We start from the raw sequence: 72,089 nt of genomic DNA on the forward strand, positions 1-72,089 counted from the left end.
CATCCTGGTTCCTTTCACCTCATCGCCTCTGTACAGCTGCTTTTTTATTCTCTTGTTGTAATGCCTCATTCTCTTTTCTGTCACGATTCCATCCTCATCCCAAACTGGACACATCATGTCACCAATCACCACACATCTCCTTTGCTCCTCCCCTCTTGATTTTTAGAATTTTAAAAGCATCGGTTCAGATCTCCATAGCTCCCACTTCAATCTCCCTCCATAGCTTTCTTTCTCTTTTCCTCTTTTTCCTCTTTAAACTGTCATCTCACTGTGTTTCTTCTCTTTCTAGTCAGAAGAAGACTCGCGCCTGCTACGGCCATGGCTACAGCGAGCGTGACATCACAAAGTGTCCCAGGAGGGTAAGAGTTTGTGTTTGATTTGATCGGTGTGTCAGTGTGTGTGTGTGTGTGTGTGTGTGTGTGTGTGTGTGTGTGTGTGTGTGTGTGAGAGAGCACTGTGTGCTGAGAAGCAACATGTATTTAGATGATGACAGTCAGCTAGCTTGTGTGTGCTTAACGCTGAATGTTGGTGTGTGTGTTTGACTGGAGGATGGAAAGGTCACAACTCCTCTGAGGGACTTGAACAGCATAAGTGTCTCTCAAGCCTTTATGATGAAGGTCATCCCTCCCAACACAATGTGTGTTCACACAGGAGATTTACTCCATGTGTTTGTGTCGGTGTGTTCTGATGAATGACGACTGATTTGATGCCTCAAACACTTCCTCAGATACACGTGTTTGTTTTTATCTGATGATCCGGAACACAAGAAGAAAATATTCATCCGACATCCTCTTAAAACTTATTTAGCTTTGTAAAATCCCTTTGATTGAAAATGTCGACTGAAAACATAGAAAAGCAAATGTGTACGTACAGCGTGTGTCATCCCTGACAGCTGGAGAGGTCCCCTGGCCCCGGATAACAGCTCAGTCTCATCTGGAAGAGGCTGATTGACAAGGCAGCGATCATTCCCTGATGGAGGGGGAGTTTCTGTGCTATGACTGTAAGAGTCTCACTCACACACACACACACACACACACACACACACACACACACACACACACACACACACACACACACGTTTTGTTTTTTTTTGTCCTGATTAGAAACGTGGCTCCACTACTGCTGTTACTTAGCCTGATTCATGATTTTCTAGTTTTACCATCATCTTCTTCAGGCATCCTGAAGGCCCTGCAGCAGTGTTGGAGACAAATCTGCCCCTCCTGCCATGAGCTCCAAATTTCCCCGAAAAACAACAACAACAAAAAAACTGGCGACAAATACATACCTGAAAAGGGGGAACTAAGAGAGAAACAGGAATTCACTTGTTTAAGTCACAGATGCAGATTTAAACAGGTGACAGGCTCCGGCTCCCGTTGCCAAAGCCCACCGAGCCCACCCCAGGAGCCTGCCAGCCAGCAGGTAAGCCTCCTCATGGCGCGCTTCAGGTTGGAAGAAGAAAGAATATTCCTAGCCCACGACGAGTGCCCGTCTTTGATCCCATTTACTCAGCAACCGTTCATCGAATTGACCTCAAACATGCTGTTTCCGGTTCACATTCAATTTTTTTGCATCATCACTAACGTGACGTGAGTAGACAAACAGCTCAATGGCAGTATTTGTATGTCCCCACACCAACCATCAATCCCAGTCTCGCTAACGTGAACTCTCATGTTAACCTGGACTCAAGGATGAACTGAAAATATTTCGGTGCTCAAAGGTCAACATTAAGGACGATCTTATAATGTAAAAAAACGTAGACAAACAACAACAAGAACATAACAAAAACCCCGTCCACATTTTCTGAAAATCTCACAAAGATCGAGTTTGGAGTATCGGGATTGATTGACTGACAGTGTAAACACAATTTAAAAAAAACGAATTCTCCTATTATTACTACCTCTAAACTACTGTACAACAACAAGATAACAATAACAACAACAACAATTCCTATAGTAATAATAATAACTTGCTTTCCAACCGCCTCTCTTCTCCAAGGTCTGGCTGAAATAATGACCATGTCATCATTTGTTGTTGCTGGATGAAAATAAAGTAATAAAGGCCAGATCTGTCTGTTATTGTCCAGCAGCTGCAAGAAATACTTGGCTCACTTTCTCTCACAAGCGGCACGGTGGTGCAGCAAGAAGGTTCCAGGTTCCAGTCCCAGCTCCAGCACAGGATCTTTCTGTGTGAGTCTCCATGTTCTCCCTGTTCCTGCGTGGGTTCTCTCTGGTTCTCCAGCTTCCTCCCACAGTCCAAAGACATCAAGAGGGGACGAGGCTGATTGATACTCTAAATTGACCGTAGGTGGGACTGTGAGTGTCATCTATCTATATGTACAAGTTTTTATTTTTTTTAAACAAGTTCAAAGTAAACTAATCAGAGCACAAAAAAAAAAGCAAATCCTAAAATGAATTCTTGTGGGATACAAAATGAGTGAGTAAAATCAATTGTTTGATTTGTGTTTAATTGAATTGACCTTTCATTTGAAGTTGAAGTCCTAAGCTTTCGTGTCACTTCCGTTTTCAATCTTTGGTGGCGCTCGTCCCGACTTTCTTGAGATGTGCCGCTGTCATCAAATTCAAAATGAACACATATATTTTTCTTGAAATAGGCTCATTTCTCACTTTTAACGCCTGGTATGTTGTCGACATTCTATTACGACTAAAATATTGGTTTATGAGATTTGTAAATCATTGCGTTCCAATTTTACTCATGCTGTATTTACACACTCTACCATTTACAACATCCCAACTTTTGAGTGCGTGGAGGAAATCGTCACAAGAAACAGGCTGGAGACTCAGAGACGGTTTACACTGGACCACCTTACTGGACACGTCCATGACAGATGTACCAGGTTCGCTGTGAGATGAGGATGAGTCAGCTCCCCCAACACATCTGTGCCCGACACTCGTAGACCGTCGTGATAATGTTGAACACTACCCAGTACCACCGAAGTAGAACATTCTGCGCAGATGTGATCTTCACGTAGTCTAATCACAGCTACACATATAGACGACGCCGTGATTGTCAGCTTTGTTATCAGTAAGTGTTGTGGCTGTAAATGCACAGCTAGGAAAGCCAGGTTCACCCTGATTAAAGCCAAGGCCCTGAGGTCGGACCAGCTGCTGACCTCACAGACCAATTTGGAAGCTGAGGTGCAAGAGAGTTAAAACAGAGGATACCAGCTCAAATTCCTCACCAGTGAGCAAAAGCCATCACTCTTAGTGGACACCGAATGAGATTGACTGTGTGTGGATACCAGCATGACGTCAGCGGAGGAGCTGAAGCGTTGGAGATGCAATGTTAAATGAGACCACACGATGGCAGTATTGCTTTGTAGGTCTTTGGGAGAAGGCCAGTGGCGCGATGGACTGACGGATCATTTGCTTCATGATTATCATAACTGCAGTTTTATTATGCACACATTTAGAATGACATTCAAGCGTCATGTGATGTTTTCACAGTGAGATGTTGAGAGCAGCTTTAATGCTGCTGCTTAGCATATATCCAGTGTGTCCCGTGGGTCGAGTGTGTAATGGATTATGTCGGCACTGTAATCTAGTGTTACTGCTTTAGACACCCCCCCACCCCCCACCCCGACACACATACGTCTTGTCCCCCTTTCCCCCCTCCTCTACAGACAGAGGATGCAGCCCAGAGTGAGTGAGTGAGGGAGTGGTGGTCCTGAGCTCTGACTCCTGACAAGTGGCCGCGACCGTCACAAGGAACGACAAGAAACACACACACACACACACACACACACTCCGGGATCAATCTCTTTTTGCTTTCCCTCGCGTCCTCTACGAGTGGTGATGCCTCCCGACGGCATGACAGAACTCCGACTCTCTCTTGTGGGATCATAATGGTCCGGTTCAAACGCGCATTTTCACCGAGCTGCAGCTGAGCTTTCGTCCTGAGTCGGACTGGATTCTCGCAGCGGGATGGATACAAATGTGTTCGCAGTACTGAAACTTTTTGTTGTTGGGATTTTGGGTAAGTCACATTGCAATTGTTAAATGTAAGGACTTCAAAACTCTACTTGGCATCACCCATGCAATCTTTGTGTGACTATTAGGTAGAAGTGCCGTACTGAATACGAGGGCTGCGAGTGACCAACGACGCATGACCGATCAATGTGCCGAATATTCCGATTTGAAAATTTTGAGAAAGATATAAAAAAAAAAACCACTGGTCAGGATTTCCCAGAGCCCAGACTCCTTTTCAAGTCTTAAATATAAAAAAACAAAAAGATTAGGACTAAGTCATTATTTTTTGGACTCTGAGACCATTAATTAAAAAAAATAAATAAATCAATAATTCTGAAAAAGGGCAACGCGCACTAATCAACTTTCAGATGGACGTTAATGTGCCTGAGTTAGCCAAAATGGTCTTTTTCATCCGCTGTCTTTCTGCCGTGTCTGATATTAGTAGACATCCTAGAATAAGGAAAACAACCGTCAGATCCAAATATGTACTTTGGTTTAAATGTACAACATTGTGATACAGAAGAGCATCAATGCAGTAATGACAGAAGGTATACAGTAAATAGGAATCTGGCACAGTATCAACATTGTTTGAAAAGATGCTCAATCATCAGAATTATCAATTTTTTTTCCATCATTCACGTGTCAATTGTTGTAGTACTGCTGCAAAACAACATGTCCACATACGTTCTGTCTCGTCAGACATGGTATTCAGCGCTGAATCATTACACGCCTGTTCCCTGGCTTTATCACATGCACTTAGCTGTTACTGCATCCACCTTGCGCGCCTCTTTACACTCAGTGTGTCAGGAAGCAGAGTGCACATAATGAAGTACGACACAAAGTATCAGGCACATGCACAGAATGGGGAATATAGCATAGCATGCCCCAGTGGACTGACCTGACCTATATCGTGGCCAATGGGGATTTGTGGATATCTGGCTCATTAGCTGGTGCTCCAAGGATGAAATCATGTATGAAATGATGTTTCATGTGGGGCGAAGTTGTGACTGGTGATTTCATGTTTGTGTGACTGGTGGCGTGATGTAAATGTCTCTGTCAGGGTGGTCTGGGTCGATGTGACGCTGGACATGGAGCGAAAGCACTACGATCATGAGTGCAGAGGACCTAATGATGTTATTCTAAGCCCTGTCATAATGATGGAGTGATAGGAGCCGGCCGTATCAGGAGAGCAGAAGTGGTAGTAGTGATAAAGAGTCAGTTCACAGCACAGTGACACAGTCCAGGCGCCTGCCGAGTGAGCTAAGTCACTGAGCTAATATCTGGCCACGGCGCCGTCTTGTCCAATGCTGATTGACACAGCCTGGCTTCCTCCCATGTGGACACATGAGCCAGCAGTGTTAGAAGATTTCAATTTCAAGGTTTGTGGCTCAGACTTCTGAAGAGGTAAACCTGCCAAGTTTGATTGAGGTGAAGGGGGATAAAGGACGAAAGTAGTTTAGGAAATCCTTTCACCATTTCAGCTTATTACAGACGGGAGGATGTGGTCTATGTTTGGCCAAGACCTTCAGCCTCGACTCCTCCTGGACCTCTGCCATGTAACAGCTGTGGCCCCTGCAGGAAGACTAGCATGTAGCCGCTCCTTTTGTGTTTTAAGCATGTATTATGTTCCGGCTCTAAACGGAGAACAGGAGAGTTAAATAATGAATGTGCGATCAAACAAGACTCTTCCTCTTTGTTACATTCCCTCACTCTAGAAAGACATGGTGGTAGTTTCCTATGATAGTGCTTGTCTAGACTAAAAGATTTTGCCCTCAGCATCCCCACCAGGGGTAAGAACATTCGAGACCAGATGCAGTTTATTCAAGAAACAGAACACGGTAAAAATCCCATAAAGCCAGTCTGATTCACTGAGGCCAGATTGAGTAGAAGGTCCCCATCTGCAAAGCAGAAAAGGGCCGATTCCCACTGAGTGCGAAGCATCTGCTGAGCCCAATAAACAGTTATTCATTCCCTCTCACAGCAAGGGAAACTGCCTTGGGCCTCTTGTGTTCCATCACCATCTGAACAAAACATTACCATGAGAAAAATGTTTCTAAGCCCTTTTTGAGTTAAGCGCTATTCATAGAGCTATGGTGAGATATCCAGCGTGCTCTTTTCACTGCTTATTGCTGATGCCCATTTGCAGTTCTCCTAATGCGGCTGCTTCTATACTCGGTGTCGTTTATCACACTGTTGGGAAAGAATAAGCTTAGAAATCAGGACAACTAATGAGTAACATTCTAAAATGGAGGCCCAAAGGATAGCAGGCATGTTAAACAAGGAAAAACAGAAGATCTAACAAGGAGTGACACCGAAAACAGAACTGCAATACAAACGGAACGAATCACACAACGAGAAACATGTGCAGAACATAAGGGACGGTGAGCTGATTGGCCGAGGAGACACAGCTGAGCTTAATAACAAACAGGAAATAAATCGAGGGACATGAGGGAAGTGATGTCAAAATAAGACAGGAACTAATTACGAAGATCGGCACTGACGAGTTCAAATGGAATTGTAACATCACATTTGACATTTGTATCGTCTTCTTTCACCTTATTCATCTCTCAAGAAGAACTAAGATGCGACATGAAAAGTTATCGGGAATGTTGGGATGTAAAATCTTCGGGAGCTGGATAATAGGAATCGAAACAAACAATGTATTTTGATGAATGTATCTGAATCTCTTCTTGAATTTTATAGGATGTGATGTATTTTGGTCATCCAACCTGGAAGTTAGCATCACCATGAGTTCCCTTTGCCCAAAGTAAACAACTCTTACATGCAAATGAATGCCACTTTTATGATTTTTTTTTCAAGAGAAACTGCATGCATTAGGAGCACAAAGCAAATGCTAAGTTACACTCAAACCACACACACACACACACACACACACACACACACACACACACACACACACACACACACACATGCACAGCGCACACATCACCGCAACTAGCCTTATGCGTCATCTGATTTCAGCAAGATGACCTGGGTGTCTCAGACAACCTCCTCCGTTTCATTTTTTTTAAAGACAAGCTTCTCAATTCAAAAGTGAGGTATTTACAGGCATAGTTTATGCTGCAGGAAAAAAGAAAAAAAACAACTTCAACTTGTGTGAGCCACAGACATTATGTAAGCGATTTAATTGAAAACCCATTAAAAAACCCATTTACTTTCTGATGAGAGAACCAGATGCTCAACTCAACCCAGCACCACTCGATTAACTCAAATTTAGGAACAAGACTACACCACCATTTATCAATCCAACCACCCAGCGCTCCCTGCTGGGACCACCTTGACCTCATTGTTCCACGAGCATACATTGGTATGCTCATAGAACTCCTCTCTAGATCTTTGCTAATCTAAATAAAACTACCTTACATCAAACTATCAGCCTGACCTTTGTTTGGGAACAGACGTATTGAGCAACAGCTAAAAATCACGAGAACCTCTTAGAATAATCCCTATTTGTATAGTTTAATCCGTTTTGAGGAGCCGTTGGTAATCGGATCAACATCCGTCTCAACGTACTTAAAGTAGTTACAATCAAACCGTTGCAAGCGTGCTTAATGGGACTCAGTCTTTAGGCGTAAAAAATACGGCTCATGATTCACAGGTGACGTTGCGTTGCTACAATCTCCTCCGAAGCTCCACTGCAGTGAAAGTATGTTGGGAGCCTTATTAATCTTTCAGCAGCCTGTTAAACATTCATGCAGGCCCGAATGTCTCTTTGCTCCTCTCGCTCATATCAAAGACTAACGCTGAGGTCCAGCTGACATCAAGTCACTGCGCTTTGTTTCACAGTCGACACCATGTGGTCGACAGATTGCGCATTTGTTTCCCTCCGTAGAGTCGCTCCTGGTGCCAGTCTGTTAGCATTCCATTTGATTTAAAAGTTAATTGCACAGTAGTTGGGATCAGATCTCTTCTAATATCAGTTGTTAGTTAGTCACTCTGCTTCCAAATTAGAAATATACTTGGAAATGTTAACAATAACAGAAATGAAATGGGCAGAAAAAATATGATTAATGCAAAAAACAACAACAGCAAATGAAATAATTACTTGATCATGATCACATCTAGTTGATAACAGATGAATGTCTTCGGATGAACCACTTCTCTTAAGCTAATATGCCAGATGTTTGCTGTCGTTGGCTTTGTCTACAAATAATGCACTTTTGTGTTTAAGTTAACACAAGATGTGAAAATCCAATATAAAAGAGTAAAGACTACATCAGTATGCATGACCTGCTCCTTTCAGACATGACAAATTTGTTCATTATTCTTCTACCACTATTACTGTTTGTGATTTGTTATCATTTTAATTCACAGCTCGTTATGTTTTACTGGGAGTCCGGTGCACTGCATAGCTTTTGATTTTAGGTGTCATATTTTTTTCCCCGAACTGTTCAAAATCGTGAATATAAAACACTTGCTATTATCGACTGAAACTCATTTGGACTGTTGTTCAGAAAATTTTGGCTCTGAAAAGTGGGATTGGCAATTTTTAGTATTTACGATTCCTCCGATTATTGATCGGAAGGTAAAGATTTTCAAAATATAATAAAATGATCAGAAGTTGAAAAAATAAAATAAAATAATGCTAGTAATGGATAAATGCTAATAAAAGCACAAACAAATATAAACAACTATACTAGCAAAATCCAACTAAACTAATCACCAATTAACAAGCACTATAACTGTCAGTAAGCGGCTGATTTCAGGCAACTTTCTGATTGTGTTTAAGCTTTGAAATGTTTTTAATGAACTGATTCATCTCGGAAGCAGCCATTTTGTCATGCAGGCTTTTTTGTGGTGTCTTCCTTCTACCAGGATATAGAGGCTCAGACAGAGGCATGGTTTGCAGCTAAAGGCCACTGCTGACCGAGCCACATTAACAATCATGGAAGAGAATAGCTTGTAATTAGCACCATTATACTGAGCATAGAATTCACTGTGTAGCTTGAGGGGTGTCTGATGAAAGACGAACATTAATGAAACCAGCTAATGATGAGAATCGATGATAACACTTCATTATGGCAACTTCTTTTATTACCCAAGACAAAATGCCTCCAATCTTGCGGCAAAAAACGAATTTCCCGAGAAAAAGGTTCCAATCGAAAGAGCTGACAAACACAAATTAATTGAAGCTGTCACATAAGTGAATAAAAACACCCCAGCATTTGTTTGAATTGCTTGTTGCTCAACTTCAAACCACATGAACCCTTAATTACAACTTGAGCAGGTTCTTACACTCAAAACAGATCCTGTAAGGGAGAGAAGGGCATCTGGTCACATAAAAGGGTTGTTATATTTTCACCAGCAGAGGGCGAAAAGTGGAACAGTCGTTTTGTGTCAGGGCCGGCATGGCTCGGAGGTAGAGTGGCCTTCTAGCAATGGATTGATCACAGGTTCTATCCTCTCTTCCCTTGGTGAGCGTGTCAAAGTATCCCTGAGGAAGATACTGAACCCTAAACCATGACCCTTAACGTTGTCATCATTGTCCTCCGCTTATCCGGTTGGACTGGGATGCGGGGGCAGCGCCCTTAGCAAGAAAGCCCAGACTGCCCTCTCCCCAGCCAATTCCACCAGCTCTTCCGGGGGAATCCCTGGCCAGCTGAGATATAATCCCTCCAGCGTGTCCTGGGTCGGCCTCGAGGCCTCCTCCTGGTTGGGCATGCCTGGAACACCTCCCAAGGGAGGCGTCCAGGAGGCATCCTCACCAGATGCCCGAACCACCTCAACTGACTCCTCTCCACATGGAGGAGCAGCGGCTCAACTCTGAGTCCCTCCTGAATGACTGAGCTTCTCACCCTGTCTCTAAGGGAGAGCCCAGCCACCCTGCGGAGGAAACTCATTTCGGCCGCTTGTGTTCGCGATCTCGTTCTTTCGGTTATTACCCAAAGCTCATGACCATAGGTGAGGGTTGGAACGTAGATTGACTGGTAAATTGAGAGATTCGCCTTTTGGCTAAGCTCCCTCTTTACCACAACGGACTGGTTTAGTGCCTGAATCGCTGCAGACGCCCCAATCTGCCTGTCAATATCCCGCTCCACACTTTACGCCCTTAATGGATAAGCGGTATAGAAAATGAATGGATGGATGGATAGTTCTGTGTCCAACTGGACTGATGCTGGGTCTGGAAAACGCAATTCACACCGTTAATTGAACAGTAATCATTGCTTGCATCATTTTTTACACTGTAAATTAAAAATAACTTGGCATATTTTGTAATAATCCTCTTCTTGTTTTGAATTTTCACAATTATTCAATGACACTTGTTAGAGGGGAGACTAAAGAGTCCTGATAGCCTCTTACTCCTTTTCATATGTCCATTAGCACCTCAGTCTCACTAATATCACCATATCAATGACAAATGCTGGTCAAACATACCAAAACAAAACAAAAACGTGATTACCAGTAACGGCCAGTAACGAGCAATGAGCAGGATTTCAACCATGACACAGCAGATACATTTTGCTTCTCAGAAAATGGACATATAACCTGTGTAATGTGATCTTTAGCAGTGGAAGGAGGATGCTAATTTCTTATAATCAGGGTGTAGCAGCTGGTGGTATGGCTCAGTGGTAGTGTGGCCATCTAGCAACCAAAGGGTCGCTGGTACGATGCTCACTTTCCCCTGGTGACCATGTCAAAGTGTCCTTGAGCGAGATACTGAACCCCATATTGCTCCTGACGGGTAGGTTGGTGCCTTGCATGGCAGCCTCCACCATGTATGTGTGAAAAGGTGAATGAGATGACGCTATAAAAGGCTTTGAGTGCCGCGAAGGTAGAAAGGTGCTACATAGAAATGAGTTTCATTTTCCAAGTCTCTGGCAGGCACATAGGTGGTCATCTGTGATGGTGGATCTGGACTCGGTCTGTATGGTTTTTATGTGGGAGAAGGCAGATTCCCACAGGTAGGTTGAACAGGTAAAAGTCAAATCTATTTAAGTTAGGCTACTTCTCTGAGAGCAGGTGCCAGAATTCACCCTTGATGACTGCAGATGCCCTGGACTTCTTCTGAACGTCACTCTGAACAGTGGGAATTTGATTCTCCTTGGAAGTTGTATCCAGAAGGAAAAGGGTCCATCACATTAACGTAGCTCTTGTGGTTGCATTCTCTCTCTTTTTTGTCTGTTTTAGCAATTTGTTATCTGCGTGGTGTTTTACTTTGAAAATTGACTGGACCATTATGGCATTAGTGTGGGTATTTCCTGTCTGGTGCTATCATCTCTGTGGAAATTGATTGGCTATCCATCAAAAATAAATTCTCTGTGCACCCTTGGCTGCTTGCCAGTAATGTGAATGATTTCATTCAGGCTCAGTTGATTATCCTTGATGTCACAGATGTTGTTGATGAATGAATTTAATCATGCTAATTAAAGCAGCAAGTAAGTCCTGCTTGTAATGATGAAAGGATCCATAATTTGGAAGAATGGTAGGTGTTAAGATGCTCGTAAAATTCAAATCTTCTTCAGTCAAAAGCTTGATGTACGCGTGTGTGTTGGGTCCACATGGACCCTACTTTGGCTTAACCACGTGGCCTTCAGTGTGATGCCCAACAGCGCTCAGACCCGAGGAGCAGATGATGTGGAAATGAGTGTATGGAAATGTGTAGGAGGAAATGTGATGTCAGGAGATCCACGGGTCACAGCTGCTGCAGCCTGCAGCAGCGTGTAGTTACATTTCCAGAGAGATGCACAGATGACAGTGATCAATCTCTCTGGCACTTTTCATGATGTTACTGTGCTGTGTAAGTTGTGTTTTTTTTGGAGATGTGGATGTCACCTCTCATTGATGAGTAGTAACACATTCGTGTGGGGTGGCTTTCTTCCAGAAATGAGTGTAAAAGGCTGCAGATGGAAAAGTAAATTCAGAACAGTGCCTATAGTAATGATATTGGCAAGCACATGCAGGGCTGCAGGCGGGGGTTGTGTGACTACATCTCTGCATTTATGGATGAATGGTTATGGATAGTAACTATGTATGAATGTAGGCATCTGCTGCAGATTGCTGAAAATTTTGGTTTTCACTTGTACTCTGCAGCTTCCTCCTCAGGTCCACACTTAGAGTATTGTATGGAACTACTGTGCTTCTGGAGCAACGTCTCCAGCTGATGCCGATGGAGCCTGAGTCAGAGTCAGAGACCCCACTGACTCAAGGGCCCACAAGCAGCTAACATTTATCAGATTTCAACGCTGATTCAAAAAGCTAAAGATGCCGGAGTCACGACTGCGAAAACCAGATAACGACACAATCACCTGAAGAGCGTTTTGCTGTATGCAGGTGGAGGAACAGAGGGAACATAACATGTGCCTGCTGAAGCGTAAAATTGCGATTAAGAACGCTCCGTTTGGCGCGTGGATTAAACCTCGAGCCTAACCAACATGTAACGTATAGTTTACTAACATTAAACTGAAGAAGTCAAGCACATCACATCGATAGAGATGCTGCCGTGGAGATGTCTAAATGCCTAACACTGTAATTTTCATGTTTTCAGCTACAGTTTCCTGAAAGACACACACACACACACACACACACACACACACACACCTGCAAGAGTCAGACAGCATATTTACAGATGCACATGCAGATTTGCTTTTTATTAATGCAAGAGCTGGTGTTGTTGCAGGCACTGTATCTCGAGTGTTGGCCCTGGACTCATTTAGGCCTCTTCGGTTGTCTAGTTTGTCCTCAGAGTATCTGAATCAGTGTCCTCGCACAAGAGACGTCTTTACTGTACTATGTGTTGCTACGAGTCGATAATTGTTGGTGTCCGTCCTCAGTGTTTTGCTTCGATTTTTAACACCTTGTGGTGAAGCCAAAGGGGCTTTTCTAGTACACGGAAAATAAAGTTTTGCTTTCTCCTTTGCCCTCCACTGCTGATCCATCTCCTTTACTGTCTGTCTCTCAGACTGCACAAATGAACAGCTGTTTAGCTACTTGGCCTTTTCCTTGGCTAAATACACCGAAACAGGACCTTTTTTTTCCTCTCAATTCAACGTTGCTATCTCCCTTTTATTTGCTGTTAAATAGACAACTGGAAACATTTTGACAGAAACTGGGAAGATGAAACATCCCACCACTGCTTTTAATAACTTACTCGTGACGGCATGTGTGTACGTCCATGTTTGTCAGACTCTGGCCTCCATGTGTCTGAACATTTATCCGACACGCTCCCGATGAGGTAAATCGCTGAGTGCTAATGTATTCCATGGATGTGATTTGGCTTCTGTCAGTCAGATTGTGCCAACTGCAGCAATGCCCGGACAGAATTGATGTATCTTACACTGAGTGACGGAGTCATTTGCAAGCACAAAATTGTTGTCATGGTTGTTGTGTTTCAATGATGAAAAGTGCAAGAATCAGTTGAATATGGAGAAAGGTAGAATTATAAAAAAAAAAAAAGGAAATTACCCTATAACATTGTGGAATTAAAAGACACTGTAATTCCAGAAACAGACACATAGCAGGAACTACTGTCGTGATGGGGTGCACTGATGTAATGCAGCACCTCAAAGACCCCATTGTAACTTTGGCCTATAAAACAACGCATTCGTTGAACACGAGAAGAGCAACGGCTGCTGCTCATCATGGCAGCATTTGAAGAGAGGATGAGGAAGATTACTAGTAGACAAACCAAGATCCTGAGCCTTGTCTGTCTGATGATTTCTGACTGATGCTGACACTTCCCACCCACGATCATTCGCTGTGCTAAGTCAATCATTCCCCGAATTCACACACAGAGAAGCAGGGTTCTTTTCTGGCTGCGGAGATGATGGACAATAGGCATGCTTCCCCTTAAGTTGAGGTGTTCCTAAATGACATAATGACAGTACAAACGTTTGCTGAAACCTCGTGTCTGGATACGTTTTTGGACAGCTTTTTCATCTGAGAGAAAAATATGACCCATTGAAATTGAACCTGTAAATTTTCAGCCCTGTCTGTCTCTGTGTAGCCGTGTGACTGCTACTTCCGGCAGAAGCATCCGATGTTTTTCTACCAGCCAGTATAAAGTGGATAATTAATGCCTGCTATGATGTTATTCCAAACACCAAATGCTTGATTTTTGTTTTGTGCAGTGCAGTGCAGTGCAACTTGTGGTTTGTTGATGAGGGAATGAAACTAAGTAGCTTTAGGTTGTTTTGGCTCTCATATTTCTGAATTTAACACTCGAGGAGTTGAAACGAGATGCATGGAGAATAGTGATGAAAGCCTGAAGTGTGTTGTCTCTCTGATTCTGCTTTTCTGCTTGATTATCCACGGTAACGAAGAATGACTGGGAACTTATGTAGTCTGCTGAGTCGGCTAATTCACTGCTTATCGTTTGTTTTTCCTTATCCATCACTCACAGCCCGCGTTGTGCATTTGTGTGGGTTGTTCACACTCATCTGCATGCACATTTACACAGAGACAAAAGCCAAACCTCCATTTAATGATAAAATTTCATTTGAATGTTTCGCAAGAGTGAGACTGTTCACGAGATGCTGCGGCTTCAGTGCTCCCGCAAACAAGGCGTGACAGCTGATAGACAGACGGATGTGCTCCACAGGGGCCCACTCCGCTGAAGCTTGCCTGTGATTTTCCCTCTCTACATGCTAAATGACTGCATTTATACAGAGAGGCACAAAACCCTTCATGGTGCCTCATATTTACACACGACAAGCAGTCAAACTCTGCAGTCACCAGGCGACCTGCTGCACCTGCTGTCTCCCAAGTTCATACAAAGAGTGTATGCAAGAAGTTTAATTAAAAAAAATAAAAAAGAGCATATCCCTCCGGAAAGTCCCCGTCATGGATTCACTCTTCTCATTTATTTCTGTCTCCATCATGCTCTCTTCCCCCTCTTCCTGCTTTTGTTTACCAAGTACCAAGAGTTCCCCGTCTGTTTTGAACATCTGTGTCATTCTCCATGCTCCTTTCCTCTTGCATCTCCTTGACAAGAAGATTCCCCTACGTATTCAGTTTGTATGGAAATAATTCCATCCCGAAAACGCAGTGTTTGACTGACTCTGTAGATCTTTTGTACTTCCTCATCTACTTCAAAGTTTTTTCTCTTTCCAATCTATCTCTTTTTTTGTTTTTGTTTTCGCACTAATTTATTTCACCTCAACTGGCACATCCGCTGATAGGTAAATTACAAACGCCATCAGCAGGACTGTGACGGGACCAAAACTGCAGCAAGCAAGCAATGAACATTTGAAAAAGTCAGACCGTGGGTTCCTATGTAGAGTCGAGCCACAGTTGATCAGGCTACTTTTGTAACCTTCCTGAAAGCAGGTTGCAGTCATTCTTTTTTCTGGTTCACATTTTGCATCACATACCAAACAAACTAGCAAGCAGCATCCCTGTTGAGTGGCAGATTAAAATTCAAAGACGGTAAAAGAAAAACGGAGAATTTCTTGAGCTGCAACAGTTGTATTATCCACGCATACAATCCGACGGGTACACATTAGATGGATTTTGGTGTTGGTGGCCGGGGCGCGCGATAAGCTAACTCTACAGCTGCATTATTGAGTCACAAAGAAGCGCTCAGGAGCTCAGGGCACCTATGTGTGAGAGCTTGAAGGGGGAAAAAAAAACCAACCATATCTTGGGTGAATTATAACTTTAATATCTGAAGTCAGCTGAGAATAACTGACCTGAACCACAAGTGCAGAAAGCCAGTGATGAAATCTCTAAAAGTAATCTTTGTCTGTAGGTGTTATTGGTGTGTGTCAGTGAAGAGTGCTTTGAACTTCAAAGCCAAAAACCCATGCAGTAAGGACACATTTCCGCTGGCTCACTTCGGCTCGGTTTGGGTGGGGTCGGGTCAGTTTGACCCCAACACAGTAGTAACCGTTATCATTTGGGTCCCTGCTCCGCTGGGGTTCCAAGCGAGCCGAGCGGGGACCCAAAGGGGATGTAAACACATAGCGGGGCGCTGATTGGGTATCTCACCCATTTACGTTGTCTCCTTTGTATCATCTCGGCTTCGGCGGAGTACTGGTGGATCGCTTGGTAAAGTTTTTTATACTTTTCTTGGGTGTTCTGTTTCGCCGCTTGAAGCCTTGCCCGTCTGTCGTCCCTCACTTTTAGTTTAAGAAAGAACCACTGACCGAGCAACAGGCATAACACTGCTCCATGTCATCCATTGTTGTTGTTGTGTCGCACACGCGTTACACCGGGAGCTCTCGGCCGGTGAGCCCACCCACACTGACGTGAAACCCAGTGCTAGTGGAAACGCACCTGTACTGACCCGTACCGACCAGACCCCTGAGGTGAGCCAGAGGAAACGCGTCCTAAGTGTAGGGATGATAAATACTGTCATTTAACGCATACACATTATAACTGTTGTGCAGAGGACAACACCTGAACGTTTCGTCCTCTCTAACCTTGAACCAGAAGTCTGCTCTGATAAACTGACAACAGTTGGTATCAACTGTGAGACCTGGACATCGTCACCTTGTTGGTCAGCACATTGAGACCCCACACTTGCCAGTTACATTAAGGCTCCACCACGAGGTCATTCAGTCTTCCTGTGTGACAGCTCAGCTGATAAGGAGGATGAGTGATGTTGTATCGCTGTCTGTCTGTCACTTATAACAACTGCAGGTCCCGCTGCTGGACAGTCAGTCTTCCTGCATCAAACATGCCTGTTTAACCGCTGCTATCTCCAATTTTGAAGAAGCTAAATGGCTAAAATAATGTAACACCACGTTATGTAACATCCACGAGGACTTTAGTGTAGTGTAGTGCTTCAAAGGTCAAAACTGAAAGAAGCTTCATGCAGGATGGGAGAAAATAACATCCTCAGGAAGAACGTGCAAAAGTGTTTGAGGCGTCTTATCTTTGTTCATCGTGCTTCATTAGATCACAGTGATAACGAGGTGTCACAGCTAGTTTAGCAATAATGAAGTGGGCTACTTGAGGCACTTCACATGTATTAAAATCACAGAGTGGTGGATTTGCTCATGCATCTTTATCAGCTCTGCCTTTGTCCCAGTTTGACCTCTCATCTAAATCCTCTGTTCACAAAACCTGCGAGCTACGGGCGTTCGTCTGGAGTGGGAAAGGGTTTAATCTTCATTACTGGGTCAGATGACCCTGCGGTATACACAGGTGTCTTCTTTTTTTTTTCTTTTTGCTTCACTCTGCATTGATGTCAACTAAAACTGGAGTGCACATAGTAATCATTTTTTTGACCCACTGTAGCAAGTAACGTCTATAACTTTTGGTCATCGCAGTCACAAAGTCGATCAAATACAAATTGGGGTATTTGTGACATCAAATAAAAAGATAAAGTTAATCAACTCATCCACTTGCGGCGGATGTTACCACGGGTTTATCCAGGTTTAGGAACCCCGCATGCATGAGTGGTGAGAAACACCTGTTGAAGATGGTGCCTGTGTCTTGCTTCCTTCTCATGTTCTTCACAGCAGTGCAAACAAACCACCATTTTTCCATTTTCCAAGCTCTCTTTGAATTAGCTTGTTGTTTGTCTGCGGATGGGCCGTGCAGCTTGGATTGAAGTGTTTTTAAATAGGAGAGAGGGCCATCAGGCTTGTGTTCATGTGTTTGCCGATGAAGGCAAACCTACTGACCCGCCTCGGTCTTCACCAGTGATTAAAACACAACTCTACTAAAGACAAGGAGAAAATTTCAAATACATTTTCTAAGTGATTGTGTCCCTGAGTTAATTATTAAAACACCTCTCATTACGTGCTGCTGAATATCGGTCAAAATCTTGTTCTGTAAAAACTAAATGCAGTTAAGGACTCAGCGTGAACTGATGGAACACACACTGTTAGCTTATACGGTGGGAAGTGTGTGTTTGGGTTTTAGCTGGCAAAATATCTTTGCATTCCTGAAGAACGTGGTTGAACTATAATGTATTCATCTGATCTGTGTCCTCTCTTGAATCAAATAATGGGAGAGTGGGAGGTGTGTGTGTGTGTGTGTGTGTGTGTGTGTGTGTGTTTGAGAGAACAGTGCTCTTTACAGCTCCGTATTGTACTTTATTTGTAAGTCTACACCCACTCCAATCGCATTGCTGTGAAGCCCTGATTTCAAACAGACCATATGTAGCACTTCAGTCAGATATACCGTATGTCACATTACTAAAGGTAAAGACTCTTTCATTCCTGTTTTATTAAGCAATTCAAGTATTGGTTTTGTCACAGAGGACTCCGTTTGGTCAGTTATTCGCTCTGTAACACTGTCTTAACTCAACATGTTGTAAATGTTAGTTTGGGCTCAATGCGGCCGGTTGCAGAGACCTCCAGAGACCTTATCGAGGCACTTCTCAGCACGAAACTGATCCCTCTGCAATGCATTCGCAAGTTGGTACCTTGCATAGCTCCTTAGCCAACAATGCCTGAAAGTGTGTGTCAATTCACTCACATTGTTGTGTGAGTTCAGTCCAAGTTAACCCAATTTCAAGTCGTGTGGACAAATCCCAGGTAACGAGAGCACCAGCTCTCTCTGTCGGTGACAAGGAGTTACAAATACCATCAGGCTGTGCTTCTGTCTATAAGACAAAAATGAGGGTTCAGTCCTACAGTCTGTAAGAATATTGTCCAACAGCTATCACTTCTGTTGGCACAAAACGTTTACGGTGTAACGAGATCCTCTTGACATCGACTGAGCTTATCACTGTTGCTCATTTCAGTTTGCTGCCAGATGTTTTCACTTCATAAAATGTAAAAACTCTCATGTCGCTCTTTGTATGGTTAAATCAAAGGAAAACTGGCTGTATTTTGCTCGACATACTAGACTCTTCTTTTTTGTGGTTTCTGTTGAAAACCATAAAAGCAATGTGAGAACAATTGCAAGTATTCATTAGTTCTCATGTTCTAAGAACCAGTTTGTATTTCTCTCATTTTTTTTAATGTAATTAGATTTCAAACACAGGACTCTACATAGCCGTAGGGGCAGATACAAAGACAAGACTTCCTTCATATCCTGTTTGGGATGTATTATTCTTTCTGTCCATGTGTTTAAACTAACAAAAGATTGGGAAGTGCAATAAAGTTAAATGTTTTGCTGCCAAAGTGCAGACAAACCCCACTTCAGTAATTAAATCGGGCTTTAACCCTCCCCTGCGCCGCTCACCCCGACTTATTACCTTCCCATTACACTGATGATGAGAGGTTGTTAACTGGGTTTATTTGGACAGTGCTGGCAGATATTCTATAATTTCCTCCGTTTTCTATTTCCCCTCTTCTTTATCTTACAAAGCTTCGAGGCAGTGGGTGACAGCGTGACAGGGTTCCAGCCGAGGGTCGTTTGGCGAACTCTTATTTCGTCTGCTTATGTGCACCCTCCGTTTGATTTATCTCCTATTTTTCAAGTTGCTCAGCTTGGCTTGCATGATTTAAAACTGAAATACCATTTTAAGGTGTGTGTTTTTTTGTTTTTTTTGTTTTTTTTTTAGGGTTGTTGGCTGAAGCCAACACAATCTTAATGTTTTACACGAGGGCCTCCAATTCTAGAGGGCCATTGTTGTGACTGCACCGCACTAAGTTACTCGTGACCTGGAGTACGCATTTATTAGGAGCTGAATATCATGTTATCTGTCTCAGATGGGGTCTCTGTCAGTGGGTTGCTGTAAAGTTACCGTTTGACATACTTAGCATCAGATTTGATCATCAATGGGGGTGGGATTTAGAGAAAACTTTGTTTGACCCTGTTGCGAAAACTGAAAAATTCTTCAGGCTCTATGATTCCTGCCACGAGTTTCATAATTATTATGCAAAATTGTGACTTCTATTTGGGTCAGTATTTGGTAAGAGTGGAGTCTGCAACTTATTTTAAATTCTGATCTAGTGACAAGCACAATGCATGGTGTATATGTATGTGTGTGTGTGTGTGTGTGTGTGTGTGTGTGTGTGTGTGTGTGTGTGTGTAGACTTTGGAGATTTGTTCAAATCAGAACTGGGTTGGTGTGTTGATTGTCAAGGATAAGTGCATATCAGTGATTTACATCAGAGATTGTTCCTGAATGGTCGTCTGTGACCCCCAGCGCCCCTTGATTAGATTTGTTCTGAAGCCGACTCCTAGGTCCAAATGTCCATGCATTAAGTAAACTGAATTTTCGCTGAATCCATGTGCAGCAAAGAGGAAAGCCTCATTATGCTGACTTATTGACTTGTTTTTTTTCACTGACTCATTTTAAAAAGCTAAACGTACATGAATGTTTCCATGTCCGTTGGATGAAAACCTGTTGCCATTGTGATCAATCAGAGCTCCGTTCATGATATTTTTTTCCATCCACCATGCACTTGAACATCTACTCAGAGATGATAAGTCAGTATCAGCTGTTCTACAACTGAACTCACCACTCAACCCCCAGTAGAGGGTTAATATCCCCCAGGCCTGTTTTTGCCCTCCTTCATCACGAGGATTGGATTCGGGGCAAACAAATTTGGTAGGAGTGTGCATTTACAGTAAACAACAGAAAGTAAATGAAGTGTATGCTTCCGTGACTTCCCTTTGTGTCTAAATTGATTGGATACGGCGACATCACGTACATCACTATGTGTATTCTAAAAGTGTCTCGCTAATTTTAAACTCGTAACATGCAGATCATTTTATTTATGTGGTGCACGATGGACAATTTTACTTTTAGTTTCAACATTTAAGAACAAAATTGGACTTTAATATTTCGTTTATCTGCCCACGTCCGTTCAAAAGTTGTCTGATGTTCTTTAATGGAGCCAAAGGCTATCTCTCCTTCAGATAATAGAGCGATGGGGCCACTGGTTGAGCTAATAAAGTGTTAAATTGATCACATGATCATATTTTGAGTCCCATATCGTGTTGGAAATCTTCTCTTTTTAAAAATCCCATTGATTGGATCACATCACTGAGCACAAGATCTGAGCTCGATCCATGACAAAATCCACCCATAATGGACCAGAGGCTTCATTAGGTTTGCTCTAGGTGTGTGTGTGTGTGTGTGTGTGCGCTGCTACCAAACCTTTCTTCAACACGTGATTGATTAATTCATCCATCAGTCGTACTCAGAAGTGAAAACAGCTCAAACGATGAGGTTCTCATGTCCACATTTCCTGAAAACTGAAAACGTCATAACCTGAGGAAAGTGGAAGATTTCGCTCATCCAGTCCAAAACTGACTTTCGCTTAGAGCGAATGGACATTCATGCTTTCAGTAAATTGGGAGTAGTTATAGATTGCACCGCTGCAATTCTAACTCTCAGAATGTGAATAATGAGACCTGGCAGGCTGTCAGTGCCGACATGGCTGGGATAGATGGTAGCATTTTTAGAGCCCTGCACTTTTCAAAACCCCAAAAATTTGATGCTGGATGCAATCTTACAATGCAATAATTCACATCGCAAAACGTCACTGTACCAAATAATGATGTGTAAGATGAAAGACCTCACTCAGGGGGAGGGAACTACAGAGAACATGCAATTTTCCTCTACTCTGGTTCGGTCCAGTTGTTGTGCTGTTTTCAGCATCTGGTCACAGAGTTTAAACAGAAATAAAAGTACTGGATATTGGACATGAATGTCTTGTGGTTAGAAATACAACTCCAAATGAAAGTTGATGTCGGTTTCTCTTTCATGCACCAAATAAGCAACTGTTTGCTAAATGTTGGGTTCCTCTGTCCCCAGGTGGCCCCCTAAAATCATTTAATTCTGCTTTGGGAGGTTGGTTTAATTCCCTCCTCAGGTACGAACTATCATGGCTGTTTATTCCACCGTGACAAATTGAGATAAAATTTGCTGTGACACACACACGCACGCACACACACACACACACACACACACACACACACACACACACACACACACACACACACACACACACACACACACAGCAGGTAAAGTAAATTTAGTTTGAGACCCCTGCTGACTGCTGTGTGCTGATGAGGAATATTACTGCTTGATTGCTGCTAACATGTTATTTCAATCAGCGTCTCCTTCCTGCTTGGGTGAATTAATAGCTTTGTTCCCATGTACTTATGCTAGCAGTAAAAAAACAAGTATCCACATAGCTCAAAGCTGTAACTACACAGTATTAGAAGAACATTAAAAACATAACAAAGCTACCTGAAAGTCAAAAAGGGTCATCTGTCAACTGGCATCATGATGCAAGCGTATCTCGCTTTAATGTCAGTGACCAAACGATCTGATATCCTTTGATTTCCTAACGGTTGTTTCATGGGCGGGCGGCACGGTGGGGCAGTGGTCAGCATGTCGCCTCACAGCAAGAAGGTTCCAGGTTCCAGTCCCGGCTCCAGCACGGGATCTTTCTGTGTGAGTCTGCATGTTCTCCCTGTTCCTGTGTGGGTTCTCTCTGGTACTCCAGCTTCCTCCCACAGTCCAAAGACATCAAGAGGGGACGAGGCTGATTGATACTCTAAATTGACTGTAGGTGTGACTGTGAGTGTGAATGGTTGTCTGTCTCTATGTGTTGGTCCTGTGATGGACTGGTGATCTGTCCAGGGTGAACCCCGCCTCTCACCTGAAGGCTGCTGGGATAGGCTCCACCCCCCCAGGAACCTCAAGATAAGCGGTAGAAAATGGATGGATGGATGTTTCACATGTTCATAATCACTATGATTGCTTCCCTTATTACCCTTCTAGAACCCTTCACTCCCAGGATGCAGGGTTACTGGTGGTTCCTAGAGTTTCTAACAGTAGAATGAGAGCCAGAGCCTTCAACTATCAGGCTCCCCTCCTGTGGAACCGTCTCCCAGTTTCAGTCAGGGATGCAGACACTCTCTTGAGGTTTAAGAGCAGACTACAGACCTTCCTTTTTGATCAGGCTTATAGTTGGGCTGCTTAGGCTGGCCCTTAGATATGCAGGGGGATCTCCCATGGTGCACTGGGCTTCTCTCTTCTCCTCTCTGTCCTCTCTGTTTGAGAGTTTGCAAACACGTTGTTTGGCAGTTTTGCTGTTGTTTTGTTGCTTTAGATATCGTTAGCGGTCACTTGCTATTAGCTAAATTTATGTTTACATTTTTTTCACCCTGTCGTCACAAAGACGTAATGCATGAGAGTAAAAACCACCTTGGTCAGCTCAAGTCATCTATTTGTGAGTACTTAAAATGTAAGACGTATTTTTTGGGTGAGCTGTTGCTTTGAAGCAGCTGTTGGATTCACATGTAATAACCTTGTGTAATATTTATGAAACTCCTGCAGAGCTTGTGCTGTTATAAGTAGTTTGTTATCAAAATGTCCGAGTGGGATATTTGGTTTTGTTGATCCCTGCTTTGCAAGAGCCTATGTTCTCAAGATATGTTTTTGTTGGATCTCATACACGAGATGTTATTTTTGGATCTGACTGCATGAGGCTTGTTGTGAAGAAAAATGAAATGAAGAAAAGACCTGTGAGAACCGGAGGGCAGATATCCAACTTTGGAAGCCAGAGAGAGCACTTTCCGAGAGGGCATTTCAAGGAGAACTTTATAGTTTCTCATTTATTGAAATGTCCGCTGTGTTGATCGTTAGACGCAAAGGACTTCTGGTTTTGTACGTAAATACCCACAGGAATGATTTTCTGTCTGTATACAAATCCTCAGTTCCTCTTTTAAGACAGATAACCACTCAAGAAAGAGTTGAGTTTGTGACCTCTCAAGATCTTGGGGATTCTGCAGCTGCACCCATCGCTGTCACTCCATCTGGCCCAATAAAACGAGGGTGACTGGGCTCCCTCCCTCTGAGCCCCTTTGTTGTTCAACTGCTTGCCGGAAGGGTAAATAGTTTGAAGATAATCATAGGAAAGCTTTCATTACATTTTAATTTCTTATTGAGAGCAAACTCTGACACATACTTTCATATTCTCTCTCTCTCTCTCTCTCTCTCTCTCTCTCTCTCTCTCTCTCTCTTCTTTTAACTTTGACAAACTCTGAATGGAGTCCTGTCATTTCTTCAGGGGGTTTCATCTTTCCGGGGAATGTAAATAACTAATGGATGTGATTAGATGAGGAAGAGTTGGGCCATAACACCGTTGCATGATACGTTGCTGAAGGATGATCACACACTGATGTTTAGCAGTATTTATTGTATTGTGTATTGTATTGTATTTGTATTTATACCCTTTTAAAACTGTCGAGGGTCTTGGGAAGCAGCAATGATCATTTCCACTTAGGTCGACGGAGCGTTGACCTGTTCAGGTCTGCAGCACGTGCTCTGCTGGTAAAAGGCAATACTTGTGGTGCTGTTTTACTCAGCTTCAGAGTACAACAAATACACACACACACACACACACACACACACACACACACACACAAAAAACCTCTCTATGCTGAGTCATTTTTTTAGTTACTGACTCTTGGAAAGTGTGAAAAACTGTTCAAATTCTGTCAGTGAGTCTCTTAAATCTTTCACAACAAAATCACATGTAACTGACATTTTGATGTTCTTTCCTGAAACTGTCAGGGGATGATTTGCAATTTGATCCTAACATCTTGATTAATCTTGATGGACGTCATCCTGATATTTTGGCGACTCTCTAGCCCGACATCTGGACTGATATTCATGAGGTGGGAAGAGGGCGCAGGGTTTTACAGAGTGGAAGTACGGAACTGTCCACACAGCCGGATGGTAAACAAATAATTGCTAAATTAGCAAACACGCAGCTGGATGGAAGTGGAAACATCTTGAGGAGGACGCTGCCAAATGATTTAAGACAATGCATTTATTATTCCTAAATGATGTCGTTACTCATCTTAAGCGATGAGGCCAGACAGTGAAGCTCTCTAGCCTGCTAGCTTCAGCAGTGACTCCCCTAACAAATGAAGAGGAGGAAAGATGAAGAAAAATGAATTGAGGACTGAGATTAGAGGGAAGCACCTCAAGACACTTTTTCTTATGGCGACTTTGATGAAAACTCATGAAAATGGTCAGAGCTGAATTTTTCTCCCAGTTTGACTTTTAAGGGGTGACGTTTATCAATAGTTGCTTGGAAAAGGAAAGATGTTTTTACTCACATTATTGCAGCATATGACGAAGCAAACTCCTAGCAAGCCAGCTTTGGATGACAGTACCCATCAGTTTGTGCAGTCAATCATTTCGTTTCGCCAGATAATCAAGATGTCAAGAGTTTATCCATGTCTCTGGGCTCAATATGTGAAAGTGCAACTTCTCATGCACTAAACTTTTAATGAACTGTCTCTGCCTCGCTAAGTAATGTAACTTTTTGTTTGGGCCTCGGAGCGAGTGATTTTAGTGCTTTTTGCTCTTTTTTTGCTCTGGCACGACTGATCTGAATTTAGTTTGTCTGCAGGATGAGAGGTTTCAGTAGCAACGGCAATTTGACAACACCTTTAAACCTTTTAGTCAGGCTGAATTTGTCCCCCGCTCAATCAAAAACAGGAGTTCTGATTTATCACGCCTCGATAAAACAAGCTCACCAGATGGATCGTGAAAACAACCATCGACGGGTGTTATTTGTGGAGGAAGCGAGGAGAAAGCGGAGGGAGCAGCTATTGTTGCGCTCATTTGCACTAATGCAGGTGAGATTATGGCTCCTTCCTGGTGTGCTTAGGTAGAATTTACATGTCCATAGACATCTTTGCACTGTGATTCCACTGAATTAGTGTTATTACACAGTCACATTACTGAAATTCTCAAAGTATCATGGGGTTTCAGCTGAAGAAACCATTCAGATAGAGCTCTATCAGGATATGGTTATACGTCGTCGGATTTCTGGCTTTTTAGTCATGATAGAATATTCACATGCATGTATTCAAATTACCTTTCTTTCTATGGGAATGAATGGAGGAATACAATTCTCTTTTAGAATTTTCACCTGTTGATCTCATGTTAAAGGATGTGACGTCACACAAACTCGAAGGAGACAGCCCTGAAAAAAAACCCAACCCAAAAACCCTCGAACGACTTCCTCAAAGTCCTACAATTTCTTAACTTCCGAGATAAATGAACTCAGAGAAATGTATCTTCTGTCGGCTCACGTTGTTTTCATTGTGACGGGACTTAAAGTTTTCGCCTCAAAAGCCTCCGAGTTCAAAGTGTGCTCACCCTAAACTCCCTGAGCTGCCATGACAAACCAAGCTGTTCCACGCTCTAAAGCGTTCTGCTTTCTACGTCTCTCTTTTCATTCTAGCAGCTCACAGCTTTGCATCACATTGTACTTTCCGCAGAAATGTGCTTATTCTAGTTTGACTTTGTGTTCTCATCATTTGAAAAATGGCATCACATCATAAGTAGTGCGCCTCAAAACCCCTGCTGTTTCGCCACACAAGGAGGTTTCTAAATTTAGCGGGCTATCTTGGGTAAAGTGTTTGTCCAGCAGGCTGTCTTTCAAATGGATTCTCCCGCTTTATAAGCATGGCACTTCAAAGGGCGCTACGTCTTTCCTGTCCTGTTGCACTTTTAGCTCTGCTCGTTTGTAACGCTCTGGCCTGCTGGCCTCTTATAACAAACGAGCTATCCTGTGCTCTAGTTTGAATCTGTGTGAATTAAAGATTTATTTGAGGGAAGCTCTTGTGTGTGAAATGGATTATTACTGGGAATTCTACTGACTTTTTGTTCTCACGCTCCATTTATTTATTTATTAAAAAAAAAAAAAACTCTTTTATGCAGTTTAACTGAGACTAAAAAGGAGGCCATATCACAAATACTGGATTTTAAAGATTTGTTTTGCTTCTTTTCCATTGCACTCATACTAAAGACTGTATATCCAGATATCTTGCTTACCTATGATGGATCAGCAATAATCTGCCTGACACCAATCAAAACAATGTTCAGCTCTCTGTGAGTGGTGCTGTGTTCAGTCAGACTTTCGGGGACAAATGAACACTGTGAATGTCAGATCTTCCGTTCTTATTAGTATCTTACACTTGGTTTTTCAGGCATGTTCATCTTTGCTTTCATGTGACAATGTAATTGTTGAAGTTTATTCAAAGCAAAGCTGAGGCTGGGCTAGGTTGCATCCTGACACCTATACGCTAGCTTGTCTGAGGGCCCCAGTTGGACAGTTTTAATTATGTTTTTGACAACATTTGAATCGAGAAATGGACAAACAATCGCTTGATGGACCTCATTGGCACGAAGTACCTCCCATTTTATTGCCTACTCAAAATGGATAGATTTGATGCGTGTCATTTTATATTGTGGGCTACAGAAGTGCAGTGTTTGGAGCTAAATCTTACTGTCAGCATGAGCCTGCATAATAATGCGATGTTGTGTAGCAGCGTGTCAGCATGGTGTCATCAAAAATAATAAAAAAAGGTGTAAAACAAGCTGCTGGGTCCATGATGAGCTCTGCAGGGTTGTTGTCATAGGTCAAGGTAAAGTTCAAGTCCTCTTCTTCATGTGAAAATACCAATTTGATGTCTTGGTGGCAGGCTGGGGGCAGGATAACGTGCCATGCTGAGTCTCACAGCTCTGTCAAATCCTTACACATTCTATCATATCACATCCACACAATTGTTCCCTCTGCTTGAGTTCATACAAAGAACTGAGCCACTGAAACAATACCTGTGTTCAAGGCACTTCTGGATTGTATAGAATCTGTAGTTTTCCTGGCAGCATCCCGGTGTAAACAAATATTGCATAGAAAATGAATCATTTTAAATCATAGATAACAAATTGATGGTATTCTTTATTCTGATGCTCTTTTTCCTTTGCAAAGTGGATACGAGGGGATTAGCATCAACAGCTGTGATGCTTGTGATCATGGTATCCTTTGGGAGGGATGAGGGGATGAAAAGCAGCGAGGGCTAAAGGTCAGGGAGACAGCTGCATGTGTCACAGCATGATAGGCTGACTGCTGTTTCTTACCATATATTTTGAAAGTTGAAACTTTTTTTTTCCTGCCAGCAGTCTTAATTTTTTGTCCTTTGTTTATCTTTTTCAGTTAATGCCTGGATGATGGGAGGTTTGTCAGGTGAGTGTCCATCCATCCATCCATCCATCCATCCATCCATCCATCCATCCATCCATTCATTAAAAAATAGCAGAAAATATGATGGTGAAATTCAAACAATTTATAACTGATACTGACAGTGTAGGAATGCAAATGGCGCTGAGCAATATGAAAAACAAATGATACCTTCATGACATAATTTGTACTGGGAACGAAGAAACCCATGCAAGGAATGTCTTCCTCTGTCCTCTCAGCCTCAGACAGTGTCGACGTAGAACCCATTCCTCTCCGGATCAAGAAGCCCTGTAACAAGTCCCGCCTGCAGTGGGAAGTGGAGATCTGTGGTGAAGAATTCAAGCGGGACATGGCACACATAGATCCACAGCACTGGTGTAACCTCACACACTTCATCAGGTACGAAGAGGCGTCCAGGCTTTTGACTGACTTGTTTGTTATTCAGCTCTGTTTAAAGGCTCTGGAAGTCGGTGTGCGATTTGATTCAGAAATACATACGTGTATCTGGAAGAGAGATGATATGAAGGGGGTGGGGCATGTAGGGATATTGAATGGCAATTATATTAGCCAATGGCAATAGATATACAGCCCCCACATAATAGAGCATGTGTACCAGAGACTTGTACCAGCTTCATACCAGCTTGAACAAGCTACTGGTTACCTCTTAGCTAATAAATGTGGATAAATAACTTAATTGCGGGCGCCGTAAGCATCTTCTTCGGTTTTAAGCTGCTTCCAGCTGCCCCCCCCCCCCGCTAACTTGAAAGTGAAAAAAATAGTTTCAGTATACATCTCTTCTAAGCCCTTCTGAATGTTATTATACGGTCAAACACTGTGGGAGTGAAGCACGTTATTATGCAGGGAATGTGCAATGCTTCATCACATGATGTCTGTCTTTGGGGAAAAAGGATCTAGCAACTGCAGTGCATCACGACATGGATGAGTGGTAAACGTCAGAGAAAGCATTTCCCTTCAAAGCAAAATTGATCCACAAGTGCAGGATAAATCCTTTGAATGTTTTTAAAGGAAGAGAAAATATAGCTTTTTAATATATTACTCAGGTGGCACGGTGGTGCAGTGGTCAGCACTGTCGCCTCACTGCAAGAAGGTTCCTGGTTTGAGCCTGGGGTCTTTCTGTGTGGAGTCTCCATGTTCTCCCTGTTCCTGTGTGGGTTCTCTCTGGTACTCCAGCTTCCTCCCACAGTCCAGAGATGTTAAGAGGGGATGAGGTTAATTGAATACTCTAAACCCGTCCAGGGTGAACCCCGCCTCGATGAACCCCGGCAGATGGGATAGGCTCCAGCCCCCCCCCCCCCCCCCCCTCAACCCTTAACAGTATAAGTGGTAGAAAATGGATGGAAGTATATTAATCAACACATGAAAGATTAAGACAGGGACACAGGACTAATTTTTCATTTGATGGTAAATTGAAATGACATGCGATGTTTCAGGAATCGTTCGGAGAAGACGCTTTCTTGCTTTCTTTCCCGTTGTTCAAGTGAAAATATACCTGATACAACCAGGAGCAAGTTAGCTTAGCTGAATGTACAAGGCAAGAGACGACTAGCCAGGCACTACAGAAACCCTGAGAGTCCACTGCAGTGCTCACCTCATATCTTGTTCAGTTGTTGGACTGAGCAGCGCTAACAGTGTCCCTCTGCCTTCACCTTCCTGCTCCTTCAGAGTAACATCAGTCTTCTTTATCTTACCCTCACCCAATACTTGAACTACTTTATTTCTACAGAGAAATATGTATTTCCTGTGTCACGTGTAGCATACCGCACACTCACTCAGGCACACCAACATACTGCACAAATTCAATTCAGGTGCATTTTGATTCACTACTGCCAAAGCTGATTTAGTGTGTTTCCTAACTGGATTATCAGTTGCAACATGTACTCCTACTCCTGTATGTTCTTCAAGAGCTTTCAGGGACACATTTTTGGAATATTGGAGCCTATTTGCTTGGTTCTAAAAATAAAGATCTTTGCTTCGAATTGGTTTTCCAATCATTTGACGCATCAAATCTGTATGCACTAGAGAAAAGCATCTCTTCAAAACCCAACAATTCTGCCAGGTGGTTCAAAAATAACATGTGAATACAATAATGGTGCTCCTATCCTCCACGTACAGGATGTGACTTGGGTGCCTAGCGCAGCCTCGATTTGACAGTGATTGATGAGCAAAGAAAAATACACTGAAGAGAGCAGAATTTCTCATTTTATAGATGAAGGAAGGACAGACGGGTGGCTGCTGTGGAAAGGGTCATTTGTAAGTGCTATGCTTTTATTGTGATACCACTTTTTTTGACAAGAGGAGACAGTGAAGCCATTTGACACAAAGGAGACACAGATGAGGGCTAGCTTGAGTTCATTTTGCTGTTGTTGGCAGGTGTTCAGCCAACTGTAATAAAGCCATTTGACATTTTGGGTCCGTCGCAGTAAGACTAGAGATACAAAATGTAGGCCCAGTCATATTCTTGTCATTCTTGTCGCATTCTTGTGTTGCACAAACTTTCTGCAACTGGTTTTACACAATTACCTTTGTGCACACAACACAGAGATGAAGGCAGATGTTATGTATACTGTGTTGAAATGTTACGACCACATGTAGTCCTACTGAAGACCAAGTGTCCAGGGCTGCAATTCGACACCGCTGCTTTTCTCCCTTTCGCCACTGGCCCCTCACGCTGTTACTGTAACTGCAGAGCCCAGCAGAGGTGAAGACATATGATACTGGTTTCTTGCACAATAACACAATGATCAGTGTCAAACGGTCATCTGTGCCTCGGTTATCAGGGGAAATTGAGGACGATTCCTGGAATAAAACCACAATCTTGATCCATCAGTCATGTGTCCTCTGTGTTCATTTTTTATTGTCGGAAAAGGATGAAATCATCACACATGAAAAGTATCCTAACCATCCCAGTGTGAGCTGCATGAAACCAGATGTTTACCGTGAGGTGATGATGATGATGATGATGAAGGTAAACATCTGGAAGACCTATTAGTGTCTGACACAGAGAGCAACATGTCAGGAAGGATAGCTCAAAAGAGCCGTAAACACACGTGCAAGTAGTCTTTTTCAATTCTTCATTTCACGCTACAAATATCCCATCCATCCATTTTGTACACCGCTTATCCATTAAGGTTTGGAGTGTGCGAATGTGCGTGGATGTGAGGTGCATTGAAAGCAGGTTCACTAATTAGCTGATATTTGACGTTCCACCTGCTGTCAGCTGACTGCATGGGCACTCTGATGGATTCATTTTGAAAAAACAGCCGCGGAAATTCCATCGCTTGACTGTTGCACCAGTGGCACATGTTCATCCCTCAGCTACAAACCCGTTTATTGTTCAACAGGTCAAGCCATAAAAAATTAAGAGAAAGCAGAGAGAGAGAGGAAAATAGGGAGAGGGAAGGCTCAGGAGGACCAAGCTGTGGTAGCAGAATCAAGCTTGCAGAGGAAAGGGTCTCATGTTTAAACAAACCCCTGCAGAGGTCTTATGTTTGGCAAACCAGCAGGGTCAATTGGCAGTGATAGCCAGTGAGCAAATGCTCAGAGGAGGACATTTTATACATCTATAAGTGTTGCACTGCAACCATTTACCTCCAGTAAAACACTGATTTTCTGCCTGGAGCAGTTCGTAGCTCCAAGTGCAGCGAGCTTTAATGTTCTGCAGAGAGCTTCTGGTCTTTCTGATGACATGTTGGAATCGTAGCAAACACCAGTGAGTGACAGATAAGCTAGTTATAACAACAACTACTAGTAGTAGTAGTAGTAGTAGTCGTCGTAGTAGTAGCAGTAGTAGAACTACCAGAACAACAACAAAGAGCCAGTCTATCACACCTTGCAATAAATCACATAACCAGAAGCTCACCCTTATACACAGCTAGAATATAAATCAGATGGTAAAATGAAAGCTTCATTAAGGTGTTTTTGGTTTTGTTTGTATTTGTAACCCATGGCACCTTTAAACAACCTTAGTATTTTGTATTTTGCAGATACTGAACCACTAATTGTCACATAACGTCAAAGGCATAAAACATGAACATTAACGAAGCGGTTGTTTGTGAATGTCACACTGTGTCCTGATTATGTGTGAAAGAGTCATTAACTTTTAGCCGCTTTTTCCCGCGACTTAGTTAGATACCACGGATCAGCTGGTCAGACTACACTTGCTGATGGGTTTAAAGCTTTAAAGGTCTGGTCAGACTGTTTGACAGTTTACACTCAAAACTGGCTGCAGGATTTAGCCTAAAATTATACAGATATGACAGACCTATTGAGGAGAGAGCGGTTAAAGTAAAAACACATTGCTTAATCATTAATTACTTTTGCTCAAATTACAAAAATCTATTTGGATATTTCACTATTTGTGTGTCCAACTCTGTGTTTTATAGGGGAATGCACACATACAGGTAAACCTATTACCACAACCCCACCCTTCATTGCATCCCGTGTGTGTGTATATACATACACACACACACACACACACACACACACACACATATATATATTGTTTGTTAAACTATAAAAAAAACCCATCCTTCAACTAAAGTCTGTCACTATGATGTAGTCCCCTCTTCTGCTCGTTCTCAAAGCTTGTGATGAAAACCAATCTCAAATATGCTCGTGATCAGTCAGCCCAAAAAGCAACAGTACAGGAACAATATATCAAATGCAGCCATGTAAGCAAATGCTCCTCCAGCTTCACTGATAAAATCCTGACCAGCTTCTCTCTGTTCCTTAAAAACCTTTCTGTAGATTGTCTTGTCTGATGGTTTGACAGCCTTTTATCTGCTGTGTTATTCACAACAGTCCTGCATGCTGTATGTTCACCATTTTGCCTGAATGATGTCTCATACATTTTTATTTCTTTCTCTCTTTCTCATTGTTTATGTGATGCAAGATGAAGTATCGTGCCACATTATCTGGGGCTACGGCTGCTTCATTCTAAAGTTGGGGTGGTTATTTAACATGGGCAGCGTGTGATCAGTGCAGATCTCTGTAGTTTTTAACCTATGAGCGTCTGCTGGTTTCTACTTCAGCTGTGACAGGAAGCTTTTCTCAACAAAACACTGCTCTTATCACTAGCATCTGTTGCCTTTTCCCCTGCCCTGCTCTGCATGTAGATCTATATACAGCATAAACACACACTGTATCCCCTAAGGACAGCAGGCTTTATTTGATTTGCAGCACTTTTGCAAAGGTCTTCCAAAACAATAGTGACAGCTTGACGTCAGAGCTGTTTAACATATATGTGGTTGACAGAGGGCAATGGGGTGAGCTGGCCTGCTATAGCTCAGGTCATCATAGCCTCCTGCTGCTGGTAATACTTGCTGTTTTTATAAATGTACAGTATATGTACACAGCAGCTTTACATAACTTATCAGATGTCGTCACGTAAGTCAGAAGAGGATTGTCAACATAAATGTTGTGTGTGTGCTTATTTTTTCTTGTAACAATAATCCGCTCAGCCTTTTACACGCTTCCCCCGTCATCTGATTGTTGGATCTTGTTGGGGTTCTGAACCCAACCTCACTATTTATTTCTGTACATAAAAAAAAATTACATATGATTTTACAGTCTGCATTACCCAATTCAATGTCCAAAAATACAACATCACCATTTTCCACTGACAAAATCCCTGTCTTTCAACTAAGACAATCAGTCCGTCCATCAATCCATCAATCCATCCATCTATCCATCCATTTTCTTCTGCTTATTCCTGTTAAGGGTCGTGGGGGGTGGAGCCTATCCCAGCAGCTACGGGCGAGAGGTGGGGTTCACCCTGGACAGGTCGCCAGTCCATCACAGGACCAACACATAGAGACAGACAACCATTCACACTCACAGTCACACCTACAGTCAATTTAGAGTATCAATCAGCCTCGTCCCCTCTTGATGTCTTTGGACTGTGGGAGGAAGCTGGAGTACCAGAGAGAACCCACACAGGAACAGGGAGAACATGCAGACTCACACAGAAAGATCCTGTGATGGAGCTGGGACTTGAACCTGGAACCTTCTTGCTGTGAGGGGACAGTGCTGACCACTGCACCACCGTGCCGCCCCTTGGACAATCCAACATCCAAAAACATTTAAATGTATATGCAAATGAAATAAGCAAGTAGAGGAGATGGAATCAGAGATTCTTGCTTGATAATTATTTGAATTATTCATTGATTATCAAAACAGTTCCCAATAAATCAACTAACCATTCCAGCTTTATTTTAATTGTATAGTATTAACTTTTAAATTACTCTTGGGAGTACTATGTACTGTAAAACACTCTACAAAAAGATTACATTGATAGTTAGTGCTTATTAATTAACAATTCACGTGTACTCATCATTTGCTGATGATGTACATGTTAACTTTAGGGTGAGAGCAGGATGGAGGTCTGGGTCAGGTTAGGAGGCTTAAGGGTAAAGTGTTACTTAAGGAATATATATTCCCCATTTTACCTTAATGGTCACAAAGAGCATTAACTTATGGTCATGAAGGAATATTTATTTAGTATTATTATAAATAACTAAGCTTGAAACAAACATGATTAATATTCCATTACTCTAAAGTATCACCCAAATCAAAATCCAACCCACAGGTGGAGACCTCTTTAATCATACCTTTCATATCAGCAGTAGAAGCAGCAACTTTCAGGTCCACATGCCGGGACTGCGTGATGGTGTCTTTGTGTGTCCACTTATTTTTGAATCCAAATCTCCTTTCAAGCCATCGTGTTTATCTGCTCCTCGTCAGCTCAGGTTATGAAACCCATTTTAACCAGCTTTGTATTTTTTTTATAGCTCGGTCTTGAGCCTTACTTCAAAGTGATAAAAATATACACAGGTTCGACAGTACGAGCGGAACGCTGGTGAATACCACAGCTTACATGAGAAACAAAGTCGTACCTGGAGGATGTGACAGTTATGGATGGAGAAAGGGGGATCAGGGTCAGCTGAATAGATTCATTATAACTCAGCTCTAAGCCTCAAAAGCTCTGTGGAGGCTTGAACGACCCCAAACGTCTGTCACAATAGAAGTCATTGTCCAAAAAAAGGCAGTCAAAGGTAATACATTCTCGTCACAATGATGGATGACTTGTTGAACCTTTAATTAACATGAACTAAACCACAGGAGGGGTTCATGTGAGCCCTTCAGAGAACCTTATGGTGAATACTCAAGATTCATTTGAGTCCTGATAGATTAGAAGCCGTTCACGTTTGAGTGTGATGCTGCAATATACTGTGATACATCCTCTTGTGGTATGTTATCAGTACACTGATCTAAAAATATCAACATCTTTATTAAAATAGGTGCTGTTATCAATTGAATCTCTCACCTCATTCTGACCATTTTATTTTTTGTAAGTGTGTGCAACGAATAAACACATGCGATTTTTAAATGTTTATTTTTTTGAGTTTTCCTTCTTCAGTCCCACAAATTTTTCCTCTAATCTTTTTCTCTCTTCCTCTCTCCCCAGTCAGTACCACTACTTCACCGTCTGTACGGAGAAAAAGTCAATAGACGTCCAGTGCTATTGGCCCAATCCGCTGGTAGAGAGCTACATCATCCGCATACACAAGCACTTTTTCTCCAACTGCACCATGGAGCAGGTGGTATGGGTGGACCCGCCAGACAAAACGCTAACCATCCTCATCCTCGTCCCTGTTTTCCTTACCTTGGCTATGATTGCCCTGGTGGTCTGGTGCAGTAAGAGGAGTGACATCTTGGCTTAGGAGGACACTAAGATGGAGGACGATGGGAGTGTTAATCCTCCCAATACTGTACACACAGTAGGAGTGCACAGCGGTTTGGGGGATTGCTTCAGTTGGTCACTTGATTCGTAAATTACCCTGCCACCACCTAAAGGTACTGTGGAAACAATTCAAGTAATTCAAGTTAGGGCAAAGTAAGACTTATATTTCATATGTTTTCTCCAAAACACTCATTAAGACAAAGAAAAATCAGCAGACTTGGAATCTGCTTGAAGGAAACATTTCACTTTTGGAAAGCCATCATTATTTCATTTTTGGCTGAGGCTGAAAGTCGGGAAGAGATATAGATTAGTTGATTGTATCGTAAGAGTTCAATTTGATCAGGTTCTCATCCCAGGTTGTCAGCTACAGTACATAAGCGTACTTCTGTTGCCCCACTAAACGTGAATGAGGAGGAATAGATTTATACACAGAGGCATCTCCTGAACTGTAGGTGGCAGTATACAGGTTAACCACATACCAAACAAGTTAGCAAGCAGTGTCCCATTGGAAGAGCAGACATAAAATACAAGAGTAATAAAATAAAAGACTAATCCTTAATTTTAGACAACGTGAAGTTTGTCACTTATTCTGTCTAGAAATGTGTTGTTTTCCTTGCTGTTCTTTTCGCCATGATGATTTCCGTCTTGACTGTTCATAGTTGAGACTCTCTGGTTAAACACAACAGCAGGGATATGTGCTGAACAATTTAGTCACAAAATTTATGAAATTTAGTCACAAAATTTATGAAATTTAGTCACAATAACATGTTTTCATGTATTTAGAAGTGCAGTTTTGATTGGACCAACCAACTAAAACGAAGTAGTTGGACTTCTTCTAACATCACGTTACTCATTGTCACATTGATATCAACATACTTTGTCTCTTATTGAGACACAACAGGTCTCATCTGCAGCCTGTCCATGATCCATTCAGCCATCCTGCCCTGTTCACCATGGACTCACATTATTCTGGGTAAAAACGAATATGGCTGCAAAGTCTTTACATTATTGTTGTCTGAAATCCTATCGAAGGGTGCCAGATGTGTTTGTATCAGATGCCATGGCGTATGAGAAAGCAGCAGACATCTTGGGATGAGAACATGTTGGTTTGCCATGCAGTGAAAACAAGACTCCAGGAAGTATCCGCCCCTGCACAGCTGATAATTAGCTTTATCAATGCTGGACGGTGGATTTTGTTAGCGCCTCGCTGAGACAGGCTACGTGTTTCCCCTTGTTTGTTTTCTCTAGGCTTAGGCAAGCTAATTAGCGACTGCTGGTAGCTCCCAATTAACATACAGTCAGAGGAGTGGTATTAAGTGTCTAATTCAAGTCTTAAGTAGAAAAAAAATAATAACCAAAATGTCAAACTACTTGATGAACATGTTGCCCCTGGTGTTTGCCTCAAACCATGGAGAGGTTCATGTGTACACAGAAAATACTTTTTGTGGTTTGACCGGAACAAAACTTGACCAGCTGAGCAATCAGCCAATTCCTGCTACATTCTTCAAAGCTCATGGATTGGGGCCGATGACCTTGGAGATTCTTGTCTGTGCACTGTATCATTGCTGAAGGCCAAAGTATCCACTCAGCACCAGAGGTAGTGACTAAACCAGCTGGAAATACATTTCCCAGGAGACACCATTTGTTAAACATTCTAACTCTATGATGGCCTGGATGGATGAATATGTAGCCAAATGTGGACTAAATAATGATTCTCCAAGTGTTATCTTTCTGTTGAAGTTACTGAATGGATAGTCACCACTGGAAAGGACACACTGGTGTGTAAACCTGAGACAAGGCAACACTACGACTCATGTATTTCGGGACTTGAATTTCTTGTGTGACTACCTGAGCCCTCAGTGGCCATTTTATAAGAGTGTAACTTATCAGATATTGTCTAATAAAATGTTGTTAATAGAAAAAAAGGGATTCTCGATGGCGTGTGAACTGATAGACACTGAGAACTGGTGATGTACAGCTATCCTGTCTGTCTGTGCTGTCTACTGTATCTGCATTGCCTACCCAGTGTTACTCAGGCCAGTGAGAAATACGCATCCATGCATCGACGAAAGGCTTGTGTGCACTTCATCGGTTCTTTGAACTGCATCTCTAAGCCATGAGGCAAATTTAACAAAGCACAGCTTCTTCAAATCTTATCCAAAGCATTTCCCATCATTCAGTTTGTCGGCTCTCACCCGCAGTGTTTCTCACTAACTAAAACTGTTGACTATGGCTATTGAAAGTACCTTGATTAAATCTCAGCTTTCTCTAAGAATAATTGGTGGCGCTTCTTCATTGTGAGAATAAAGCGATTGTCTCTTTTCATGTTAATGTTTTGCCACGTCTGCTTCTCCCTCTAAGAAAAAAAGGCTTCCATTCTTTTAGACACTTCGATCTTTGAAGTGTCTTTCTGCAGTTGAACAAATTTGTCTTGTACTTAAAAGCATTTAAAGGAAAATATTATGCCCTTTGAGCATTTGAAGTGCATCTTATGACTGAGCAGGACAAGCTATGACTGGCAACTGCTAGCAACGGCTGCAACTGATCAGAATCAATCAATTTCGCTAAAAGTATTTTTGTTTTATTTCCACTGACAGATACACACTGTTAATTTCATTGTCTGAGATCATTTTAGAGACACTGTAAGTTCAGTTAAAAAGCGAGTCAATCTATATCCATTGAATGTGAACACGTTCGCTGCCTGGTTTTGATCTCCATGTTAATATCCGCCTTTATGACAACACGGGGGGTAAATCTAACTCACTTGTTTGACACGAAAGTTTAGAGGGTTAAAACCCTACATAACTAGGCTGGGGCCATGTTGGGTGACTGATGGAGGTACTGTCATAATCTTCAGCCATGTTTTTTTCTTTGGTTTTGGCTTTGTCCTTCTCCCTCTTCATAATGAGTCATTTCTAAGCCGTGTACTCATAAAGATCAGATGTGTAAATTACACTCCCACTAAGTGTGACCTGTCTATCATTAAATGAAGGCTTTTTTTGTCATTTGTAATTCGTACGTTCCCTGATGTCTCTCCAAAGAATGACCACTTCTCAACGAATCAAATCGTATTTCTCATACTACAGGTTGGAGCAAGCATTCATATGCGCACAGGTGTGACTATTAGGCTGTATCATAATGCACGGAGCAGATTATCTTCATTATGAATCACTTAAAGAATCTGTTGTTTGCTCGCTCACATCACATCCAGTCAGGAATTGCCTAACCTGACCCATTTACCGTTCATATTAGCCAACTTTGCAGAAATTGCTATGCATGAGACCCACTGTCACGTGTCCAAAATGAGCTGGAAGACACAGACAAGGCCAGGGGGATCATGGGAAACCATCTATTGTTGAGCTATAAGAGTAGAAGTGTATAAGAGAAGACTGCAGTGACGTGTTAGAGACATGTCTACCACTGTAGGGATTCTCTAATAAGACACTGAAAACAACAACCTGAGCACGTAAGTGGGAGTCAAACATGTTCAGAAGGCAGAATTTGATGCCTTGCATGGCCGTTGTACCTGGGTTGCAGTTGCACTGTCCACTAATAGTGATTCAAATGTTGTCCTGATTGTTCATTTTGACTCAAACACATGGAGAAAGAGCGCCGAGGTTATAAAACATCAGGATTTCCTTTAAATACTGGCACACCAGATAAAACAGGTTAGATCCCCAGCCAGGTTTTATTGTTAAACCATCAAAACATTCATTTTAGCTTCATCACTGTAAACAAACAGGACTAACTATGTTCTGGTTGGTTGGTTGTGTGTTTCATGGCACAAAAGACATATTTTAAGTGGTGCTAATGATATTCTTCAAGAGAAAATGGGACTAAAGAGCTTTCGCATCACGTCATTTGTCTCATGTGTTCTGGAGCGTGACCGGTCACCAGCGACTGCGGTAGTGTTTGGTGCAAAGTAGCTGATAATCTTGCACTTAATGAGTAACGTTTTTCTCCGCCACATAATGATTTCACTGGCCTCTCTAAGGAAATGAATCCTGTTGTTGTTCATCATGATTCATCAGGAGGTCTAAAAACCTTTCCTCCTGTGTAACAACCTTGCGTGGCTGCTTCGAAGTTGTCCAGGCCCCCCCCCCCCCCCCCACCTGAGACATGTAAAATCGAATTCCACTTTCTAATTTCTGCAGTCTTTCATCAGTTGTCTGCGAGGTGTGTGACTGAAACTCCGTCGCCGTGAGAGGGAAATATGATTATTATCAGCTGGAGATCTATTTATTGTCACATTTAACCTCCAGTCAAAGCCACAGTGGGGCTAATTCTTCCACTTACCTCTCACTGAGGATGCACCGCAGCAAATAGAGACACAATAGTTAAAGTTGCAAGCACATCCAACAAGAAGTTTTGTAACTATATGAAGCCGTATATATGAAAATCCCCGGGCAACAACAAAATTAAAAGCTGTTTGACATAATGGAATCATCCTCCTTTAAATCGGCAGGTTTCCAGCGCAGGCCAAATCACAAAAATAGCAAGAATTAAACTGTATATGAACACAGATATCTGATTTCTAAGTTCTGTCTGTTGTGGAAAAGGCATTTAAAAATATTTTAAATTCACCTTGCTATAGCAAAGTTAATTTTTGTGGTTTCATTCCAAAGTTGTCTCTTGCTTGTAAGTGTTTCTCACACTGCTGTGAAGGTTGTTTTTTTTTTGTGTGTGTGGGGGGGGGGTAATGCATTGTCTTCGTTAATGCTGCTTCCCTGGGAGAGCTCTCAGACAAGTGTGTGTGTGTGTGTGTGTGTGTGTGTGTGTTCAATCTGAGAGACTGTTCTTTCATCAAGGCAACAATATTATTTCAACTTATACAAACATCTAGACAGCTGAATTGATGAGAAATTTGCTGTGTGTCTGTGTAAACTTTCGAAACAATACTAAGAAAACCCAACCACATAAATTCAATGTTATCAGTGCATCATGTAAATAAACTCAAACAATGATGATGCTCAATGATGTTGACACTCAGTTTAGTCTCCCAGTGGTCGAACGGCGAGGACCAAGGCTGGAAGCTACAAAACTTAGCCACCACAATACAATGCAGTGTCATAACTGACTGTCGAAAGAAACGTATAAGGCAATATTTATTCCGTGTGAAACTCCAGGAAATTTCTGAGGGGCAAATAGACAAAAACAGACAATAATTTGCTCTGTGGTGAGATGAGATGTCGCAGCGCAGTTGCCCTTGAGGATGGCTTTCCACATCGCCTCCATGGCCAGCATCTCAGAGGCAGGAAGGATATTAAAGCTTTTTCCCAGAGTTGACAGAAGAATACTGGGAAGTGGGTTGACCCAGTGGTCTTGAGCAAAAGCAGTCCAGGAAGTGTGAGAGTGCCATGCTTCCATGCAGAGATGGCCGAACCGCTGTGAATCACTAGAAAAAACGCAATTCTCAAAATTTGATCCGGCTTCTTCAGTTGCTGTTAATAATACTGATATTATTGAAAGTAAAATGATGCCAAATGTATGCATGCTTCAAATACAAACCACCTCAGCAGGTGGGTTCAGTCGTAAGTTAGTCTCGAAAGGCAGGGGCACTAATTAGTGAGCGCTTCAGTCGAGAAGCCTTCAGATTTGTGACACATGACTGCCCAACTGCTGCCTTTACATTACATCAAATTAAAGTGATGTGCTTGCATGAGGGGATAATCCGTAGTCAAGGAGGCCTGGTTTCTGACATGTCAAAGTTAATGCTTACGTACTTTTTACAGTCATTAAACCTGAATAACCTTGCCTGTATTGTACACCGACACTTGTATCCCTTTGCATTGAACCTGCTCTCACTGGACCTGCAGAGCACACGGTTATGTAACATATACCATCTATATTAGCCATGAAGGAAAGAGTTAAATATGAAATAATGATTTTTTTTTTAAAAGGCATGCTACTGAGAAAAAAAAACCCTTATTGCTTGTTAGAAGCTTTTTTTTACTGTGACTTCTAAAAATACCTTGAAAGGCACACCAGAGAGATAGAACCGAAGCCAAAAAGGTCCTTTTCCTAGGGTTAAGTGGGTGCAGCCAAAAATAAAATGACCCCCCCATCAAGTCCCATGAAGAATCAGCCTGGTGGTTTTGGGTAATCATGCCAGCAGAGGGACACAATTTTTGTGCTGCTGTCACACACGAACAATAACAATACGGACACGTCAGAGACTTAAACTGGTAAATAAATAGCAACTCTGCAACTCAGTCACTTCTACTGACCCTTGTTTTTTTGCTGCTTTGTTGGTCCGGCAGGGTTTGGGATGGATAACCGAATTGAACCTTGTGTTTCTCAACCATTTCGGTGGTTAATCCAACACCTGGCAACTCCTGAGCTCCTACAGTTGGTGATGACATATAGAAAAGACACGTTTGTGTGTGTGTGTGTGTGTGTGCATCTCCTTAAAAGTTCTGTGAATAGATGATTTAAAAAAAAAATTGCTTTCTTTAAATAGTTGTCTCTTGCACCTTTCAAAATGAATCAAGGCATGGTGAACATTTCAAATATTTCAGTTCAAATACTTTTGGTAAATGTGTTAAAAAAAGGAACAGGTGAACACCATATCTTTTTCATTTTTCATCATTCTGATTAGTGTTCATAGTAAATGACATCCGTAAAAAAAAATCACAAAAACGATTCAAGAAAACAAACACTGAAAATGCTTCCTAAATTCACAAAAGCATGGAACGCGTCCCTGCGTATGTTAGATGGTTGCTTTTGACTGGGAGCACCGGAGCAAAGGTGAGGCCTGGAGGCGATCAGAGGATTTTTACTGAAGGAGTCTCTTGTTTTGTACTTTTGCCTTCATGTGTGCTATGATGATGTCAGAGGTGGCTCCATCCTTTGCTCAAATGCATAGTCACTGATTGCTACTTGATTCCTGTGCATGTATTGAGTGTGTGTGTGTGTGTGTGTGTGTGTGTGTGTGTGTGTGTGTGTGTGTGTGTGTGTGTGTGTACCAAGAATGGGCACAGTCCACCCCCCCCCCCCCACACACACACACCTTTATAGAGACTTGGTGGTCTTTCCACATTTGTGAGCACATTGTTCTGACTTCCATGAATTCAATAGAGACTGAACGTCTATATGCCCAACCCCAAACGCTGCTGCCTCGCTGCCTTAACATCACCATGACAGCCATAAAAAAAAGCACAGTGGGCCCTCAGTCAGATCTCACAAGTTGCCAAAGCAGACCTCACACAAACACATGCACAGTTTCCCACAGTAAAAAAACTCTGCAGCACATGACCCAAACAGGACATCCTCCCAATATTTCACCCTCTTTAGTTCCCACTCTCCATCTCCTCTACCCCATAAACCTCTCTTTCTCAGTTTTTCCTTCTACACTGATAAATGAGCTCACTTGTGCTTTTCTGGAGTAACGTCACCTCATGCAGAGATGTAACAGATGCAGAAGTTTCCCCCGCCTACAGGGTCCATTTTCTCATACTGTCTTTTTAATTTCTTTTTTTTTTTTTTTTTTTAGCGATAGTGGCACATGACTGCCAGCAGACAGTTGGTAACTTGACGGTAAGTGATTTATGTAATCACAAAGTCATCACTAATTAATGTATGGCTAAATCACAACAAATGATAACCCTTGACACTTTACGAATAGAGGAGCTTTACAACCACGCTTGACCGAGATTTACTGAGACGAAAGGGACCAAACAATTCCCCATGAGTGAGTCTTGGTGAAACACATCAAGAGAATTGGACAGTCACTGTATAATTGACTGAATTTCCTAAAAGTAAAGAATCAAAGAGTTCATAAGGAGCAGCACCTGATGATGTATGATCTGAACTGTCTGTGTTGGGTGATTATGTCAACTCTTGATTGAACCCAACTTACTTTCCAAATTGAGTATTTTTTCCAATTGCAAATCTGTTTAAGTAGTCAAGTCAAGTCAGTTTTATTTGTACAGCACCAAATCACAACCAAAGTTCTCTCCTGACTCTTTACTAGTAGAGCAGGTCCAGTACGTCACTCCTTCACTGAATCTACACCCAACAATTCTCCATCAGCAGCACATCCTGCAACAGTGGTGATGAAAACCTTCCTTTAACAGGCAGGAACGTGGAGCAGATCCAGGCTCAGTGGGGACGGCCTTCTGCTTTGACTGGTTTAGGGGAAAGAGAGCAGGAGAGCAGGGCAGAGACAAAGACAGATAATGGAGGAAGACAGACATACAGATGGAAAGAGAGGGACAGATCAAGAGAGAGAGAAAGGAAGAGACTGTTGGACAGACGAGGACGTGAGCAGGTGGAGCTACGGGTGGCAGCTTGAGCCTCTTCAGGTCTGCAGCCTCTTCCAGCAGGGAGGCTGGGATGTGGGATGAGGGGAGGCTGAAGGCTCAGCAGAAGACAAGTTGGTAACACATATGAGTAGGATTTATATATGACACATACAGGAGTAGAGAGAAGCCCAGTGCACCATGGGAGATCCCCCAGCAGCCTAAGCCTATAGCAGCATATCTAAGGGCCAGCCTAAGCAGCCCAACTATAAGCCTGATCAAAAAGGAAGGTCTTAAGTCTGCTCTTAAAGGTAGAGAGGGGGTCTGCATGCTGGACTGAAACTGGGAGACGGTTCCACAGGAGGGGAGCCTGATAGTTGAAGGCTCTGGCTCCCAGTCTACTTTTAGAAACTCTAGGAACCAGCAGTAACCCTGCATCCTGGGAGTGAAGGGTTCCAGCTGGGTAATAGAGGACTATGAGCTCTGTCAGGTATGAAGGAACCTGATTGTTGAGGAGAATTTTGAATTCTATTCTGAATTTGACAGGCAGCCATGCAGAGAGGCCAGTACAGGAGAGACATGGTCCCTCCTGTACTGGCCTCTCTTCTTCAGAGATTAGCCACAGAATCTGGAATTGAACAAACTTTTTATTTATTTTGTCATACAACAAAGAACCAGACAAATTAAATTAACCATGTGTAGGATTTTGTGGGTTCCTTTAGCAGCACTTGAATATCATTTTCATCGCTGTCTTTTCTTCCATGTATCAATACCCGAAGTACTGTGTTAACTTAGGCTTAAAATGAGCCTCGTATATCAACACATATACAGTATATATATTAATACATTTACAGATACAACCATGCACTTTCATTTCAACAGTCTACAATACCACACACAGCTCAGGTTGAAGGTGACATTTCCTTCGGTATCTTAAAGGGGCCATGTTAGGTAGAGCTCATGTTTCATATGTTTCAATATGAGGTCTCTAATGTACCTACAAACACATAAACTGTTTCAGTGAGAGCTGACTTACTCTGTCTTTTGATTCCATGAACCCTTAACACATCAGAAGAGGCTCAAGGGGAAATGATAACTGCCCCTGCATCTCTCTTCACGCACGCTCCGCCCACAACCTGTGTTTGTGTGTGCTCGATTGTCCAAATCACAGGCTTCTCCCAGAGGCCCCCCCCCCCACTCACACACAAAGAAACATGGTTTGTTATAAGACATGCTACTGTGAATTGAGAGAGAGGAAAAATGAGCAATGAGGGAGACAGAGACAGAAATAGAGAGGAGAAGGGAGAAAGCCAAGAAACAGAGGGAGGACAATTAACATCTAAGGAAAGATGGGATGGGGTTGGGAGACAGAGGGAGTAAAAGGAACGACTCAAGAAAGAGAGAGAGGAAAAGTAATGGCGAGAGAGAGAGAGAGAGAGGGGGGGGAGAGAGAGGGAGGAAAAAGTGACAGAGAGAGAGGGGTGACTTGATTGAAAGAGGGAGGAAAGGGGGTGAGGGGGTGGACTCAGGTCCCAGGATCATCATCTGATTACGGAACATAGAGACTTCAGAGAGTGAGAGGAAGGAAAGAGAAACTAAAAAAGCACTGAAGAAGAGCAAGACACCAAACAAAATAGATGAAAGAAGACAGACTTCCACCGGCCAGCCGCTCTGACTTCCATTTTACCTCTCCATCACTCGAATAGGGAAAAAACAGCTCCTCTTGACTGTTCCAAAGGGACACCAAGTAAGACGGTTAAATGAGTCTCTTTGTGGAGGCTGTGAAGCTTTCAGCTGGATACAAATTCTTATTAGACCCCAGTGCCATCATGAGACAGACAGTTGTAGTTACCCAGCGTGGCCCAGGTAAAACTGGCTTCAGTGGCCAGCGCTCCTCTTGTATCCACTAGTCATTATAAACCCACGCCTTCCACATAACCCACAGCCACAGCAGCCCAGAATGCTCTCGCAGGCATGTTTAGCTTTTTGTGTGCGCATGCCTGATTGCAGAAAACTTTTTAAGTTCTGTAACAATCGTATAGTCAAGTTTTCACGGCGGTGTTCCGTCTTTTATCAACCGCAACCACATTTGTTGCTCAGTGCATTGGCTCAGAAACTCAAAACAGTTCTGGGAAGTTTCATGTTGTGTATCACACAGGGAGTGACCCTAAAAACTCCAAGGGGTGGGGGGGTGGGGGCGAGGGGTTGCAACCGCTATCTCATTTGCTGGATGTCACGAGATCAGAAATTCTGTTCCTTTATATATTTTTTTGACCGAATCGCGCTAAACGTTACAAGATCGCTAAAGCTGCAGTCTCCTCTGACAGTTTCAGAAATGTTCCAAATCTCATGGCCATAACTTTAATATGGAAACATTTCATTTGAATGTACTTCTGTTGGCTTCATGGTGGCACTACAGGAAACGTCAGGAGATTCGTAGAGTCATTAGGGTTCATCCTCAGGAGATTGAGGTCATAGACTGTCACAGCTGTCAATCTAGTTGCGACATTTCAGCATGAAACACAGTGGATGGCTGATGTCCCTGGTGATGTGACACGAATGTGGCTGAGCACATTTATCATGCTTTCATTGGCTGGAGCAGCCTTTGAAAAACAAACAGAATATGTTGATTTTATATGAAAAAAAAATGTCCTCTTTGTTTAAAAGTATTTCAGAACACATTGGAAAAACTCAAGAGAAAAAAAATACTTGATGTTTATCTATTAGGTAATTTTTGGATCCAGCTGCAAAAGAAGTAAGTACAGTCCTTAAGGGCCCGTTTCCTCTGGCTCACTTCGGCTCGGGTCAGGTGTACAAGCACTGGGCGTGGGTGGACTCACCGCCGAGAGTTCCCCAGCATAATGTTTGTGTAACACAACAACAACAATGGAGGACATGGAGGCAGCGTGATGCCTGTTGCTCGGTCGGTGGTTCTTTCTTAAACTAAAAGTGAGGGACGACAGACGGGCAAGGCTTCAAGAGGCGAAACAGAACACCCAAGAAAACTCAGCTCAGCTTTATTTAGAAAGCACTTTGAATACAACCACAGCTGACACAAAGTGCTGTACATAATAACATAAAAACATAAGAACATCAATAAATAGTAAATGAAAAAAACAATAAAAGCAATAAAACAGACTTTAAAAGACTTTACCAAGCGATCCACCGGTACTCCGCCGTGGCTAAGATGATGCGAAGCAGACAACGTAAGCGGGTGAGCTACCCAATCATGTGTTTACGTCACTTTCTAGTCCCGCTCGGCTCGCTTGGAACCCCAGCGGAGCAGGGACCAAAATGGTGATGGTTAGTACCGTGTTGGGGCCGGTGGAAACGGGGCCAAAAACTTTATTCATTACAGTGGTGACTACATTTTCTATCCCTCTTTTTCCTGCTTTCACCTTTCTCATGTTTGTCTTCCCCTCCTCCTCCCTCCTCCTTTCCCCAGTGATCTCTTCGCCCTCCTCTGTCTGACTCCCCCGTTTCTGGCCACATCCTTACACAGCTGGAATTTGTCACACACTCCACATACACACTTACATATACATTGAGCAGAATACCCAGACATCGATGCAAGAGGTTTTTTTGTTTTTGTAGTATGTCAAATTAAAAGCTGCAGGCCACTCTCAGACCTCACTTCAACTTTTGCAAACATCTTGCAACATTTTCCCGATCACAACCTCAGGTCTGGGGACTTCTTACAAAACCATTACAAAACTTAGTCTGACTTTCTTTCAACATCTATCCTTCTGTTGCTTAAACATTTACTTCTCTCCAGAAGCTGTGAATGACACATCTCTGTAGTAGTTGTTCTTCTGATCGTGAGTTTCATCATCCTTAGAGATATCAAAAACATCCCCCCCCCCCCCCCCCCCCCCAGAAATCTAAATCCTTCAGAACTGGACAACACCTGCACACTTGTAGAAGGCAGTAAAGGTCCAGAGGAATTTTAGTTGTTTCCATTTGGAAACCATGTAATTGAAACGGTGAGAATCAGAGGTGAAAGGGAGAACGGCACAGAAGACACATTAAAGATAACGATGACACATTAATCTTGACACATTTACAAACTACCAGATGTTTGCAGTTTTCATTCAAAAGCCAGGATGTGTGTGTGTGTGTGTGTGTGTGGGGGGGGGGGGGGGGCTGAGTTTTGTATTGATTTAAATGGACAGCAGTAGTATGCATAAGTTTAGAACATTACAACAGACCATTGATGTATATTCATGCAGAAGGCAGAGTACAGTTTATTATTTGCAGAACATCAGCTTTGGTATTTGATAGCATTGCAATAGTGGAATACACACACACATGAACACACTCATACACACAAGTCCCTTTTTTCCTGTTATTTTTTGATTTTCAGTTGTCTACCTCAGCCTGGTGTGGCCAAAAAACTACTTGTTCAAGTTAAGAAAACCATCCTGGTGTGTGATAAAATGATTGTTACAGTTTTAATTGCAGAGCACAAAGGCAAGAATATTTTTAGGTACTTGAGGCAGATTTGTCTGTTAAATAACCAAACATGCTACTAAATGATGCAAACTTGAAGTTATAATATCATGTCAAATATGAACGGCTGCTTGGTGTCCATTGACTCCTGTTACAGATACACCTGTGACGGGATTCCAGCCTGTTTGCATTCTAGATGAATGTGCTTGCTATGTGTAACTATAGCAACCTGGAAGCAGTCGACTAATTTTACAATTTAAGCAACGAGCTTAAACGAGTCTAAACGGATGAGGGAGAATAAATCAAATTGGATTTTAAAATGAGATTATTTTATAAGTTCATGACTACAAAAAGAAGCAGTAGCAGCTAAAAAGGGTATGAGCAATACCAAATAAATGTTGAAATGAAACTGCTTTCATGCAATGTTGTAATACAATGATATCTATTATAGTATGGCTAACAAACTTCTGCTGTTATTGGCATCTCAATGTTTAAAAAAATATATCTGGATGTCTCTTACCTCACGTCACATTCGCAAATCAATTTTCTACCTCAGGCTGGAGTGGACGTTGCTTACAGGCTGTGACTTCTTTGTGTAGATCGTGTTATTGATCTGATGACAATCAGCGATGATAAACAATGTAGCTGTTAAACAAACTGTCAAGTCGGATTTTTCAACCTTAAATGCAAAGTTAGTTGCCTTGAATGTCGTGCTGCTTCAAGCTGAGCCAAATGGGCCATGGGGCTGACTTTTATCTCCCACTGCAGGAGTTGCACACAGTGATTTAACTGCGCAGGAACCTTACGGGATGGAAAAGAATTTTCCAGGTTTTATTACGGAGGCGGAGTTATGGCTTTCGCCACGTTGGATTTTAATTTTGAACATACTGTTCTTTTCCGTGGCAGGTTACCATGGCGTAAGTGGGAGAGCTGTCTGTCGACAGGAAAGAATGGATTCTGTGGGGGCAAACATGCTCCATCATCCATTAATTTGCTGACTATTGGCACGTCGTCTGGCACCATCTCTCACTGATTCAGTTATGATCGCTGAAGGAAACTGTTGAGTAAGTTGACGGCATTGTCATGGAAGTGTTTCATGTCATTTAATGGACACGCATAAGTGGGTCTCAGAGGTTATTTGTACTCTCAGAGGTCAGTTTCACTTTTCCGGTGACGTGTGTGTGTTCGTGTTTTGTTGAGTTCTGGGTGTTGCATCCTGATGCTGAGAGTACAAAAGTAGATTCAAAGGAGACTTTTTCTAAAAGTAGAATTCCCTCCAGCTCCGTCTTCCTGTTTACACCCCTTCTGACAAATCCACACATGCTCCCTCACACACACACACATACAAACACGCACACACACACGCACACTGACCACTTGCATATATTGCAAAATAAATACTCATGTGCATGGATACAGTTACAGTCTCACACACACACACACACACACACTGGGGTGTCTAACATACTGTGCTACGCAGCATGGTCTCCTCCATGTTTTTGCCCACTGTGTGACTTCCCACAATGCACCAGTCAAGCAGTTGAACTATCTTGATAAACAAGATTTCCTGTGACATCATCAGCTCCTGCTTGAGGCTTTATCATTCAGATCCAAGCAATCAAAAACCCATTAAACGGGTTTGATTTCTCAGTGTGTGACTAAATGAGTCGGTCATTCATTCATACGGCACAGTCAACTTTCTGCAGACACAGAGGCTCATCTGGCTCTGGGACAAACGGGATCAGAAGCCGGAGACAGAAATAGTGTGTGAGGGAGGACAAGGATTCAGATGAGTCATGCTGAACTCAAGAAAATAGAAAATAATCCCATCACACCATTTATGGCTGTTGCTTCAAGCTGGAGGGAGTTTGAGGGAGGGAAGAAGATTCCTTCAGTCTGTGTTACGTAACGTACAGTGAGACATTTTGTTCAACAGGTAAAAATAAAGCAGGGAGACAGACTTAAGATGAAAACCCTTGAGAAACCTTTTAGAAAAAAACAACAACATTTTGATCTGATCAGGAATATCTTTTTTTAAAAAGATGTTTTTTAAACTAACAGAAATAGCCGCATTTGCATCTTACCTTCAGTTATTTATACTCTGTGAAATGCTGGACCAATGAAGCACGTCTGCTCATTAGCATTTCTGTTTGCTGGTGTTTTCTTGAAACTTTTTTTTTTTTTCTTCCCAGAGGCGACGTCTATTAGTGGCGCTGCAGTGGACTCGAAGAGCAAAATGCAACAGCGGAAATAACAAAAAAAAACTCAACAAATTCCAAAATTGAATTTACCATAAAGAAAACAACATAAATCAGAGATCTATCGTCCAAGGGCACATCATAAAAAATGTTTGTTTCCTCAACCTCACAAAAATGATTGAACTTGTTGCATTTACTTGTCATTGTGATGCTTCTTCTGTCATCCAAATGTGTGGGTATTAATTCCAGCCAACTGCTGCTCTGGATGTGTAAAATATACACCCCTGGTTCGTGGCAGAATCACAACAACGGAGCTGAATTGGCTACAAATCGAATCATTCATGAAGTCATTTACCCGCTAAAGTTTCCTCTGAGTACTCTTAGTCGTTTACAGCGATGCGAGCGGCTGCTTTTAAACAGCACAATTAAAAACAGCGAACGAAGTGGAGAACAGGGAAAACATAATATCCTGTCATCTGAGTCAAGATGCAGATTCAAAGAAACTCCCATGGCGACCGTCACTTCAGTCGCTCCCTGTCCTATTACCTCGCAATAAAATCCTCATTCACCACCTGCTACTGAGCAACCAGAGCGGTTAGGGAGTGAAATGGACATTATATGATGTTTCGTATCACTTTGTGCGTGTGAAAGCTCTTCAAATAAACGGTGTCTGGGTTTGGTTGGAGAGCAATTGTTGCCAGTCAGAAGAGATAAAGAGGAGGTGTGTACGACATCGTTCAACTGTATTTGTTTGCTTCAAAAACCAGGAGCGCACGCTGGGGTTGACGTGCTCTGTTGAGCTTCAGTGCTGAAAATGACAAAAGTTTAAACGGCTGTTCAAGGGTTAAGAGTTTGTTTTAGGGACTGTTGCAGGAATGGACGGCGGTGGAGTGGACAGACAGCAATGACGCTTCTTTCAAAAAATAGTGCTTTTTATTTTTCCTTTTTTTCCTAACATTTTTCCTCCAAAAGGTGCAAATATGTACAGTGTCCCAAAAATAAAGTCAAAATACAGAACTTAAACTAAGTGAAACAGAAAATGCAAAAATAAACAGGCTTCAAGTTTGCCAGGCTAAATCAAAAATGACCCTGAACAAAACTAAATTATAGCCAACTGCTCAGTACCATCCACACCAACGTCTACAACACAAAACCCAGCTCTGGAGCGTTCTACAGGGCTTTTATACCCGCAGCTCCTCCCCACAGAAGAGCCCAGTTGCAAAAATAAATCAATTTATTAAATAACAAAATCCTAAATGAGAAATAACAACTAACAGAAAAATACCAGAATACATAAACACCTGAAATCATTTTCAATAACCAAAATCCCCTCTACACATAACAAAATATATTTCCCCAAAATGCATAAAAACACCCCCGCTCAAATAGTACGCGCCCCCCAGAGCGGCGGACCCCCCAACAATTGCGCATTGGAACAGTGAAGGGAGTGTATGATGTGCAGGTGAGTCTACAGAAAACTGAATGTGTTTGTAAAGATTGCTAAAAACATTAAACTGCAAAAACGGTGGTGTGTGTAAGTGGGCTTTGTTACCAGTGCAATGTTTTAACAGATGAGGGAATGTTTTAGAAAAATGGCGCGTGTTGAAAACGCGAGGGATGAAACAAAAAATAAATGTGTTGAACATGCTGGTTTGCCACCCCTGCACACTAACAAATGCTGGTGAGATTGTATGGGAAACGGTGTAGTGTGGAACGTGAAAACCAGGTAAACCAAGACAGAAACTGAATGTAGATGAAGTGCTACTCACAGCAGTAGGTCAGCTGGTGTTTTTAATGTGCCGGGAGATAGCTGCCTATGCGCCTATGCGCTTGCATGAGTGGCTAGGCGCATTTGGCGCAAGCGTCACGGCTCACTCGGTGACAGGGACGTCGTTCAGAAGTGATGATTAAAGCAGGTGGTGGTGGGGGGGTGGGCAAGGGAATATTGTGTAAATGATGGGGCACCGTGGAGATAACGCGTGCCAAGCGTCATTATTTGTCATTCAAAGATTTGGTTTCACTTCTAAACACGTCTTGCAGAAGTATCCCCAGATTTAGCTGCAGAGGAGGAAATATTTTTCCTTTCTTCTCTTTAATGATTTGGTGCATAAAATGAAAGACGGCCCCGCAGTAAGCCTGTTAAGCCTGATTTATGCTTCTGTGTCGTGGCGACGCCGTACCTACGCCGTAGCCCCTACGTCGTCATTATGCATTTATAGTTCTGCGTCAAGGGAACGCGTTGCTCTGTAATTCACCGCCAAGCCACTAGAGGGGTGTGGCTTTATCTTCGTATGGTTTTGGGGGACTCTTGTCGAATTCCTTAGTTTTCTTCCGGTCATAGCACATGGGTCAGAGACAAAGACAACAATGGAAGTTGTAAAGGTGGTCATACTTGCGAACCTCCTCGATAACTCTTTCTTCGGCTTGGTCCATTTTTATTTTTGCGTGTTGCTCTCACCACAGAAACTTAAAAAATAGCGGTGTTGTTGTGCTGAACCGGAAACGTTGTGTGAGCAGACCAATCACAGTCCGTTGACGTTCACGTCACTACGCGTCGACGCGACGCGTAGTGACTTTTTTGGAGGTGCACGTCGGGCTACGGCGTAGGGGTCTGCGTTGACGGCGTAGGTACGGCGTTGCCACGACGCAGAAGCATAAATCAGGCTTTAGTGTCGCAGGTTGAACTTTACCGTTTGATTATGTAGGTTTTCGTCTGCCTCTCGGCGGCACAACGTGCTCACACATCCATTTAAAGGCAAGTGTGCGATGTTGTGTGTGAGCCTGTATTAATGTCATTTTGAGTTATAGTCAACACGCCAGCAGCAGAAGTCTGTGGGTTTTTCTCCCCTTTTAGCTTCGTCTTAATACAAGCTTTGAGGGCTTCTCCTACACCACAGAATGTTCCAGACAGACACTTTCGATTGAACCCCCCACCACCAGGGAAAGGGAGATAGAATTGAGGTGTCACTGTGAGTAGTTGAAGGTGAACCCGACCCCCAGGATATCCTAAAGACCGCTGCAAGAAATATTAAATAAAAGTGCCTTCTCAAAGTAGCAATATTGCTGTTATGGTGTTGCATAGAAAGAGACTGGGAGGTTTTTTTTTCATCTTTTTTGGTTTTTAATGTGCAGCAGTGACGTGTTTTCCTGTATTTGAAGAAGGATTAAATGTGAATGCATTCATCAGGGGATGAAAAATTGGTCAGGATGTAAAATTGTAAAAATGTCTTTGTATAAGAATTTAACGCTGGTGGGGCGTAGGTGGAGGGCTCACGCTTAACTGAAATATCATTACAACTGAAATGCCATTGGGATTTTCTTAGACATAAGAAACATACAAATCAACTATAATCAACTGAGCGTGTGGTGCAGTTGAGTTTGTCGTTTTCTGAAAAAAAAAACAGGATAGAACAGGATTCTACAGAATTAATTATTTCAACAGCAAACCATCGTAATTATGATTATAAAACGATGAGTGCACACAGCGGTGGCTGTCAGACAGCCAATGTCCCGGACTGCTGAGTGCAGTTTGAGTGACATCGGGGTTTGGGGGTTGTGGTTTTGCATATAAAGGTGCATCAGTGACAGATGATCAGATAGTGTGAAAAACTGCCTTGAGCCTGAAATGTCTGTGAACTCACAGGAGAGATGCTGTCATGGTCATGAAATCTTGAGCTGGTGTGTGTGTGTGTGTGTGTGTGTGTGTGTGGCAGGGGTGATGCCAGAAATTCGTATTATCAAATATCTGTCAGATAACTGCTAGGATATGAAAGTGACAAGATCTCATGTATTTAACAGAGTTTTTGTGATGCCCACATCTAATTAAACCAATGCTTGATTCAAATATCGAATCATTAATTTGCTTCCAACCAGACAAAATGACAAGGACTCGTCTTTGTGTGTACGAAGGTCAAAATCTTTGTGCATTAGAACTGCATTTCAGCAGTTGTTTCCATGTGTTTGGGTGACCAAACTTCAAACGTTATTTCAATAACGTTGTCTCTATCAATCTTTTCTCCTTTAAATAAGCGTTTTAGTACTTTTGTAAATTATGTTTGTTGGCTGTGAGCCACAAATGATGGCTGGTTTTATTCAGTTAAAGCAGGGATGGACAACAGAGAGCGCCACGGGCGATGTCTTTCATTTGAGTGATGTCATCCAGCATAATGGAGAAATATGTGCATCGGTGGCCCAGCAGACAGCTGGAACCTCTGTTGGAATCACCTTTAATAGCAGCACAAACACTCAGTAGGCTCCTGAACGAGCTGCGCAATGGATCTGAGCTCAGGCAAGATGATGAGGCACGGAGCACTGCTGACACGTGAACGCAGTTGCTATGTGACTGAGACACTCCCAAAAGTTTTAGACTCCCACGTGTATGAATGTGTCTCAACGTCGATCAGAGGATAGCGCCGGCTCTGGTTATCCTGTGGTGGTGAACAGCAAAGAAAAAGCTGAGATTACCATCTTGTATCTTAGGACGCTGACATTAGCAGGATCAAGTGGATTGTGCTCTGGCTGTGAATGATCTACAAATAAAGTAGGAGTTAATAAACTAGTAGTTCTGAAGTATTAACCGTTCTGACAGAATTGTTTTTTTTTTTTATTTCTGGGATTCCTCTGCATACCATTTGACAGTTTGAGAATAAACGAACTTGATGAGAGACATTAAAGTCAGAAGATGATCCCTACTGTTCCTGTATCTGTTCTCTACTGTTCAGTGAAGCAAAGTATTAGCAACAAGCCGATGACGTCGGAGGACTGCAGTTAGGGGCGGGTCTCTGACCCTGGCAGCTGCTGCAGGGTGCACACCTGTGGTTCAGCTCCTCATTACCTCTGCTTGAATACACCGGCCCCCTTCTCAGTCATTGCCAGATCTTTGCGGTTCACCTGGTGATTCTGGCCCCTGTTTAGCCCGCCGCTACTCTGGACCTGCTCCTCAGCCTTGCCTCACCGTCACCACCAGCCCTCTCGTGTCTCCCAGCTTCCTCTTCCTCGCTACCCTTGGATCACTCATCATGCGGTCTCCACGGTCCCCAATCTCTGCCTCCCCTGCATTGTCAGCCTGCTTCCCCCTCCTTTTGTCAATAAACTCCATGTAGTTTGAGAACCCAGGCTCTGCTTTTATGGTCCACTTAAGCCACCTGTTGCAGCAGTGATACTACAAACATTTTGATTTCTCGCCACGGACAGACAAATAGAAAAAACTTGATCGCATAACTAAGTGGTGATGATGAGAATTAAGAAAATATTTGACAACTTGGAAAAATCAGCTATTTTTTTTTCAAATTGCTATAATTCCATAAATACTGCACAGTTATGCTAATTGTTTTAAATCAGGCTAATCAATGACAGGATATATCTAAATAGCGTCTAGCATCTAAAGCAGCATAGTTGAGTTTTTCAATTCAGTTTAATTTGTATTCTGCCAAATCACAATAAAAATGATCTCATGACACTTTACAAGTAGAGCAGGTTCAACACACTCTGAGTTTAACTCTGAGCTCTGAGTTGGTTTATCCCGAGATGGGAAACTGTGAGTTTTCGGTTCAAGAACAGCTGATATGTATTAGTTAAATCAACTGTGAGTGAAAACAGTCCAAATGGAACTGTGACATCAGATAGACAAAGTAGATGTGTAACTAGAATGCATTTCCATTAAATATGGCATTACTTTTGCGGTTGATTTAATTGGAGGGGATTTTTGAAGCCAGCTGATGCGGTGTGCTAGCTGTTACGTTTCAAAGAAAATGGAAGTGTTTCTGTTTTTGATTAAGGATTATTTATGTTTGGATCATTTCTTTAGACTATTTATTCTATTATTCTGGAAGTCTGATATACCAGAGTGACACTTTAATCCTTGGGTTTTGTTTTTTTTCCTTCAAGCCGCTTGGATGAGGGATGCCAATATATGCGCCATCAAAATGAGGCTGAAACACATTAAACTCAAGAAAATGTATACCTGACACCACATGAGAGAATAAGAATTCAACACAGTTTTGTTTTGTTTTTTTCCAGTGCTGAGATTTAATCTTTCCCCTAAATATTCTGTCAGCTTCCATAAGGCAGAGCTCAAGTATCTGTGCTGGTTGCTGACAATTGCAGTGTTCATATTCTGGTCCAGTGCTCACATGTCTGAACTATGCGCACCCCAACCCTGTGTGCTGGTCTTAAAAGAAAGGGGCGATCTCAAAGTGCACGATCCCTATCATTCTTAATTTCTGCACCATTAAAAGTCTAAAGTCGGTGCTGCCGTATTTTTCTATCTAAATTAAATGGCGCGTTATTGAGACAGGAAGCTGCAGAAGCTGGTGCAAAATGCATGCACACCCTGCTTGTCACACTAAAACAGACAATCGCACGCAACGGCACAAACACGTGAACGATCACAACAGTGTGAAAGACAGTTGTTGTTTACAGCACACCTGCTTTACCTCGAGGAGCTTTGCTGCTGCTCCTACTGTACATGTGTTCATGTAACTTTTATCCAAAGCTCAGTTCAACTTGTTTGACAACAGAATAAACAAATACACAATGCATATTTATGTAATAACTGCGGTGACATTTCCCTGTAGCAGAAATGAGAAGTGTCTCTCCATTAAGAGAAATATTTAGTCCTGTGTTCCTCCACTCATTCAGATGATCAAACACAGTCCCAGAATGGTTTGAGGAAAAAGCAGTTCTGTGACACCTGGAGCTGGTTATTTTAAAAGATACGTGTTCTCTAGGTGATATCTTTATTATGTGGAGCTGTATTGCTGTTACTTTACAAGACACGACTGCTTTCAGTTACGTTTCCAAGTGGGCAGCATCGTCCCTGCAGCAAATACCGTGGGATGTTGAAGCAGCGAAAGTAAAAACTGTAAGGGAACGTAATTCAACTTTTAGTTTCTGGAATAAAACAACTGACATACGGGCATCAAGCAAGGTCTTCACTCACCACTCATTTCAAACACTGAACTTCTCATTTAAATACCAGTGCATCAAGACATGCCTTCATTGCACATTGGTTTATTCATGTTATACACAAAACACACTTGGGGTTTATTTAGAGGCTTTTTTTTTTTTACAACCCCTTGGCACTATGACAGCAAAATTTCAATGTAGTGGACATGTCCCCCAAAGCATTCATGTATGTTTAGACCATGTGCTCCAGATTATTTAGACAGTTATTTTTGAGGACACATTTTATCTCCCCGTTGCTTTTGCAGGGTCTTGTCGGTGATGTTCCACAGGGAGGTGTGAGGGCAGCGCTGCCTGCTTAAGAGAATCCACCTTCTGATGAAAATGGAAAAACATTTTCAAGCATTACAAGCGCTTTTATTCTCAGTAGCCACAGTTTGATGAACTTGAAAACATTTACGCCCTGACAGTTCAAGTCAAGTTAGTTTCTTTCAAAGTTGCTCTACGCTAAAATGCTCTGATGAATACGTTGAGCTCTCAGTAGTGGTTGAATCGTGTCACGACAGCCTTTAGCTGAAATATATTTCATGCCCTCACTTAGCCTTCACTTCATGAAAGACCTGAGTCACTCCAGACATTAACTCCACCATAAAATCCTTAATCACTTTGGGAACAGGATGTAAGAGTGGAAAAATACAGTCGAGGGCCAACAATATGGCATAAAATAAACAAAGCTTCTGCTTACCAGCTCCATGATTGCCTTTGTAAGTGGTCATGTCTGGAGAAATGACGCAAATCCTCCGAGGGTCACAAACGCTGCTGACCTGTGGTTGGTGACACATCTCTACTCGAACTCAAAAGAGCTGAGATTGAAGCGTAAATGCTTCCCCACGATGTTTTCTGAACATTATTTGCTCGCTACTGGAGTTAAAGGAATATTTCTTTCACATTCTCTTTGCGTCAGAAACCCCCAAAAGAAAACCAAAAAACGAGCGAGATAAGTAAATGCTCTCGCTACGAGTACAGATAAACATATTCTTCCTCATGGATGGGACTCAGACAGTGTTACTGCATCTGATTATCGTATTACTTCTCCAAAAAAAGTGTTGGGGCTTTTCATGTAAATTCTGGCAACATTCAAAGACCATCTGTCTTAGCCAATGAATTCCAATCCAGGATGCTGAGTGGATGATTTAGGAAAGGATTTGGATTTAGGATTAATTCATTCCACTTTCCATCTAACTGGAGCAAGAAACTGTCAATGTAGAAAACCCCCCAAAAAACAAACAAAAACAAAAAACTTGAGAAAATTTTGTTGGTAACAATGAAAAGAATTTAAAATAAAATTAAAAAAAAAATCTCTCTTCACAGAAAATGACTGATGAGATATTTTTATTCCAAAAAATGTTTAAATGGTATGTATGCGAATACAAATCAGTACATTACATCGATACAATGACAACAAAGTGATGATTATGTTGAGGTGTATTAAAACTATAGTTCCAGTTATCTTTTTACTTGGGCAGTTCATATTTTAGTAATCCATTCTTGAAGAAAACATAGCCTTAAATACGTTCATAGACAGAATGATCATACTGTACCTGAAATATGAGTTGTATCCAAAAGTGTCTCAAGACCCTGATGGTGCGTTCTGTATGAATGTATTCTCAGTCATTTGGGGCTGAACCATTGCATCATTGCCAGGGTCTTGCACAGTACACAACAGAAGTCACTGGCCTGAATCCCAGAGACCTGCATCCCAACCAGGGCTACAGTGGTAATAAAACAAACAAATCCAGTTCCCTATACATAAACTCGAAATATGAGATAGGAAGAACTGAGACCTAATCAAAAATTCACAGCAAGAAGGTTCCGGGTTCCAGTCCCGGCTCCATCACAGGATCTTTCTGTGTGAGTCTCCATGTTCTCCCTGTTCCTGTGTGGGTTCTCTCTGGTACTCCAGCTTCCTCCCACAGTCCAAAGACATCAAGAGGGGACGAGGCTGATTGATACTCTAAATTGACCGTAGGTGTGACTGTGAGTGTGAATGGTTGTTTGTCTATATGTGTTGGTCCTGTGATGGACTGGTAACCTGTCCAGGGTGAACCCTGCATCACTGGGATAGGCTCCAGCCCCCCCGTGACTCATAACAGGATAGCTGTAGAAAATGGATGGATGGATGGATGGATGGATGGATGGATGGATGGTTCATACTGGGCTGAGGCGATGCTACTGGGTGGGCAGATTTGGGGTTGCGGAACAAATTAATTGGTGAGAATACTCAGACCAGTTCAAAATAAGGTTCATGAACAGGCACCTACTCCCAGAACTGTTCCCTGTAAGCCTATTAATACAAAAAGCATTTTACATAACTATAAATGGACTCCATAAAGATGCCAGCAAACACACAGCGTCACTCAAAGAGAAAATTCAGCGCTATACTGTGCGCTGGTCTCATTATCCCAGTAATCTATAGCTTTGCCCCCAGCCACACCACAAACACAAGTGGTATTATAGCTTGATAGGACGTGCAGGAGTTTGCAGGTCTTCTGCTTTCCTAAATTGGATCTCAGGCTTCCAATTCATCTCTACCCATCCCCACCCCCCTGCCCCTTCTTCTGTATTCTTGGCAAGGATGTTTGACTTTATCTGGTGTTTGGGCTGAAGGTCCTGTGGAGATTTGTAGCGTATAAACAGACTGATAATGCTGTTTGGTTTGACCACTGGCCTGCATCCTGCTCGTGGATGGCTAAACCAGAGGAATACAATGGACCACCATGAATGGTTCCCGGAGTGACTCAAACTGTGTAGCTGCTCCTCCCCTAAAGTTCTGATGGACTTGTTACCGTTTTTATGAAATCCAGTTCACATGGCTCCAATGTGCTGTTTCAACTGATATTGATTCTAAAATCTAAAAAGCAGGAAAGTAAAACAACCTGGAAAGGGATCATTTATGATTTTTTTTACGATCATACTTATATAACTTAATAAGAATAATAAATGCTGGTGAATAAAATCACTTATGCAGGCTGTCCATTGTAACAAAAATAATAGAGTTTAACGTTCAATGATTCCATGATTGTTGATGAAATGTAGCTAGCAAATTATTAATTTATTCCTAAATTCTTGAAGTCCTGATCTACAAGCAAAATGTCAGCTCCGACTCACACATGGCCAGCTGGCCTTGTACCTTCCTGAAGCATGACCCCCCCCACTGACCTGGCCTTAACATGCTAACATTGTCCCTGAGCTAGACACACTGTAAACCACACTGTACTGAAACATGATGTGTTTGCAGGTTCGCAGCATATCATAAGAGCTAGCACAGGCTAGCGTCCTTCATAGCATAATCTGGAGAAGCAGATGGAATTCTTGAATTGGATTCCCAAACTTTGGGATCACTGTTTGGTTTAAGGCTGTTTGGCCAATTATTTTGTCGCTCCTCTGGCATTTATCATTTTCCACTCCTGAGTTGCCACATTATGTCGTGTCTACATTCGGGGCATTTAGGGATCGCACATAGACAGTGGGACAATTTTCTCTTGAGAGAATGAAGAGCATTTGTACTTTCAGGCCCGGGGTTACCTGATATAGCTACTCCAACTTTGCAGCTTTGTTAACGCTCACGCTAACCCACACCAACACCAACCTCCACAGAATACCTGTGTCTGCCCCGCAAAATTCTGACCTTCATGCCTGATCCCTGAACGTAACATCTACTGTCAGAGCTGAAAAGTCTTGCCGAGGGACAAAGCTGTGTGAGTGTGCACAACAAAAACAAAAGAGCGTTGCTGAGAATAAATCAAACAGAAAGGGAGGCAAAACTAGAGAACAGCCCTAGACACTCTGCAGAGTGTAGACACATGTCTGCCGTGGGACTACAGAAAGCTCCCTTAGCTTACATAAATTTTCCCTGTAGCCTTTCCTCCATGTTGTTCACACAGATAAATAAACACAGAGCGTGGAAACATCTGGATACTGAGCATGTTTTAGTTTATAAGATTCCTCAGAAGGTCGATTCCTGTTGCTCATTTTTTCCAAAATGTCATGACAGAGATGTCCATTACACCCCCGGGTGAGTCCGCTCGAAACAGTGCGGCTTCTTAATCCAATGATGTAAAATGTCATTGTTGCTACATTCCAGAGCTGCAGGGATTATGATGTTGTGAATAGAGAGATTTGCCAGAAAGATTATGATTCAATGTTATCATGAGTCATACACAACAGATTATATTATGATTGTTGAGAGGCATAAAGTTTGTGATTCAACATGGTAATAAAATGGATTCAGTAGCGCTGAAATAATCCTGAGGACAGTAAAAAGTCAAGTATAAATATAAAAATATTGAATTTCCCTTTATCTTTATCGTTGAAGTTAACAAATCTGATTGAAAAATAGGTCATGCCAATGATGCTGTTCTACACTCATAATATTGTTAAAAAAATGGACTTCATATTACTCACATTATTTGCATTTTCACATTTTGCAATGAACTTACGGTGCAGTCACGTGATGGGCTAGACTGGAGTTACACCCATGCTAAATATAATTTTGCCAGGTGCCATTATTGAGCAGGAGCCCTCCACTGTGCAATCAGTCAGTTGATGATTTATTCATAGCGAGCTTCAATCATGAAGAGCAGGTCACAGTGGAGAAGCTTAGCTGGATCAGTTTAACTGAGAAGTACAATTCCTTACTTCATGTTGTGTATCAGCTTCAGTCATACATTGTAATGCCTTTTGTACTTCGGTTGTACTCATGACACTCAGACGTCTACAGTCACACACTGATGGAGACCCTCATACAATACAAGTAGCTCATCGGAAGCAGTTCGTCCAAAGGGATCTAACCTATGACCTTTTGATAATTAAATGGCTGCCCCACCTCCTGAGCAGCGCCTCCATCTGGAGCAGAAATCTATAGTCGAATAAACAACAACCCATGCTGGCTCAGATATTGTTGTCTTTATGACATCAGCATTGCGGCTGTAGCGCGGCAGAGATGACATATTTTTGTAGTTCAACCTGGAAGTCACTGTCACCCTGGGTGCCCTCGATAAAAGTGACAGGTATTTTTACATAGGAATTTTGACTGTTGGGGAATATAAACTCTGGTGACAAACACAAGTTTCAAAAGTTTGCGTCTCGTTAATGATGGTAATCTTCACAAATGAGCACCAATTTCATATTTTTTAAATCATAAATGCAAATGTTAACGGTATAAAGATATTGATAAGCATGGGAGGTTTTGGTCGAAGTTGAGTGGGACCAGCCTGCGGTGACGTTTTATGCTCTCTGGTGAAGTCGTCTGAAATCAATATCTGCAGTCACTGGAAGTCAGAACCCCATTTTGCAGGGTCCGCCAATCAGTGAAGCTGCCTCATGCAGTTTGTCAGATTGATTTTGTCTGTGGCTTCATGCTCAAGGTTGGTCAGGATCTTGGCAGACACAGTTAGTGGCTTTTTCCCCATTGTTGTTGGGTTTTTTTTTAGGTGCTAAAGCTTCTCTCTCTTTACTCCTCATTGTTTGTCCAGTTTTGTGTTTCCTGGCCCTTCAAAGGCCAGTTTTCTTCATCATTTTGAAGGTTTTATCTACACACACACACACACACACACACACACACACACACACACACACACACAAAATTGTTAACAATACGATTGCATGTAAGACGTAATTTGAGATTTGTACGACAAAAGTGCAGTATGCATGTGAGCTCAGCAGTGTGGCCAATGAAGCACAAGCACCAACATTTTTGTGTTATAGCTGACAATTGCGGCGAGTCTGCCATAAATCCTGTCTGTAAAAGATGTATTCAACCTGCAAAGGCCTAGAGATTAACATCCACATTTGCATCTTGATGGCATGTTCAAACACCGCAAGGAGCGCCAAGTTTGCAAATGTGACACACAATGACATCATGTCTCCAAATACAAGTGAAATGAATAATTTATTTAGTGGAGTAGGAAAGATTTGACGGGGCGGTTAACATGCGCTTAAGGTACCTCGACGAAAACGAACCTCCTCTGAAGAGTGCAGACCCGCACCAAAGGGTAAGTCATTAAACATGAACAATTAATATCTCATATTACAGCTTTTGAAATATGTTTTAGCTTGAAAATTAAAAAAACAAAACTTTTTCAGTGTTTTTGTGTCATTTCTATTTCAATTGCCAATCACGAACAGGAGAAGGTGAGGGATTTATGTCTGATATTTATTATGACACAATATAAATACTGAATATTTGTTGGTGCTGTTTTATTTTTTTATTTATTGTTTTTTTTTTTTTTTTTTGTTCAGCACATCTTTAGCTGGAAGGTCTTGACACGCGTCCCTGGCTGCCAAACATGTAAACTGATTGTTTTGGTGAACAGCTGAGTTGGGGCATTACTTTCAACATAGCCGCTGCAAAGAATTATGGGATGACGTTGTGCCTTATCCTTTCAGGAAGAATGCTATGCAAAAGGAACTAACATAAGAAGTGTTTTAGCATCTGTCTTAAGTGTGGCTGAAAATTTGATCAGCTCTTATCACGATAGCCACGGGGATATTTTACACATCTGAGCATCCTTCTGCAGCAAAATGGAGAATTTTGAGCACGCTTTAAAATACAAACATCTATTAACACGGTAACAGACAGGCAGGGGAACAGGACGACAGGGTAGGAGCTGAGTAACAAATGAGATAGAATTTTTCACAGAAAAAGGTGGAAAAGCAGATAAAGACAGGAAGTGAGGGCGGACAAGACACGACACGGAAATAAATGTCAAAATAAAAGAGGAGCGAACCAATTTGACCAACGTTAGTCATTGTAACAAATACAGACTCACTTCAGGGACGTTAAGACACGATCAAAACACCAAACTGAAAAATTCATGATCAAAAGAAGTCCAAAACTTAAATCAACAATTCAGGCGGGACTATGACAATAAAAAAGATGTAACAGACGGAATAAAGTACACTTGTTTTATTACACTGTGGACCTCTGAATCAGAGTCAGAACAATTGTGTGCTGTCTCAGTGCTCCCACACTGCTTTCTCGCAGTCAGGATGTGATTGTCAGGATATGGTTGCAATTAGCTGCATGTACAGTAGCTTACCGTCATTTCATAAACTGTAGCAAAATTAATCCCTTTAGAGAGAGACGCTTAAAAAGTGGCAGCGCCGCAGGTCCTCAGTCACCGTATAAACTGCTTAACGCTGACTTTCAATCGAGTCTCTTTACTGTTTACCCACCAAGTCCCATCTTGTACTCCCAGCACCATTTTTAATGCACTTTGTGGAATGTCAGTTTCACGTCCCCAGCTCATCGTTTATTATCTCCGTTAACTGTATTGCCAGAATTAATTCTCTTTAATGGACACACAAAATCCCTGTAACATAATCACAGAGAGTAAAAGCTGCAGCAAATATCCACATTTCATTTTCCCTTTTTTACATAATCTTGTCAATTTAGTGGAAGGCCATAGAAGCAACAGCCTCGACACTTAAGGTTGACTTGTTAAAATACAGCATGATGTGGAGCCTTTAATGATGAAACTAAGAACAGACCTTACAGAAAATATCAAAACTTTTTTGTGCCCATTTAGTAAATGTTACCAAATTTAAATGTATTATATAGCACACAAGGCTGCACGGTGGTGCAGTGGTCAGCACTGTCACCTCACAGCAAGAAGGTTCCGGGTTTGAGTCCCGGCTGGGGCGTGGGATCTTTCTGTGTGGAGTCTGCATGTTCTCCCTGTTCCTGTGTGGGTTCTCTCTGGTACTCCAGCTTCCTCCCACAGTCCAAAGACATCAAGAGGGGACGAGGCTGATTGATACTCTAAATTGACTGTAGGTGTGACTGTGAGTGTGAATGGTTGTCTGTCTCTATGTGTTGGTCCTGTGATGGACTGGCGACCTGTCCAGGGTGAACCCTGCCTCTCGCCCGTTGATGCTGTGATAGGCTCCAGCCCCCCCGCAACCCTTACTAGTAAGGAATAAGCAGAAGACGACGATGGATGGATATAGCACACAATAGCCATCCATCCATCCATTTTCTTCCGCTTATTCCAGTTAAGGGTTGGGGGGGGGGGGGTTCGGGGCTACGGGCGGCTACGGGCGAGAGGCGTGGTTCACACACCCTGGACAGGTCTCGCACACAATATAGTACGTAAAAAGAAAATGCGTCTGTATTTGTGTATCAACCATGAAACCATCTGTGTATTACATTTTTTGTTTGCCTGTGCTGTTTGTGTGAAGCCTTCCCAAAGCTTTAAAGACACCCGTGGGATACAACAATAAACACAAGACAGATGAGATGAGCGCAGATGAATTACATGTTTGCATTGAGATCTTTGTTTTAGCAGAGGAAGTAAATCTTCTAAATGAATTTGAGCCTGTAATGTGACATTGGAAGATTGTACATTTAACACACAAGCCGCAAAGACCAAAACCTAGGATGTCTCAGTTATAGTACATTGCAAACATGGCTCCATTCCAGAAATAGACCAGAAACATGTCAGACCTTGGTTACTTTTTATTGAAGCGGTTCTAGTATGTGTGTTTTGGTGCATTGGGTGCGTACTGTAGATTACAAAAGTTGTGTTTATGTTTCATGTAGCTATCCATTTTCTATATCCGCTTATCCTTCTATCCTCAGGGTCACGGGAAGCTGGAGCCTATCCCAGCATGCAACGGGCAAGAGGGATTTAGAGCCTGGACAGGTCACCAATCTTTTACCTCTGACTGTGTGTGTGTGTGTGTGTGTGTGTGTGTGTGTGTGTGTGTGTGTATGTATGCACGCGCATGTGTGTGTGTGTGTGTGTGTTTGCGTGTGCTTGGCATGATGTCAGTGGTCACAGTGTTGGGCAGCGCTTCATGACCCAGAAACATGACGCGATAACAGATTCGAGGTTTAAAGGATATTAAAGTGTCCTTAACTACAAAAGCACTATGTTTGTAAGGCTCTGGCATAGTTTCTACTGGAAAATCCCAGACTTTATTATGAGCTAAATAAACTGTCATTTAAGTATGTGAGTTTTCCTCATTAATCAAACTGTTGATGTTATTTCAAATGTGATCCGTGCTCCTGCAGTTGTTGTGAAAGTCAACACGAGTGTTTGATAAACTAGGGGAAAGGTTTAAATTCAGATTACTGGAAGTGTTTCCTGCCAGATTAGGCTTGGGGAACAGTTGGTCTCTGGTTCTATGGGGGTTCCTGACATGTCAAATGAGCTTTGGTCATGAGACCAGACGACTTGGTAACCCAAGAACACGCTCACTGAGTCTGGTGTTTAGATGAAGAAGACTGATTTCCCCAGTCTGCTGTGCCTTTAGGACATGTTCATCATCCCCCTAACATGGCTAATGGAACGCTGTGACAATCTTGGACCACAGAAACTACTTTTTGTTCATTTTTCTTGGCAAAGTCTGGTTGGGTGGTGCAGCACACTTTGTTGTTTTATAGAAGGGGTCCTGCACACCGTTAAGAGCTTCTTTAAAAAGGCTGTTTAGTCCAGTAAATTATAGTTCTGTATTGGAAGCTCATAACAGTATGGACCTCTTAATTTTGTGCCAAGTGACTTTTTGGCTAATGTGCCAGTTGGCCCCTTTTGTCTAAGTATGCAGAATATTTTTTTAAATAACTTTTTTTATTTTATTTTCCCGTATGCTTCATCCAGAACCAGACAAAAAGATCGATATCCTTCTTTCCTCTGTGTTGGCAGACAAAACTTAAAAGGATCAGCTGATTAGCTAGTGTAGATAAATTTATACATATATTTGCTTTAACTGTAGATGAATCCATACATATATATTTGCTTAAACTGTAGTTAAATTTATCCATATATTTACTTAAAATAGAGAGCAGGAAACACAAGGCAGTGAAGCACAGACCAGACTGTATACGAGTGGACAGGTGAAAAGGTCACAACAGGGAATAGCAGGAGTGTAGCTCATGGCTAGCATCACTTCCTCAAGCTAATCAGGTCAGAACAGAGTCCACAGAATTTCTACGGTAGGATGAAGTAGTGGGAGTCAGAAGTAGACAAGAGCAAGGTCGTGAATCAGGGAAAAGAGAGGTTTTTGTCTTCACAGATGCAACAAGAAGGCCACGATGGAACAGAAGGTACTGGCACGCGGTCAGACAGAAGATTCTGCAAAATAACACGAAGATCAAAAATACACACTTGCACGCAGAAGCGATCACATAAGCACCTCCTTGTAACACATAAACCTGGAGAGAGAGTGAGATCGTTGGACTTCTTGCCCCAACGCCAGGGACGACGTGTCCGTGTATGCTGACTCCAGGATAGGGGAAGACCATCTCCAGAGCTCCGTATTCTTTCCTGTTAATCTGAATAAATTCTTTTGAACCAACTAGAAGGTGTCCTCTCAAGATTTTGAACAGCGCAATATAGACTCTGTGGGTCCTTCTGATTGATTAATGATGACTTGTTGAAATATTCCTACACTGGCCCGCTAGTTAGCTTAGCACAGTAGTGGGTGAGAAGCGTATGCCTATACAGCAAAACTAATCAAATGCACTTTTCGTCACACATTTCGTGTGAAATCTGTCAAACATATGACATATAGCACCTCATACACGCCATTGAAACTTCAGCTGAATAAACATTTGCTGTTTACTAGAAGAGCAGCTTCTACTAATCATGGCCAGCGTTGTAAGAGAGGATGAGGATGATCCACCCTAGACAAAACAAGATCCTGAAACTATTTTATCCTGAATATATAGAGGTCATATTATTGGAGGAAATATATGTAAATAAAATGAAAAATGTAAATAATGTAAAATGTGTTCCATAACTCTTCCGATTGCAGCACTTCCACTTCCTCACAAGACGTGCAGGCTATCTTAAAACATGAATGAAGGATTTCCGGTTAATTTAATGGAATCCTTTGTAGATTAAACTACCCCTACCCATAAACACTGACCCCAAAATCTGTGTTTTACCAGAGGGGAACAGGGTTTTTGTCCCCAAGTTCACATTCTGTCCCCAATTAACTGCCACTTCCTAACCCAACCATAGACACACTCTCAATATTTGGCACTCATCTCACAGGTTGTTGACTCAGCTTAACTTAAAACCTGAAGCCAATTTCAGCTCCAAACCAGCAGATGTGTTTCAGCTGCAAACAACACAGCAGGCGGCCCAGATGGAAAGATGAACAACAAAATACATGTGTACACAGCTGTATGAAGATGTGCTCTCCTCCGACCTATCCTGCTTTCAGAAAGTTCCAGGGCTGTTTATTGACCATCAGATATTTCTGTTTGTTCCCTGAAATAGATTAAGAGGGGGTCTTTATTTGTTGATGAATGAAACGTCAAACGTCTGATGTCGATTCATCCTTTCATGTGAATGCACTGTGGGTAAGGAAGGTCAGAGGTGTAACCTTCTTTGAGCAAACATGGAGGTGCTGGAGCCAATAAATGTATTTTTTTACATATGTGCCACCATCTTCATCAAAAATGTTTGAAAAAGTAAGTAAAGGGAGATAAGGTGAAACCTAGTGTAAGGCTTGACGCATGGTCAGAGAGCCAAAATGTGGGTACTGTAGGAGACTGACAGACCAAGCACACCACTGGGTGCCAGTATATCAGTTCATTTTTAATTGAATAAATTACAACACTTATGTTTAGCTACGTTTGGACGAGATGAGCGTGAGTGGAGCAGTGTGGGAGTCAAAACAGCTCCCTGTACATTTCTGTCTTTCCAGGCCAGCAACAGTAAAAGTCTCCAACAGCATCTACGCTCCAGGAAGATGAGTGATCCTAGTCTGGAGTGGGACTCTTTAAATCAATGTGAAAACGTTGTTATTTGTAGAGTAAACTAATTTGATCAAATCATCAGGGAATATTGATACGGTGATGATGTCCAGCACCAGTGCCGTAAAATGTACGTTCGAAACAATATGCCGGGACGCAAATTTGCAAAGACAATACAGATGATGTTAAAACCGCGCTGTTTAATGCATATTGCTCCTCGTCTCCTTTAGACGCTGTGCTTGTGGCGTAGATGAAGTAGCTGCTCCTACCAGTGGCTGGAGAAAGCTTGACTTGAAGACAGCACAGAGGTACTGCTCATGCCAGCAGTAGAGCAGGCACTTAGTAGAGTACTGATATACTGATACTGATACCTTATCAGACCGCAAGATGCCCCTGAGACCATTCAGTATAGCAGGGTGTAAGATGCAGGCACAAGCAGGAAGAGCGTACATGGAACGCCATTACCAAGCAGCTGGCACATTTTCAAGGAATACCTGCAGTGAGTATGGGCAGGAAATCCCAAGGTCAGAATGGAAGACCGAGCTAGGATCCTGGGATTTCCATATCCAGAATGTACACTTGGTAAAGGCGAACCAACTGGCCATCATGATGGACATCCAACACTTCTGCTGCCCAAACACTTCTGCTGCTAATATTTATTGTTGATGTTTGTAGTTATGATAGTGTATTATAGTGTATGATAGTTTTTTGCTGTAGTTTATTGTAGTTTCTGCTATTTACTGCTCTGTACTTTTTCTGCTGCTACCTCTCTGTTTCTGCTGCTCTTATGTTATCTTACATCATGTTGATGGACAAAAAAACAGGAGAAAGTGGCGTGACAACAACATCAAGATGAAGGACTGTAAGAAGGCCAATAAATAACAAGGCTTGAACAAGGAGCGAGAGAAGACGTGGGGAGTAGAGGAAAGAGTGGAGCCAGTAGTCATCAGAGCACCTGCGGTTGTGACCCCCCCAGGGAGTGGGACAGTGTTATAGTATATATATATATTTCTGTCAGGTCCATTCACGTCAAGAAACACAAGAGATGATAATGAGCTTGATTTGTTTATTATAGTACAATTTGGCGGTATGGCTCTGTTCAGAGGAGTCCCCTGATAATTTTTCATGAGCACCATGAAACAGGGGACCAGCAGCGTGAGGGAAGGTTCTCCCAGTTTAAGACTGGAAGAGCAAACATACCCCCGTGAACAGAGCAGCAACATGACATGGAACGAACTATGCCTTGTATACACGACAAGGTGGAGCTGGGGAGGTGGAGGGTAGCAAGTTGCGAGCAGGAGCAACTGTACAGCAAATAGCAGTGGCAGCAGATAGCAGCAGCAGCAGATAGCAGATAGCAGCAGATAGCAGATAGCCGCAGATAGCAGATAGCAGCAGCAGATAGCAGCAGCAGGCAGCAGCAGATAGCAGCAGATAGCAGCAGATAGCAGCAGCAGGCAGCAGATAGCAGCAGCAGATAGCAGCAGCAGGCAGCAGCAGATAGCAGCAGCAGATAGCAGATAGCAGCAGATAGCAGCAGATAGCAGATAGCAGCAGATAGCAGCAGCAGGCAGCAGATAGCAGCAGCAGATAGCAGATAGCAGCAGATAGCAGCAGCAGATAGCAGCAGATAGCAGCAGCAGCAGATAGCAGCAGATAGCAGCAGCAGATAGCAGCAGCAGATAGCAGCAGCAGGCAGCAGCAGGCAGCAGCCAGAAGCTAGCAGAGCGGGAGTTGAGGCCGGGTGACATTTAAGTTGAGAGGGGCCAATCAGAAGCAAGGGATTTGATCAGCTGATGCTGAGCAGCTGTGATCAGCTGATTGATCAGTTTGATTGATGGACGGGAAGCCAATAGCGCTTGACTACCATGGCCTGACAGAACTAACGCTAACGCTCTATATATATATATATATATATATATATATATATATATATATATATATATATATATATATATACACAAATATTCACTGGGGACCTCCTGTACCCAGGAATGAATGGGTATGATGTGGTTAATTCCACCTAAAATCTACCAGTGTGTATATAATGTTGTTCAGGTGTTGATGGAAACAAATGTACAAACAACTGGTTAAAGGTCCTCCATGTGAACTGTCCTTGTGAGTTAACTTTGTGTTGGATTTTCAGATCAGGTGCATCATGGACATGCAAGGTCCTGTCCCCCAGAATATGCTGGAGGCTGGCTTATTTCCTGAGTCTTTCTCATGAAAGACTGACATTCTCTGGAAATCAAAGGCACAGAACTTTACTGCTCACATCCAACTGAGCTACCCAACACTGTGCGCTATGTTATAAAGCAGAAATTGAACCAATAAGAGTACAGATATGTATCACATATACACAGAGATTCAGCTGTTGGAGACAAAGATGTATCAGCTCAGATCCCTTGATCAAGTATCAAGTGCAGTTCTGATGTGCAGCTAAAATACTCTGCAGGTTATTGAAGATGCACCCGGCCTCAGTTGTTGTTTGTCCCGGCTCAACATGATCAAGTTCATCCATCCTGGTGATCAGACTGCTAAATGGCTGATCGATACATGTTTCTAGATCTGCTGAGGAGGTTTATTTAATTTATTTACGCCCCTCTTCTTTATTACTGTGGCCCACTTGGTCACCCTCCCTCCCTCCCACCAGTCAACATGTAGCTAACCCTGGCTGCATCAATCCTGCCTACCAGCCTCCCTTTAATAATCTCTTGGTGCTTCTGATCAATCTCCACTCAATGTATCCACTCTACCAACCCCCCAACATCTTATTCCCCCTCCATTCAACCACAAATTTATGTAGCCTCCCTACCAATGCCCCCCTCAAAATTTTATGCCCCCTGCAGTTAACCCACAATTCATTAATTCCTGCTGCCAAATTAATCCCCCCTACCATCCCCCACTTCACCATCTCATG

At 42.4% G+C, this 72,089-nt stretch overlaps 1 protein-coding gene across 1 annotated transcript; it reads left to right on the forward strand.

The window, feature by feature from the left end:
• Nucleotides 1-3,659: 3,659 nt before the first annotated feature.
• LOC147241823 (receptor activity-modifying protein 3) lies at nt 3,660-38,578 on the forward strand. The gene is made up of 4 exons (XM_086191109.1): nt 3,660-3,993; nt 27,827-27,856; nt 28,090-28,249; nt 35,337-38,578. The coding sequence occupies exons 1-4, from the start codon at nt 3,942-3,944 to the stop codon at nt 35,590-35,592; spliced, it is 498 nt and encodes a 165-aa protein (XP_086047235.1). The 5' UTR covers nt 3,660-3,941; the 3' UTR covers nt 35,593-38,578.
• The last annotated feature ends 33,511 nt before the right edge of the window (nt 38,579-72,089 follow it).

This window comes from Aulostomus chinensis, chromosome 21 (assembly GCF_037954235.1).
Source record: "Aulostomus chinensis isolate RoL2024-O1b breed Wild chromosome 21, RoL_Achi_v1.0, whole genome shotgun sequence".
Taxonomy (NCBI): Eukaryota; Metazoa; Chordata; class Actinopteri; order Syngnathiformes; family Aulostomidae; genus Aulostomus; species Aulostomus chinensis.

Bases quoted from the DNA above. Each gene is read 5' to 3' on its own strand.
- LOC147241823 (XM_086191109.1), top strand. From the start codon at position 3,942: ATGGATACAAATGTGTTCGCAGTACTGAAACTTTTTGTTGTTGGGATT. The intron at 27,857-28,089 runs GTGAGTGTCCAT...CTGTCCTCTCAG, and splicing joins GATGATGGGAGGTTTGTCAG to CCTCAGACAGTGTCGACGTA. The intron at 28,250-35,336 runs GTACGAAGAGGC...CTCTCTCCCCAG, and splicing joins AACCTCACACACTTCATCAG to TCAGTACCACTACTTCACCG.